Below are 72,089 nucleotides of genomic sequence, written 5' to 3'. Positions count from 1 at the left end.
TGTAAGGGGAGGCTCTCTGGGGACCCTGATGTAAGTGGGGGGCTCTCTTACCCAGATGTAAGGAGGGGCTCTCTGGGGACCCTGATGTAAGGAGGGGCTCTCTGGGGACCCTGATGTAAGTGGGGGGCTCTCTGGGAACCCAGATGTAAGGAGGGGCTCTCTGGGGACCCTGATGTAAGGGGAAGGCTATATGGGGACCCTGATGTAAGGGGAGGCTCTCTGGGGACCCTGATGTAAGTGGGGGGCTCTCTGGGAACCCAGATGTAAGGAGGGGCTCTCTGGGAACCCAGATGTAAGGAGGGGCTCTCTGGGGACCCTGATGTAAGTGGGGGGCTCTCTGGGAACCCAGATGTAAGGAGGGGCTCTCTGGGGACCCTGATGTAAGGGGGACTCTCTAGGGGCTTTTTTGCGCAATTGCATACAGTTTATATACTGTTTTTTGCATGTTTGCAAAATGAAAGTGGGCCGGTCTGGATGAAGTCCAGGGCCAAATTTTAGTCCCAGTCCAGCCCTGACGGGATGGGCAAAGGATGCTACCAGAAACGCTAATGGCTCATATAACTGTGATCCCGAAAGAGGGGAAAGATCCAACTCAATGTGCCAGCTACGGCCCAATTTCTTTACTAAATGTAGATCTCAAGATTTTAACAAAAATACTTGCGAATAGACTTCTGCCATTTATTTCAGCTTTAATACATCCACATCAAGTGGGGATTTACCCCTGGCAGGGAGGCAAGAGAAAATACGCAGAGAGTTATCAATGCTCTATATATATATATATATATATATATATATATATATATATATATATATATATCACAATACTATCAAAAACCGCTAGTGCTTATATCGGCGGATGCAGAGAAGGCATTTGATAGGGTCGACTGGACATTCCTGAGAGCTACATTACAGGATATAGGACTAAAAAAATGGGATGCAGAATTGGATTGATAGTTTATATTCTTGCCCAAAAGCTAGGGTAAAGATAAATGATATAATGTCTGAACCATTCTGTATAAGGAATGGAACGCGTCAGGGATGTCCACTCTCCCCTATCATATTCATTCTCACATTAGAACCCTTTTTTGAGAACAATTCGGGCTAATCCTGATATCCAGGGCATTTCAATAAAAAAAAAAAAAAAATGAACATAAATTGGCCGGCGGGGTTTTTAAAAAAAAAAAAAACCATCGGTTACCTTCTGTCACAAAAACGATTGATTGCCTTCTGTTTGTGAGTAGTTTTTCTATTTTCATTAATAAACTCCTTGTCAATACATACTGCACCATGGATATGTTTTTTCCTTACTATACATAACGTGGCACGTAATACCAGCGGAAGAGCAGGCGTCTCCCCCCAGGATAACATCAAACCATTGCCAGAGAGCAGCACAGTGGCTTATACTGTGGAGGCTGATCCACCCCTGTTGGGGTAAGATTTCTGGTGAGAGCAATCACATTATCATTCACTGTGCACTGGGAGTAGCAGTTGTGTATATTTTCTGAAGATAATCACGGAAGATTTTCACAATTTTTTATTGTTGTTCACCTGTTACTCATCTTTTGGCACTTAGCACATTGGCTTTTTTTTTTTTATAAGCGTGGGACTTTCACTGACTGGAATCTTAACCACTTGGGTACCGCGCTATTGCCGAATGACGGCATTAGCGCGGACCTAGATTTCCGGGACTACGTCTATTGACGTCGTCCCGGTTACGAGCGGCCTGCGCGCCCCCTGAGGGGCGCGAGCGGCGCGCTCTGTGATCGGCGAATCCGTGAGACTCGCCTGATCACCGATCCGTGTAAGGGGTCGATCCCGACCCCTTATCACGTGATCAGCTGTCAGCCAATGACAGCTAATCATGTGATAGAACGGAGCCGGTAATCGGCTATTATTCCTCCTCGCGCTGACAGCGCGAGGAGAAAAAAAAAAAGCCGATCACCGGCGGCCGTGATCGGGACATCAGTCCCGATCACGGCCAGCAATGCAAGGCACCACATGCCACCTGCCAGTGCCCACCTGCCTCCCGCAGTGCCATCCTGAACTATAACTAAAAGTAAAAGTAAGTGCCCCCCGTCTGTACCCATAGTGCCCACAGTGCCACCCACAGTGCCACCCACAGTGCCACCCAATCTGCCTCAAAGGTGCTGCACCCCAGTGCCGCCCATCAGTGCCCAGCAGTGCCGCCCATCAGTGCCCAGCAGTGCCACCTATCAGAGCCACCTATCAGTGCCACCTATCAGTGCCCATCAGTCCCATATATCTGTGGTACCTATCAGTGCCCATCCGTGCCACCCATCCGTGCCACTTATCCGTGCCACCCATCCGTGCCATCTTATCTGTGCCCATCTTTGCCCATCAGTGCCGCCTTATCTGTGCCCATCGGTGCCGCCTTATCTGTGCCTATTAGTGCCGCCTTAACTATGCCTATCAGTGCCCACCAGTGCAGCCTATCAGTGCCCACCAATGCAGCCTATCAGTGCCCACCAATGCAGCCCATCAGTGCCCACCAATGCAGCCTATCAGTGCCGCCTTATCAGTGCACTTCAATGAAGGAGAAAAATGACCTGTTTGCAAAATTTTATAACAAACTATTAAACATGATTTTTTTTTTTTTTTTTTTTTTGCATCTTTTTTTGTTTGTTTAGCAAAAAATAAAACTCCGAGCTGTAATTAAATACCACCAAAAGAAAGCTCTATTTGTGGGAAAAAAATGATAAAAATGTCATTTGGGTACAGTGTTGTATGCCCGCGTAATTGTCACTCAAAGTGCATCAGCGCTGAAAGCTGAAAATTGGTCTGGGACTGAGGGGGGTTTAAGTGCCCAGTAAGCAAGTGGTTAAAATAATTTTTTATAATTTTTATTTTTATTTTTACTTGGGATTTTTTTTTTACTTTTTTTTTACTTTTTACTTGTCTTCACCTGTATTTTTATTTTGCTGTTTTTATTTTGTCTTTATTATTTTTTGCCAATTGAAATTTACTCATCTTTATCAATCTATTACGTGGTTAGGTTTGCACTTTTATTATTGCATTCACAAATATGTTTATGTGATTCTCTATGGAATTTTTTCTAGTGATACTAGCACATTAAGCACTTGATACAGGGCACCTAGAATGATTTAACCTTTTTTGGTTTTTTTCATAAGATATTGTCGGATTTTACAGTGTTTCAAGTTTTATAGCATATAAGATTATTTACCAGCGTGCTGATAATTTTTTATACAAAAAAAATCTTTTTCACATTTTTTTCACAATATTATTTAATTTAAGGGTATAGCACCAAATCTACTTCCCCTCCTTTCATACAATTATTTCCACCCACACAGGGCGGTAAATTAAGTAGAGGCTGCTCATACCATAGACATATCAATTGGTTCCATAGAGCAATCTTTCCCATCTTTGCTTCTCTATTACGAGGCATCACACTTAGCACGGGTAGTAGATTGGTGTAGACACCAAAAAGAAAAACCTTGGATATGTATGGAACAAGCAATAATCCTGATACCCCTGGAAGGAATAGTGTGGCTCTCAGATGTAGAAATTCCACAGGAGGGGGGTGTGGCCTGGAGTGTAATGGAGTAGGACGCTTGCAGTGAGGGCTCCGCTCATCCATACTCCTTTTCTCATCATCCTGCACCATCCTTCCCCTGCATGTCACCTGGAGGACCTTGACTTACCCCTTGCTCTTCCCCTGGAGCCATCTGCCCGATTTGAAGGCCGCGCGGCGCCGCTCCGGTAAGCCGTATCTCCCTGGGGGCAGCCTGTAGGACAGTCCGCGGCTTCGGCCTAGTCGGCGGCCATTTTGCTCCACCCGGCGGCGGATTTCTCGGCCCTCCTCAGCCCTCCGAGCCGCTCCGGAATTGCCCCACACCACTCCCGGGTGCCAGGTCGCCCTCTGCCGCGGGCGTGGTGTCTGTTGTGTTGGTAGAGGCCGGTCGGATAGTCCGCGGCGCCGGCCTGGTCCCTGAGCCGGTGGCCATCTTGCTCCACCCACCGCAGCCTCTATAGGCCTCACAGCTGTCATCCATCCATCCGCCTGCCTGTGGCTGCCAAATCGCCCCCTGCCACCAGTGAAGTGCCCCTCTATCCTGCAGCAGCCAGTTAGATAGCCTGCGGGGCCGGCCTGGGCCCTGGAGAAGTGGCCATATTGCTACACCCACCGCAGTCCCTTACTAAGTACTCTGCGTCCGCCTCCCCTTCCTGTGCCCGTTTCTCCTCTGCTGCAGCTACTGATCCTTGCAGGCACCAGACCCCTATCTGCTAACCGTACCTGCAGCACTTAGCGACTGTTCCGAGAGGGGCGACTGAGGAGCTGGCCTAATATCTAGCGGCCATCTTGGAACACCCCGGACCATCCTGGACCATGTCCCCTCCGAAAAAGTCCAACGAGGCCGCTGACAAGCTTGCCAGATACCGCCGCCATGAAGAGGACCACCGGGCCAAAGATGGCGCTGGTGTTCCCTCTGACGCGGATCACTCTACGTCGGCCACTACCCAAGTCCTGGACGCTATAGCCCTCTGTCAGAGTACGCTCACCTCCAAAATTGAGGAGGTCAAGATTGATGTGTCTCTCATCCGGCAAGATCTCTCTACCCTCCGCGATCGTGTGGCAGAGACGGAGACCCGCATCAGTAGAGCTGAAGACATCATACATCCCCTGCAACACACCACTGACGAGGTGCGCCGTCAGCTGCAACAGCTTTGCGCGAAACAGGACGACATGGAAAACCATCTCCGAAGATGTAATCTCCGCTTCATCGGCCTCCCTGAGTCAGCTGAGGGCAACGATCCGGCGGGTTTCCTTGAAAATCTCCTGACCTCCACCTTTGGAAGAGAGGCATTCTCGGTGATGTTCGCTGTTGAGAGAGCTCATCGAATTCCGGCCCGTCCCCCTCCCCAGGGGGCCCCACCGCGTACTCTGATTGCGAAATTTCTTAACTTCAGGGACCGTGACAAAATCCTCCGCCTGACTAGAGAGAGGGGCAATATCCCCCATGCTAATACCCATGTGGCAGTATTCCCAGACTTTTCCAGTGAGGTACAACGGCAGTGATCCAGGTTCCAGGATGTTAAGCGACGCCTTCGGGTTCTACACCTTAAATATGCAATGCTGTATCCTGCGAAGCTTTGCGTAGAATGTGAGGGCCGAACCCACTTTTTTGAAGACCCTGCCTTGGCATCCTCCTGGATTGACCAGAGAGAACGCCGAGACTGAACATGTCACCCTATATATCAACTGTGGCTGCTTTTTCCCCCTTTTTTTTTTCTCCCCCGCCCCCGTGGATAACCGCGATCTCTCCTCCTGCTACTTTGATGATTGAGTCGTCGCGATGAGCACACTATCAATCGACGCCCGTTGTAGGGCCAGGGGACTATCCCGGGAAGATTTTCTTTACATCTCGTACTGGGTCTCACAGCATGCCTCTCCCCTCCCGGTGTTCTCGCTGATCTGAGATCCCTACCTCCCCTGGGCCTGAGGAGCACCTGGGGGAGACCGAAGATTATACAACGTCCAGGACTTTTCTACTGTACTTTATTCATCATCCCTATGGCGGGCGGAGCTCCCCCTGCTTAGCCATGATGGTATCATACCTTTGTGGCCCCTGCTCCCCATGCACCTTCCAGAGAAGAAGTCGCCCCCCTAGGATTTTTAGGATTTTTGCGTACTTCTCCCTCCGTCTTTTGTCTGATTTTTTTTCTCCCCCTTTGTTTTTCTCTCTGTTATCTTGGGTATCTATGCTTCTCTGCAATTAAGTTCCTTGCCTCCAATGGATTCTAAACATTTGATGTCCCCTGTTGGTACCCAGTTATGGGGTATGATGTCCAAGCCGTGTTGGGGTGGCGCTGGACTGGGTGGAGGGTGGGATGTTGTGGTTTTAAGTTTTTTATACCATTATGTTTGCTAACATTTGTTTATGCTAAAGGTACCATGTTAAAGTCATACATAAATTTGTGGAATTGGCTGCTATTGTGTTCTGTGCGCACTGACTTGGCCATGACTGCCCTGCTGATTCTGGCCCGCCTGTGGTTTACTGTTTACGCCCTGCACCCACCATGAGCTCTTTAAAGTTCCTTACGTGGAATGTCAGAGGCGTGCAGAATAAGATAAAGCGCACTGCTGCCCTGACATTCCTTAAGTCTCAGCGTGCTGACATTATCTCGCTTGTTGAGACCCATGTTACTGGTCATCTCCAGTCCTCTCTTAAGAAGCCGTGGATAGGTTGGGCGTATCATGCTACCCACACCTCATACTCCAGGGGGGTTTCGGTCCTAATTGCTAAAAGGGTGCCGTTTAATCTAGTGCTGCTCCGGGCGGACCGGCAGGGCAGATATGTATTTCTACATGCTACCATTAATGGATCCCCTATTTTGATAATAGCCTGCTATGTCCCCCCTCCCTATAACTCAGTTGTACTTAAGGAGGGCCTCGCATTTATGGCACACTACCCCTCGGTGCCGGCAGTGTGGATGGGGGACTTTAATATGACCCTCATTCCCGCTCTGGACCGCATGGGCACCCCGGACTCCCCTGGTGACCCACCAGCCCATACCAGACTACACCGTATATTGACCGACTTTGCTCTTGTGGATACATGGCGCCACAAGCATCCGCATGCTCAAGCATACTCGTGCTTCTCAGCCAGCCATAACACAATGTCCCGAATTGACTTCATTCTCGTTTCACAGACCCTGACACCCAGACTGGAGGATGTGGGCTTTGCTCCGAGGATTCTCTCGGATCACGCCCCCTACTGGATTACGATGCGGCTCCTGGGGGCCTCTCCCTCTCCTACTTGGAGGCTGAACCCATTTTGGCTGGCCGCCCTGCGGGAGCAGGAAGACATCCCTATGGAGTTGCAGCACTATTTTGCAGTTAACGGGGACTCCACCACGTACGACATTGTGTGGGACACATTTAAGCTTTACGCCCGCTCCCTGCTCGCCACGCGTATTAACAGACTTAAGCGGTCGTCCAAACTTGTTGTCCAACAGGCTACGGACCACCTACAAAGTTTGGAGGAGGAGTTTCTTCGAAACCCCTCGCCTGACGCAGCCACTACTCTTAAGCTCCAGCTACGACAGGTCTCCCAATTACATACGGAACAGTCCAAGCAACGTATCTTTTTCTGTAGGCAAAGGATCTTTGAGTATGGAGAAAGATCGGGCAAACTACTTGCTTACCTCGCTCATTTGGATTCCCATCCCCCAGTTGTGGTGTCGCTGTTGGACACCCAGGGGAATGGTATCACTGATCCGCAACAGGTGGCGGAGGAATTTGCGAGATTTTATCGAGCACTCTACGCCACTCGGGTCACTCATACTCCCCAAACCACCAGAGACTATCTAGCGAGAATTACATTTCCCAAACTGACTGACGCCCAACGTGACCTTTTAGAGGCCCCCATTACTGAGGAGGATATTTCCAAGGCTATCTCCTCTCTGGCTGCTTCTAAAGCACCAGGACTGGACGGTCTGCCGCTAGAATTTTACGCCACCTACTCTGAAATTTTGACCCCTAAACTCCATGACTTATATGAGTCCATATTTGACACGGGAATCCTACCCCCCTCCATGAGAGAAGCACAAATAGTTGTGATTCCCAAGCCAGGGAAGGACCCACACTATCCGGAATCATATAGACCTATCTCTCTACTACAGGTCGACATTAAAATATTGGCCAAGATTCTTGCCTCCCGCCTTAATCAGGTTATCCTCTCACTGATCCACCCTGACCAGACTGGCTTTATGCCAGGAAAAAACACTGCCATGAATATCCGCCGCTTACTTATGAACATCCAGGGATCCCATGATGAAGTCGGCTCGCGGGTCGTGGTGGCTTTGGATGCTGCCAAGGCCTTCGACTCCGTGGAGTGGAACTACCTGTGGGAATGCCTCTCGGGATTTGGACTTGGCCCTAACTTTATTCGATGGGTCCAACTCCTGTATCAATCCCCGAGGGCCATAGTGTTTGTGAACGGCTGGCTCTCTGATCAGTTCCCGCTGGAGAGAGGGACTCGACAAGGCTGCCCCCTTTCCCCCATGTTGTATGCGCTGGCTGTGGAGCCACTGGCTATTATGGTTCGCGTAGACACCAAAATTCGTGGCCTTAGGATAGGAAACCTGGAGGAAAAGATTGGGATGTATGCTGACGATACACTCCTATACTTAGCCGACTCGGGTCCCTCCCTTCTTGCAGCCCTCCACACCATAGACTGTATTGGTAGTCATTCGGGTCTGAGCATTAACTGGTCCAAATCCCAGATCCTTCCGCTTGATCATTTCCCCCCTGTACCCACGTCCCCTCCTCTAGATTTCCCTAGGGTTTCCGTGATCAAGTATTTGGGAGTGCAGGTCACTAGATCGCTGACAGACTATGTACCCCTAAACATTGAACCCCTTTACACCCTGATCAAGAACAAGACACAAACCTGGGCCAGACTACCTCTGGGTGTTATGGGACGCATCAATCTTGTCAAGATGATACTTCTGCCCAAGATACTTTATTTGGTGTGGCATGCACCTCTGTATATACCACAAAATTTTTTCAAGACGATTGAATCAACCCTCAATTCATTTATATGGGGCCACATCAGACACAAATTGTCGTGGAGACTTCTGAAGAATCCAGTGACAATGGGAGGGGCTGCCCTTCCAGATTTCCAGGATTATTATCTTGTCTCCCAATTGTCCCATTTTTATCACTTTGACAAGAGCGAGCTACCTAGATACCAGACATTACTTTGTAAACGCCCTGGCGACCCTGCCCACACCCCACTTCGGTCAGTTCTTAGGGCCCCACTGTCAAGACGTTCCCCCTATCACAAAGTAGACATGTTGACGCACCACAGGAGGATATGGCAGACGGCCCTTAACAAACTTGGGACCCCACAGATTCATTCTTACACTCCTCTCTGGTTCAACACTCGCTTGCCCGAACTGCTGTCCGTTCCGGACCCCGCAGCTTGGACACGTTATGGGATCTTGTACATGCATCAAGTTATGACTAGCACTGGGCTTAAATCCTTTCAAATGCTAAAGGAAGAATTTGCACTCCCTAACCATCTCTTCTTCAGATATTTACAGCTCCGACATGCGCTACAGACTCAATTTGCCGGCTCCAACCCCCCTCTGACAGTCCCCCCTATAGTAGACATAATCACAGGTGCTGAGCCAACCAAGTTGATTTCCACACTCTACTCCACCATCCGTCTCCCAGGCTCCGGGGCATTGGCTTATGCCGCCAAGGCCAGATGGGAGGTGGATGTTGGAACAATTGAAGATGAGGAGTGGGATGATGTATTGGGGGATGTGAAGAGAGTATCTCCCAGGCTTTCGGACCGCCTCACACAGCTGTACATTGTACATAGGACATACCTGACCCCCCAGAAGGTAGCACGGTTCAAACCCACGTATAATCCGGGCTGCCGCTTATGTGACCACACTCCAGGCTCCTTCTATCACCTCATATGGTCCTATCCGGTTATCCAAACATACTGGATACAGGTGATTCGCTTTCTCCATGACCAGATGGGCTCTCCTGTTAGCCTCGACCCAAAGCTGTGCTTACTTGGTCTTTTGCCAGAGCTAGATGCTGACAAGTCCCTTCGTACCTTTTTACATGAAACCCTGTTCCTGGCGAGAAAAGTGATTGCTCGCGGCTGGATGCAGGCCCTCCCCCCCACGGTCCAATGCTGGAAGAAAGAGGTTAACGATACCCTCCCGTATAAGAAATTGATATATATGCATAGAGGATGTCCACTTAAATACGAGCAGATATGGGGCAGATGGTTGGGGCATGGGGAGACATGTACTTGATATGCTGTTATATTGATCCCTTGCCCCCCTCCCCCCTCTGTTTTTCTCTTTCTGTGCTTCCTCCACCTCCTGGGCCTACTTGTATTGTGTCCCCTTCCCTCTCCCCCTTTTTTTTTTCCTTTCTTTTTATACCTGCTGCCCCTTCCCCGGTTGACACGGATTGATCTTACAATGACTCTACCTATGATGGGTGTCTAAACCCTATGCAGCGCAGATAACCCACAGAACTCATGTATGCAACACTGCCTTGGCCAGGTTGGCCCTCATTACTTGATGTACCTTATGTATGCTTACTATGTATTTTATCTTCTCTGTTTCTTTCCCCTTTTTTTTTTTTCAATAAAGTTTGTTTTTCAAAGTAAAAAAAAAGAAATTCCACAGGAGGTAGGTAGACATCCGACAGTGGGTGCCACACTACAGACAGTCCAAAAGTTATTCAAGAAAACCAGGATATCAGAACATCCAAGCCCTATGATACCAATCTTGGGCACCCCGAGTTTTCAGCCAGGTTTGACAGATCAGGGTTTTAGGGACCTAAGACGAAAGCGAATCAGTAGGATTATACATTTCTCAATTGATAATCATGTAATGTATAAGGAAGAGATCGAACAAGAATTTAGGGAGGACTTGGACCCATTCAGGCGAATACAGCTAAATGCTTTTCTCCGATTAAGTAGGCAGCGAATACCGGTGATTAGGACACTATCTAGGTTTGAACAGATATGCTTAAAAGGTGAACCACTGAAACACTCCCTTTCATCGATGTATGCACTGCGGATGGAACAAGAAGCCTCACAAGATCTGGCTTTCTTACGAGCTTGGGAGAGTGACCTAGGAGTGCAAAAGGAAAAAAAAATGTTTAGTTTAGTTTTGTTTTAATTCGTTAATTCATTAATTTAGTTTAGTTATATTCGTTAACTTCCTTAAATTCGTTTTCGGATTTCGTTTAGTTTTCTACCGAATTCGAAAAATCGGCCACATTCGAAAATATTTCAACCAAATTCGAAAATATTTCTACCGGATTCGAAATGATTTCAACATGATTCGATATTATTTCAACCGCATTCGAAAATATTTTGTGACCCAACTTTAGGGCCATGTATCTCGGGGTTACTTGGTGCTAGACACTTCAAATTTGGATATGTTATAGTGCTAGTATAATTGTGTTTGCATTCCTAATTTGGGGTTTCTAGCTATAAGTGACCCCGAGATATGTGGCCCCAAAAATCGGGTCGCAAAATGTTATTAGTTATTAGAGCAGAGAATAACATTTTGCGACCCGATTTTGGGGCCATATATCTCAGGGTCACTTATAGCTAGAAACCCCAAATTTGGTATGCAAACACAATAGTACTAGCACTACAACATATCCAAATTTGAAGTATCTAGCACCAAGTGACCCCGAGATACGTGGCCCCAAAATCGGGTCGCAAAATGTTATTCTCTGCTCTAATAACTAATAACATTTTGCGACTCAAATTTGGGGCCACATATCTCGGGGTCACTTATAGCTAGAAACCATAAATTTGGTATGCAAACACAATAATACGAGCACTATAACATATCCAAATTTGAAGTATCTAGCACCAAGTGACCCCGAGATACATTGTGTTTGCATACCAAATTTGGGGTTTCTAGCTATAAGTGACCCCGAGATATGTGGCCCCAAAATCGGGTCGCAAAATGTTATTAGTTATTAGAGCAGAGAATAACATTTTGCGACCCGAGTTTTGCGGCCACATATCTCAGGGTCACTTATAGCTAGAAACCCCAAATTTGGTATGCAAACACAATAGTACTAGCACTACAACATATCCAAATTTGAAGTGTCTAGCACCAAGTGACCCCGAGATACGTGGCCCCAAAATCGGGTCGCAAAATGTCATTCTCTGCTCTAATAACTAATAACATTTTGCGACCCAAATTTGGGGCTACATATCTCGGGGTCACTTATAGCTAGAAACCATAAATTTGGTATGCAAACACAATAATACGAGCACTACAACATATCCAAATTTGAAGTATCTAGCACCAAGTGACCCCGAGATACATGGCCCTAAAGTCGGGTCGCAAAATGTTATTAGTTATTAGAGCAGAAAATGACATTTTGCGACCCGATTTTGGGGCGACCTATCTCGGGGTCACTTGGTGCTAGACACTTCAAATTTGTATATGTTATAGTGCTAGTACTATTGTGTTTGCATACCAAATTTGGGGTTTCTAGCTATAAGTGACCCTGAGATATGTGGCCCCAAAATCGGGTCGCAAAATGTTATTCTCTGCAAAATATTTTCGAATGTGGTTGAAATAATGTCGAATCATGTCGAATTCATTTGTTATATTTCTTTCGTATTCGTTGTAATTTGTTATTTTTTTTATTCAGACATTCAGCCAAATTTCGATTTATTACGAAACAAATTGCACAAGCCTACCTAGGAGTCACTTTCTCAGATATACAGAAAAATAAGATCTTCATGTTCACGCATAAGGCGTCAATAGCAACTAGATACTAAGAAAGGGGCTATAAAATTTTGTCCAGATGGTACAGGACCCCAGAAGTATTGCGCCGGATATACCCACAAGTATCAAATTTGTGCTGGCGCTGTCAGGGAGCCGAGGGGTCCTCTGTTACATATATTTTGGGATTGTCCCGGAGTAAAAGATTTTTGGAAGATGGTATCGGAAATAGTGAAGGAAATAACAGATGTGTCTCTTGAGGAAAATTCCGGCAGCTTTTCTACTGCACGATGTTCCGTTATCCATAGAGAAATATAAAAAGTCTCTCTTAAGGCATTTGCTTACAGCAGCAAAAGCATGCATTCCAGCTTTATGGAAAACCACGGTGGCTCCAACCAAATCACAATGGATGAGCAGGGTATCGGAGATCCAACAAATGGAAAATTTGACTATGATACTGAGAGAGCAAGAAGATAGGTAGTGTGGAAACCCTATATTATATATAGGGAACAAAATCCGTAGATAGGGTTTTTTTGTTTTTTCTTTTCTTTTTTGGGGGAGGGGGTAGGGGAAGGGGGGGACGGAAAGAAATTTTTTTTTTCTTTCCTTTCTCTCTCTCTTTCCTTTTTTTTTTGTTTTTTTGTTTTTTTTGTTTGTTTGTTTCTCTTTCTTTAAGACAGATAACCAGGGCTATCCCAGGTTAAGGAAAATGTAATAGTGAGTAGAAGGAAATATGGAAATGTAATAGAATAAATTAAGCACGATTAAATGATGAATGGCACTGTGTTAAACATAAGATGTAGGTGTGTACGTGTTTAGATATGGAATACTGTATCACTATATTGCGAAAATAAAGAATTAAAAAAAAAACAAAAAAAAAAAACGTAGCCTATCAACAATGGCATTTGATTGATAGGAAGAAGAAAACCCCCAAGAAGAAATAAAATCTAAGCTGAGGGGATGGAGATGACTTAGAACAGATGTAGGGGGGGGGGAGTAAAAAGGGTATAAGAGGGAAGGGAGAACGCCGCGGGGAGGGGGTGGATCGGGTACGGGTACCCCAAGTGGGAGGGGGGAGCAGATGCCTTTTGAGGGCACTACAATTAGAGCTCAACCTCGGGGGGAGGGAACCAGCGAAGGTCCAGAGTGACCATGGATCCCAGAGCCTTTTGTAAGGCAATACCCCCTTTTTGGATTAGGGGGATGGGGGGGAGGGTGGTATATAAAGAGGCTGGGGTTCTAGGGTATGGGGGGAGGGGGCATCTGCCCCTTATTTTTGGTGTGGGGGAGGGTGGGGTGGAGTGGTCTCTCCTCTACTCAGGGCAAGGGGCAACCGAGGCCCAAAGCGGCCAAGGCTAGGGAGTGGTATGAAGCCATTAGGACAGGGGCACAGGTTTGCGGAATTTCGGCCGATGAGAAGGGTAGGAAGGGTTGCCGAGAGGCTTCAATATCCCAGATGACCACATTAAAGATAGTGTCCTACAATGTCCGGGGACTTAACACCCAAATTAAAAGAGGGAATATTCTGCGACAAATGAAAAATATTTAAACGCTGACATAGTTCTCCTCCAAAGAAACGCATATAGCACAGGCCTCAAGTTTAAGGATATGGTCTAGAGCAGTGATGGCGAACCTCGGCACCCCAGATGTTTTGGAACTACATTACCCATGATGCTCAACTACACTACAGTGTGCATGAGCATCATGGGAAATGTAGTTCAAAAACATCTGGGGTGCCAAGGTTCGCCATCACTGGTCTAGAGAGTACCCAAACTGGTTCTATGGAGACTCCCCATCCAAACAGGCGAGGGGAGTCGCCATAGGCTTTGCGAGCGGGAATAAGGTTTGTACCCCAGGAAAGAAGAGTAGACCCGCAGGGACGTTATTTGTTCCCAAGGGGCAGAATAGATGAAACTATGTATGCAATAGCTAATATATACGGCCCTAATAGAAATAAAATAGGGTTTTTTTATGGGAGTAGTAGATACGTTTATGCAGTTTAAAGGGGGCTTAGAGGGGTTTAAGAAAGAGAGGTGTCAGTGGGGAGACGATATCGAGCAAATACCTCACTAAAAATGTTAAAAAAGACAAATAAGGCCAATTTCATTGAGAGTATACAAACAGGGAAAGGGGACAAGGCTTTCTCTACCCCAGAGATCGCACAGGCCTTTCAGCAATATTACGGGAAATTATACTCAATAAAGCAAAAGGAACCCACAGCTAATATTAAAAAAAAAAGAGCAGAGGATATTAGAATCTTCCTCGAAGGGATGCGGCTTAAAGAAAATACACCCAGATAAAGCGGCCCCACTGGAGGACCCAATAACAGAACGAGAATTATTCAGAACGATAAAAGAGTCGGCGTCAGGGAAAAGCCCAGGCCCTGATGGGCTTTACGATCGCCTATTACAAAAAATTTAACAAGATATTGGTGCCAGGAATGGTAGCATATATGAACGGGATAGGTGGAGACTGGGAGATATACGACGGGAAGCGCTAGAGGCTGAGATTACTATTACCCCTAAGGAGGGAAAAGATCCCTCTTTGTGTTCTAGTTACCGGCCCATCTCTTTATTAAACGTTGATGTAAAATTGGATGCAAAGACCTTAGCCAGTCGATTAAAAAAAACAGTAATGAATGATTTGGTTCATACAGACCAAGTGGGATTCATCCCGGGCAGGTAGAGTAGGGATAATAATCTCAGAACCCTTCTAGTTATACATAAACTGAAAGAAAGTGGACCCCCAGGTCTGCTACTGTCTATAGATGCTCAGAAAGCGTTTGACAGAGTAGACTAGGGGGTTCGTGCAAAAGTCCCTGGAGGTATTTGGAGTTGGCCCTAGGATGTTGAGCTGGATAAATGCCCTATACAAACACCCCACAGCGAGGGTCAAAATAAACGGGTCCCGATCACGGCCTTTTCGAGATGTTTAACGGAACACGGCAGGGTTGTCCCCTATCTCCTTTACTATTTATACTATCAATGTAACCTGTCATGGTTATGCAATAGAGTTTGTCTGCTTACCTGTTTCCATGTGTTCAGCTCTAGAGACCAGCCGACCCTCACCTGACTGCTTTTGTAATCCATCCTCTGGCATGGCTCCACCCTAGCTCCTATCAGAGAACTCTATATTGACCTGTGCACTGCAGGCCAACCCTGCTGATCAACCTTTGTGTGTTTAGCTTCCTGTTACCTGCCGTGTGCTCTTCTGTTGTTCCGTTACCGACTTTGGCGTGTCCCTGACTATCCCTGTTTGCCTGTGATCCTGACCTTTTGGCGTGTCCCTGACTATCCCTGTCTGCTTGTTTCCCCTGACCTTGGCTTTATCCCTCACTATCCCTATCCTCCTGTTGCCTACTGTGGGTGTGAGCTGGGGGACCCTGGGAATCGTGACCTGGAGCCAGTTGCAGCCAAGTCCATCCTCACCACTGGAGGCTCTGGTGAACACCTGCTGGCTCTTAGACTCCGCGCCCCAGGGAATCTTACGCTTTAACCCCGGTTGGATCTGTCTTGGTGTTCTGGCAGCCCTGCCTTCCTTATCACCTTGACTCCCATCCGCAGCAGTCAGCCGTAGGGTCCACAACCTTGCGGTGCACTCCTGATCCCTACGGTGTGCATCTGTCACCTGGCCTCAAGGTGACCTGACAGAACCACTGCTGTCCAGGATAAGATTGAATCCCGATATTAAGGGAATGCAGATTAACAATGACGAACATAAAATAGCCGCCTATGCGGATGATGTTCTGTTCTACGTGACCAGTCCCAGGACAACCCTCCCGAGCCTATTGAAAAGGTATGGGGAAGTCTTCAAACTTCAAGATGAATCCCGCAAAATCCGAAATTCTGAATATAAATCTTGCCCCACAGGAGGTTCAAATACTCAAACAGAATTTCCCGTTTACCTGGAGGGAGAAGGAAATTAAGTATTTCGGAGCTAAAATAACACCTTCACGTGATATGTTATACCAACAAAACTTTATTCCGTTAATGAATGATATTAAAACAGATTTAAACACAATGGCCCCTAGACAGAAATCTTGGATTAATAGGATAAATTGTTTAAAAATGATAATACTCCCTAAAATATTATATAAAATTCTAATGTTACCAATTTTTGATTCCCGATTTTTATTTTAACCACTTCAATACCGGGGGGGCACTTATACACCTTCCTGCCCAGACCAATTTTCAGCTTTCAGCGCTGATGCACTTTGAATGACAATTGCGCGGTCATACAACACTGTACCCAAATGAAATTTTTATCATTTTGTTCCCACAAATAGAGCTTTCTTTTGGTGGTATTTGATCGCCTCTGGGATTTTTATTTTCTGCTAAACAAATACAAAATCTTGAAAAAAAAAAACATGTTTTATTTTGTTTCAGTTACAAAACTTTGTAAATAAGTACGTTTTCTCCTTCACTGATGGGCACTGATGGGGCTGCAGTGACGGGCACTGATAAGGCGGCACTGATAGGCACCGATGAGGTGGCACCAATGAAGTGGCACTGATAGGCGGCACTGATAGGTGGCACTGATATGCGACACAGATAGACACTGATAGGTGGCACAAATAGGCACTGATAGGTGGCACGGATTGTCATGGATAGGTGGCACGGATTGGCATGGATGGGCGGCATGGATAGGCGGCACGGATGGGCATGGATAGGCGGCACGGATAGGCATGGATAGGCGGCACAGATGGGCATGGATTGGCACTGATAGGCGGCTAGGATGGGCACTGATAGGCGGCATGGTACTTTAAAGTTTTGTAGGGATGGATGCCAATCAGTGCCAAACAATAATGCATGCCAATCAGTGATGCCCATTGTGGGCACTGATTGGCATCCATTATGGGCACTGATTGGCATTCATTATGGGCACTGGCTGGCATCCCTGGTGGTCTATGGGGCATACCTGGTGCTGGGCATCTCCTGGTGGTCTGATGGCGTCCCTGGTGGTCCAGTGTGGGCATCCTTGGGGGGGCTGTGCTGTTAATCGATCAGCACAGACCCCCCTCTGTCAGAGGAGTAACCGATCGGCTCTCCTCTACTCACGTCTGACAGACACGAGTGAGGAAAAGCCACGGACACGGCTGATCACGTGGTAAAGAGTCTCCGTCGGAGACTCTTTACCGAGATCATAGTCGCGGGGTGTCAGCCTGACCCCCCCAGCAACAACGATCGCCGTGATGCGCGCCCCCCGGCGGCTTAATATCCTGATCACGTCATATGATGCCCCGTCAGGATATTACAACCACTTTGCGGCCGTCATTTTGCTATATGGCGGGCGGCAAGTGGCTAATAAGCTAAACCTGCTATTCCGCAGGTTTATCTGGTGGTATAAAAAAAAAAATAAACACGCATAAGCATGGGAATACTTTCTAGAGATAAGACTCAAGGGGGGGGGGGGGTTGGGGGTTCCCGATATTAAAACCTTTTACTACGCAATTTTATTGGCGCGAGTGGTGGAATGGGTCGGGGATAACAAAGAGAAAAGTTGGGTTAAATTAGAGAAAGGGATAAGTCATGTTGCACGAGGAAAAGTGATCTGGATCACGTCACAGCTGAGAGGATCAGACGCTCACGCGCACATAATTACACGGGCTGCAATGGTAATTTGGGATAGGGGGTCACAAAAAACAAAAATGGGATTATAATTCCCCGTTAATACCCTTATGCGACACCAACTATTTTTTTTACCAGGGAAAGATAGGACATTTGGGGGGGGGGGGGGGGTTGATTTAGAAATAGGGAGGCACAGGTAAAAGATATTACCAATAAAGGAAAAAATTTGCACATTTCAGGATTTAAAGATGAAAAAAGAGGCGTTAGATATTAATTGGTGGAGGTATGCTCAGCTGAAACATTTTGTGGAATCCCTCCCCCACCCAATTAGGTCAGTAGACAACTTGCTCCCACTAGAGCAGTTGTGTACGGCGACTGAAGGAAGGAGAGGGATTGCGAGGATATATAAAATATTGAGCGGACTGAAAATTACGGAACCCCCCCCCCCCGCCCCTCGCATATATTAAAAAATGGGTTGAAGAGATCGGGATAAGGAGTACGGAGGCTGAGATTAAGAAAATACTAAAAATGCCGCATGTAATCTCTCCAGACTGTAGTCTATTGGAAATGAAGCAGCAGTTGGGAGAAGATTTTGGTAAGATTTATAAAGATTTGTTTAACCGGTTCCCAACCGCCACACGCCGATGTACGTCGGCAGAATGGCACGGGCAGGCATATTGGCGTACAGGTACGTCCAATCTTTAATGCCACCCTGCCATCGCAAACGCGCCGCCGGTCGGGACCCCCGTGAGTCCGGTCGCGGGTCCCGCGGACTCGATTGCCGCGGGCATAACCGCGATCGTCTCACGGGACGGCTGAACGGAGAGATACCGTTGTAAACAGCATTTCCCCGTTCTGCCTAGCAACTAGTGACGCTGATCTCTGCTCCATGTGATTGGAGCAGAGATCAGTGTTCACTAAATGAAAGCCCAGCCCCCCCAACAGTTAGTAACACATCCCTAGGAACACTTAACCCCTACACTGCCACCCACTGGTTAACCCCTTCACTGCCAGTGTCATTTACACAGGAATCACTGCATTTATATAGCAGTGATTGCTGTATAAATGACAATGGTTCCAAAAATGTGTCAAAAATGGCCGATGTGTCCGCCGTAATGTCGCAGTCACAATAAAAATCACGAATCCCTGCCATTACTAGTAAAAAAAAATTATTAATAAAAATGCCATAAAACTATCCCCTATTTTGTAAACGCTATAACTTTTGCGCAAACCAATCAATAATCGCTTATTTTGCGATTTTTTATTTTTTTTTACCAAAAATATGTAGAAGAATACGTATCGGCCTAAACTGAGGGGAAAAAAATGTTTTTTTATATATTTTTGGGGGATATTTATTATAACAAAAAGTAAAAAAGAATGCGTTTTTTTCAAAATTGTCGCTCTATTTTTGTTTATAGCGCAAAAAATAAAAACCGCAGGGGTGATCAAATACCACCAAAAGAAAGCTCTATTTGTGGGGAAAAAAAGGACGTCAATTTTGTTTGGGAGCCACGTCGCACGACCGCTCAATTGTCAGTTAAAGCGACGCAGCGCCGAATCGCAACAAGTGGTCTGGTCTTCTACCAGCAAAATGGTCCGGGGCTGAAAGTGGTTAAAGAAGGTAGATTGACGGTACCTAACGGGCATATAATACACTTATATTAAAAAAATATATATATCTATTGAAGAGAAGAATGCTACAATGATGTAGTAACGAGTCGGGATAACGATGAACATTAGAGTTGATTTGTGTTCCCCGAACGAGTTTACTGAGGTGGCAAAAAAAAAAAAAAAAAAAAAAGAAGATGACCTTAGAAGGTGGTAGAGGGAGAGGGGGAAAGAAGAAAAAAAGAAGACCATGGCTTTGGGGAAGAGAGAGAAGGCAGAAGAGATGAGCATGGATTGGGGCAAGAGAAAGTACACACATAGAAGATGGCCTTAGAAGGTGGTAGAGGGAGAGGAGGTAAGAAGAAAAAAAAGAAGACCATGGCTTGGGGAAGAGAGAGAAGGCAGAAGAGATGAGCATGGATTGGGGCAAGAGAAAGTACGCACATAGAAGATGACCTTAGAAGGTGGTAGAGGGAGAGGAGGTAAGAAGAAAAAAAAGAAGACCATGGCTTGGGGAAGAGAGAGAAGGCAGAAGAGATGAGCATGGATTGGGGCAAGAGAAAGTACGCACATAGAAGATGACCTTAGAAGGTGGTAGAGGGAGAGGAGGTAAGAAGAAAAAAAAGAAGACCATGGCTTGGGGAAGAGAGAGAAGGCAGAAGAGATGAGCATGGATTGGGGCAAGAGAAAGTACGCACATAGAAGATGACCTTAGAAGGTGGTAGAGGGAGAGGAGGAAAGAAGAAAAAAAAGAAGACCATGGCTTGGGGAAGAGAGAGAAGGCAGAAGAGATGTGCATAGATTGGGGCAAGAGAAAGTACGTACATAGAAGATGACCTTAGAAGGTGGTAGAGGGAGAGGAGGAAAGAAGAAAAAAAGAAGACCATGGCTTGGGGAAGAGAGAGAAGGCAGAAGAGATGAGCATGGATTGGGGCAAGAGAAAGTACGTACATAGAAGATGATCTTAGAAGGTGGTAGAGGGAGAGGAGGTAAGAAGAAAAAAAGAAGACCATGGCTTGGGGAAGAGAGAGAAGGCAGAAGAGATGAGCATGGATTTGGGGAAAGTGAGGAGACATATTGAACATTAGGGTTAGGAGAAAAAGAGGGAGTGGTGGGGAGATCTTGTTATATAATGGAGTAGGAAGCAGTGATGGATCAGTATTATATAATGTACGGAGATGCCGGGTGATACATAAAAAAACATATTAATTTATTACACCCAACTAATCAGTGGAGATTTCTTGGAGGTGACCTCTCTACACCAGTTAATCAGTTTGATCAATATTCTGCCTATACAAAAGTTCCATAATTTGTATGTGGGATAAGAGGGAACTATTGGAGAGGGAAGAGTTTCTGAATGACTCTCTTCACATTGGGCACTAAGGATATATTGTATTTCCACAGTATGTCATCCCGGATCTGGTCCTTACTGACAACGTCCTTCCTTCGGACATTTTTACAATGGAAAGTCTTGGCCATCTCGATCGGCACATCATTAGATTGTCCTACGTATTTCGAAACATAATGGATGGAGGTCTGGAACACTTCCCTGGGGTTTAGGATTATTTTACGAGGATTATGCATTTTTGGGTTAATGGGATTTGGGAAGGCGTGGTGGAGAATATTGTCCCCGGGAACGTGAGACCACAGGTCAAATTCAGGACGCTTGTCTGATGCGGAGAAGACCTGAGTTTCAATGCGGAAGACACTTGTGTCCGGGAACTGTTTCTGAAGGCTCTCCATCAGCGATGACCAGTCCCAGTCCTTGACTGGAAGAATAATTTCATCAATGTCATTGAGCAGAACAAACTTACTTTTGTACATGTTCCTGTATAGACAATCATTTAAGGTTGCAATTTGCCCAAAATAACCGATTTCCTCAGTGAGTCCTGGGGTGTATGTCCACTTTTTCGATGTCTGGAGATGACGGTCTATTGGCCATGGCACCACCTCTAGAGTTCCTTCATCAATGTAATGACGTAACACCTTATCTACATCCTGGGAACAGTTGTTGTTATAGATGGTGACCTTTGAGGCCCCCAGAATCTTGTACATCTCAATACTCTGGATCACCTGGAGGACATTGTTGTAGTTTCCATACAAAGTAGAAATACAGACGGTGAAATTGGAGGAGATTGGCTGTGGTGGACGGTTCCTGACTTCAAACAGGAGGTTCTGACTTGTATTTGTGGTGATAGATGAAGAGAAAGACATATAAGTGTAATCACATCCGGAAGGTTCTGTACACAGGAGATTCGCCATTCCATATGGGAACCCAAAGCTGTCTCTATGAAAATCTATTTCTGCCCTGATAAAGACGTTCTGATTGGAGGAACAATGGAAGATACAGTAGAGTTCTTTCACGGACACATGGAGGATGGCGATGACCTGGACTGATTGGCCAGATCTAGGGTCATAATACGGGGAGATGATAAATGTTCGGTTATCCAGAGCTGTAATGGTGTCTGTGGCAATGGGCAGTTCCAGAGATCCCATCTTCCGATGTCTGATTTCTGCATAGTAGGGGTAATAAAAGACAACAACGCCTAGAAATATGATCAGTGTGCAGAACATGAATTTTAAACACGTCCACATTCTGGTCCCATCAGGCGATCACAGCTGTATGAAGACAAGAGAGTACAGAGTCAAATATATTCAGCGGAATTTGAAGTCTAGAACTCTATCTATCACATATACCAGAGGAGCTTACACTCTAATGTATTCCTCACAGTCACACACTGCCAGTAATCACCAATGTGGGGGTTAATAGTACTGCCACCAGAACTAGGGGTTATTTTTGCGCCCACTGACACCAATGTTGGGGGTTATTATTGCGTCCATCATGGTTAAAAGAACCTAAAGGTCCATTTTTTGCTCCTTTAAGAAATGTGATGAAGAATCAGTCTCTGATGAGTTCAATATGGAGTACACCATGGAGAGGGGGGGCTGGGTGGGGCATTATATGGAGTATGGCTAGATAATAAGGTGTGCAATCACATGATGGTAATTCCAAAGAAATCTACAGTATCTGACAAAAGTAAGTACACCCCTCAGGGGCATTTGAGTAAATCTTTTCTTCTCTCTTTTCATGTGACAACACTGAAGAAATGACACTTGTCTACAATGTAAAGTAGTGAGTGTACAGCTTGTATAACAGTGTAAATTTCCTGTCCCCTCAAAATAACTCAACACACAGCCATTAATGTCTAAACCGCTGGCAACAAAAGTCAGTACACCCCTAAGTGAAAATGTGCAGATTGGGCCCAAAGTGTCCATATTTTGTGTGGCCGCCATTATTTTCCAGCACTGCCTTCACCCTCTTGGGCATGGAGGTCACCAGAGCTTGACAGGTTGTTGCTGGAGTCCTCTTCCCCTCCCCCATGAGGACATCACGGAGCTGGTGGATGTTGGAGACCTTCCCCACCTCCACCTTTCATTTGAGGATGTCCCACAGATGCTCAATAGGGTTTAGGTCTGGAGACATGCTTGGCCAGTCCATCACCTTTACCCTCAGCTTCTTTAGCAAGGTAGTGGTGGTGTTGGAGGTGTGTTTGGGGTGGTTATCATGTTGGAATACTGCCCTGCGGCCCAGTCTCTGAAGGGAGGGGATCATGCTCTGCTTCAGTATGTCACAGTACATGTTGGCATTCATGGTCCCCTCAATGATCTGTAGCCCCCCAGTGCCGGCAGCACTCATGCAGCCCCCGACCATGACACCCCCACCACCATGCCTGACTGTAGACAAGACACACTTGTCTTTGTCCTCCTCACCTGGTTGCCCCCACACACGCTTGTCACCATCTGACACCAAATAAGTTTATCTTGGTCTCATCAGAGCACAGGACATGGTTCCAGTAACCCATCTCCTTAGTCTGCTTGTCTTCAGCAAACTGTTTGTGGTCTTTCTTGTGCATCATCTTTAGAAGAGGCTTCCTTCTGGGATGACAGCCATGCAGACCAATTTGATGCAGTGTGCGGCGTATGGTCTGAGCACTGACAGGCTGACCCCCCACCCCTACAACCTCTGCAGCAATTCTGGCAGCACTCATACATCTATTTCCCAAAGACAACCTCTGGATATGACGCTGAGCACGTGACCTCAACCTCTTTGGTGGACCATGGCGAGGCCTGTTCTGAGTGGGACCTGTCCTGTTATACCGCTGTATGGTCTTGGCCACCATGCTGCAGCTCAGTTTCAGGGTCTTGGCAATCTTCTTATAGCCTAGGCCATCTTTATGTAGAGCAACAATTCTTATCTTCAGATCCTCAGAGAGTTCTTTGCCATGAGGTGCCATGTTGTACTTCCAGTGACCAGTATGAGAGAGTGAGAGCGATAACACCAAATTTAACACACCTCCTCCCCATTCACACCTGAGAACTTGTAACACTAACGAGTCACATGACACTGGGGAAGGGGAAAATGGCTAAATGGGTCCAGTTTGGACATTTTTCACTTAGGGGTGTACTGACTTTTGTTGCCAGCGGTTTAGACATTAATGGCTGTGTGTTGAGTTATTTTGAGGGGACAGGAAATTTACACTGTTATACAAGCTGTACATTCACTACTTTACATTGTAGACAAGTGTCATTTCTTCAGTGTTGTCACATGAAAAGAGAGAAGAAAAGATTTACAAAAATGTGACTGATGGGGTGTACTTACTTTTGTGAGATACTGTATATCGTGTAGTTAAAAATAACATGGTAAACAGTAATATCACCATAACAGTTTATTATACATAATCCATAATAATAAATACATTCAAATATGGTAATTAAAAGTTCCAATTCATAATAAGGATAATGATTTTAATAGTGATGATAATTAACGATAAAATGCATGTTATTAGATCTCAGAATCACATGATTGCAGTGGCGGATGCTCGTGGCTATAAAGATCGCACGTGGGTGGCGCACGCTCCTTTCCCACCTACTGATCCCAACATTCAGCTTGTTTCCGTCTCTCCTCCAAGCTTTAAGGTAACACGTCCTCGTTTACGGGCTATTCCCCGGGCTCCTTTGTAATTTCCTTCTGTCTACACTCGACCTTTGTTTGGAATATGTGTGTAAGAGTATTGGGGGACATCAATCCCTCCTCTGCCCTGTGCTCCCGGTGTGTCCAACACCTGTTCATTCTACCTTTCCGTTATACTACAGGATTTATTCTCGATGGCTAGGGCTCCTGATGAGTGGACATCTCCACAAAACACGTAGAGCACTGACACCAGCACCGTGATAGAGATCACTGACACCAGCACCGTGATAGAGAGCACTGACATCAGCATCGTGATAGAGAGCACTGACATCAGCATCGTGATATAGAGCACTGACACCAGCACCGTGATATAGAGCACTGACACCAGCACCATGATAGAGAGCACTGACACCAGCACCGTGATATAGAGCACTGACACCAGCATCGTGATAGAGAGCACTGACACCAGCACCATGATATAGAGCACTGACACCAGCACCGTGATATAGAGCACTGACACCAGCATCGTGATAGAGAGTACTGACACCAGCACCGTGATAGGGAGCACTGACACCAGCACCGTGATATAGAGCACTGACACCAGCACCGTGATATAGAGCACTGACACCAGCACCGTGATATAGAGCACTGACACCAGTACCGTGATATAGAGCACTGACACCAGCATCGTGATAGAGAGCACTGACACCAGCATCGTGATAGAGAGCACTGACACCAGCACCGTGATTGAGAGCACTGACACCAGCACCATGATATAGAGCACTGACACCACACCAGCACCGAGATCGAGAGCACTGACACCACACCAGCACAGAGATAGAGAGCACTGACACCAGCACTGATACCAGCAACTCGCTGCTGGGCCCCAAAAAATATGACACCGCTCAACCTCTTCAAACAAGAGGGTACGGGCATATAGTACGGTGTGCTTTTTTTGGACAAGGAAGTGAGCCAAATGAAGAAAGAAGGTCTCTGTGTTTGATTAAATAAATTGTTTATAGACATATACATGGTCTACTGGTCACATGTGTTGAATTCCTCCGAGATCCATGCCTCATTCATTTTTATAAATGTGAGGTAGTCATCACTGTCGTGAGCTAGGCGAGTACGCTTATCGGTCACGATCCCCCCTGCTGCGCTGAACGTCCTTTCGGACAGGACACTGGGCGAGGGGCAAGCCAACAGTTCCATTGCAAATTGGGCAAGCTCTGGCCAGAGGTCAAGCCTGCCCACCCAGTAGTCCAGGGGTTCATCACTCCTCAGAGTGTCCACATCGGCCGTTAACCCGATGTAGTCGGACACCTGACGGTCTAGGCGTTCCCTGATGCTGGATCCGGATGACACTTGTCAATGGGTCGGCTGAAAGAATTACCTCATATCCGAAGTCACCAACACATCTTCAAACCGGCCTCTTCTTGCAGTAGCTGTTGGATTGGTACCCGCAAATCCTTCTCTGGGAGTGGGAATTGCTCCTCTGCCAGCGCGCGCAAAAGCAGAATGCAGCATTTCTCGAAGCAAGGCATGGAAGTGCTGCATTCTGACAGCCCTCTGTGACGGCGGTAACATTTCCGCCATTTTGTGTTTGTACCGGGGGTCTAAGTACGTTGCCACCCAGTATTGGTCCTTGACCCTTATGCTTTTTAAACGGGGGTCCCTATTAAAACACTGGAGCATGAAGGCCCCCATTTTCACTAAAGTGGAAGCGGTGTGGTGGCCTGGCTCTTGCTCATCATCCAGGATAATGTCGTCCTCTTCATTCTCCTCTCCCCATCCACGCACAACAGGGATCCCAGAAAGGTTTAAAGCATGCTCTTCTTGCTCCTCCTCATCCGTCCCGGCACCATCCTCCTCTGACTCCTCTTCAGACTCCTGTTGTTGACTTGTCTCAGATAGAGTAGCCCCCCCTGGGAATTCATCCAGCATTGCGACTTCCTCATCTTCCCACTCCTGCTCCTCCACAGCTTGATCAATGACACGACGCAATGCATGCTCCATAAAGAAGGCATAAGGTACCATGTCACTGATGGTGCCATGGCTGCGACTGACCAGTTTGGTGATTTCCTCAAATGGGTCGCAGAAGTCTGCATGTGTCGCACATGAGCAGCCACTGGTGCGGTGAAAAAAAACAGCTCCCCAGAACCTGTTCTGCCTCAGAGTTCATACAGGTAGAAGTTAACTGCACGTTTCTGCTGGAGCAGCCTATCAAGCATATAGAAGGTTGAGTTCCATCGCGTCGGGCAATCGCAAATAAGACGTCTGACCGGCAGATTGTGTCGCCGCTGAATATCAGCAAGGCGAGCCATGGCCGTGTAAGATCTTCTGAAATGGGCCGAGATTTTCCTTGCCTGCCGCAAGATGTCCTGGACTCCAGGGTATTTGACAACGAATCGCTTTACAACCAAGTTTAAGACGTGTGCCATGCATGGCACGTGCGTGATTTTGCCCTGTTTCAATACGCTAAGCAGATTGGCACCGTTGTCACACACCACTTTACCAACTGTCAAATTGAGCGGTGTTAGCCACTGATCTGCCTGTGAACGCAAAGCTGAAAGGAGTGCCGGGCCAGTGTGGCTCTTGGCTTCCAGGCACAACAGACGCAGCACTGCATGGCAACGTCTCACCTGGCATGTGGAATAGGATCTGGGGAGCTTGAGTGGTGCAGCGGAAGAGACGCTAGCAGCGGAAAAGGAGGAGTCAGCCGAGGAGGAGAGGGAGGAGGATGGAGTAGGAGGAGGAGGAGGTGAAGAAGAGGCAGGCCTGCTTGCAATCCGTGGCGGTAAAACCAAATCTACACGGGTGCCACGGGTTACATGCTTGACGGCCGTCAGAAGGTTCACCCAGTGGGCAGTAAAAGTGATATACCTTCCCTGCCCATGTTTGCTAGACCACGTGTCTGTGGTTAGATGTATCTTGGCACCGACACTGTGTGCCAGAGATACATTCACTTGCCGCTGAACATGGACATAAAGCTCTGGGATGCCCTTCTCTGAGAAATACTTCCTTCCTGGGACCTTCCATTGTGGTGTTCCAATGGCCACAAATTTGCGAATGGCCTCCGAGTCCACCAGTTTATATGGCAGTAGTTGGTGGGCTATCAGTTCTGACAAGCCAGCCGTCAACCGTTGGGCAAGAGGGTTATCCGGCGTCATCATTTTTTTACGCTCGAACATTAGGCCCACGGAAGCCTGCCTTTTTGCAGAAAAACGTGAGCTTGGCGTGATGGAAGGTGGAGTGGAGGACAATTGTGACCAGAAGGAGAAGTAGAAGACGAGGCTGGACGGTGAGAGCCTGCAGTGTGGCTTTGTGTGTTCCGTTGCTCCCACTGGGCTTGGTGATGGCTGCTCATGTGCCTTCTTAAGGCGGTCGTCCCTAGGTGAGTGTTGGGCTTACCGCGACTAATGCGTTGACTGCAAAGATTGCAGATGGCAACACTGATCTGTCTAGAACAATTCTTACCCCTGCCACCCTCCAAATCCCCCCAAAGCACAAATCCCTCCCCCTCCCAAAATCCCCCCACCTAGCACAAATCCTCCTTCCCAAATTTCTCCTCCTAGCACAAATCATTCCCTTCTAGCACAAATTATCCCTATTAGCACGAATCCCCCTTTCTAGTACAAATCCTCCCTCCCAAATTTCCCCTCCTAGGACAAATACCCCCCAATCAACCCTATTAGTACAACCCCCCCTAAAAAATTCCCCTTCTAGCACAAATCCTCCAAATCCCCCCTTCTAGCACAAATCCTTTTCCCCATCCCCTCCCCCAACACAAATCCCTCTAAATCACCACTCCTAGCACACTTCCCCAAATTTACCCATCTAGAACAATTCTTACCCCTGCCGCCCTCCAAATCCCCCCCTCCAAGCACATCCTCCCACCTAGTACAAATCCTCCCTCCCAAATTTCTCTTCCTAGCACAAATCATTCCTTCCTAGCACAATTACCCCCCCCCCCATCATCCCTATTAGCACAAATCTCCCCCCCTAAATAAACCCCCCCTCCCCCTTCTGGCAAAAATCCCTCTAAGACCCCATTCACACCTCAGCATTTTGTAGCGTGACGCTGAAGGCTCCATGATATTGGAGGAGAAAAAAAAAACAAATTATTCTCTATGGAGACGCCCAAAAAAAAAAGATCTGGAGCTCGAATTGGGCAGATTTTTTTTTGTTCAGGTTTGAGTGTTTATTTGTATTATTAATATTAATAATAATATTAATAATAATAACAATAAATATATTAAATATATTATTATTATTATTATTATTATTGTCGTAAATAATAATAATAATAATAATAATAATAATAATAATAATAATAATAATTATTATTTTTATTATTATAATACTACATTTAATATATTTATTATTATTCTTATTATTAATAATAATAATAATAATAATAATAATAATAATAATAATAATAATAATAATATATTTCATATATTTATTCTTATTAATAATAATAATAATAATAATATATTTAATATATTTTTATAAGGGTGGGGTTAATTATTTTTTATTTACATATTATTACATATGATTTATTATTATTTATATTTATTTTATTTATTATTTATTTTTTGGGCAGATTTTTTTGTTCAGGTTTGGGCGTTTATTTGTATGATTAATATTAATAATAATAATAATAACAATAAATATATTAAATATATTATTATTATTATTATTAATAATAAAAATAATAATAATACATTTAATATATTTATTGTTATTATTGTTATTAATAATAGTAATAATAATATATTTAATATATTTATTGTTATTATTATTATTAATAATAATAATAATAATAATAATAATAATAATAATAATAATACATTTAATATATTTTTTATAAGGGTGGGGTTAATTATTTTTTATTTACATATTATTACATATGATTAATTTATTTTATTTATTATTTATTTATGATGATTTTTAGTTATTTGTGTATTTATTTGACATTTATTTATTCATATATAGTGGGGCAAAAAAGTATTTAGTCGGCCACCAATTGTGCAAGTTCTCCCACTTAGAAAGATGAGAGAGGCCTGTAATTGTCATCATAGGTGTCACCTCAACTATGAGAGACAAAATGTGGAAACAAATCCAGACAATCACATCATCTGATTCTTGAAATAATTTATTTGCAAATTCTGGTGGAAAATAAGTATTTGGTCTCCTACACACAAGCGAGATTTCCGTCTCTCACAGCCCGTTATCTTCTATAGAGGCTCCTCTCTCCTCCACTCATTACCTGTATAAGAGGCTCCTCTCTCCTCCACTCATTACCTGTATAAGAGGCTCCTCTCTCCTCCACTCATTACCTGTATAAGAGGCTCCTCTCTCCTCCACTCATTACCTGTATTAATGGACCCTGTTTGAACTTGTTATTGGTATAAAAGACACCCGTCCACAACCTCAAACACTCCAAACTCCACTATGGTGAAGACCAAAGAGCTGCCGAAGGACACCAGAAACGACATTGTAGAGCTGCACCAGGCTGGGAAGACTGAATCTGCATCAGGCAAGCAGCTTGGTGTGAAGAAATCAACCGTGGGAGCAATAATTAGAAAATGGAAGACATACAAGACCACCGATAATCTCCCTCGATCTGGGGCTCCACGCAAGATCTCACCCTGGGGGGTCAAAATGATCACAAGAACGTGGAGCAAAAATCCCAGAACCACACGGCGAGGGGGGGCTAGTGAATGACCTGCAGAGAGCTGGGACCAACGTAACAAAGGCCACCATCAGTAACACGCTACGCCGTCAGGGACTCAGATCCTGCAGTGTCAGACGTGTCCCCCTGCTTAAGCCAGCACATGTCCGGGGCCCGTCTGAGGTTTTCTAGAGAGCATTTGGATGATCCAGAAGAGGATTGGGAGAATGTCATATGGTCAGATGGAACCAAAGTAGAACTGTTTGGTAGAAACACAACCAAAGAACACCATACCTACTGTGAAGCATGAAGGTGGCAACATCATGCTTTGGGGCTGTTTCTCTGCAAAGGGAACAGGATGACTGATCCGAGTACATGAAACAATGAATGGGGCCATGTATCGTGAGATTTCGAAGTGAAAACCTCCTCCCATCAGCAAGGGCATTGAAGATGAGGGCTGGGTCTTTCAGCATGACGATGATCCCAAACACACCACCCGGGCAACCAAGGAGTGGCTTCGTAAGAAGCATTTCAAGGTCCTGGAGTGGCCCAGCCAGTCTCCAGATCTCAACCCCCATAGAAAACCTTCGGAGGGAGGTGGAAGTCCGTGTTGCCCAGCGACAGCCCCAAAACTTCACCGCTCTAGAGGAGATCTGCATGGAGGACATGGAGGCCACCAGACCGGCAACAGTGTGTGACAACCTTGTGAAGACCTACAGAAAACGTCTGACCTCTGTCACTGGCAACAAAGGAGATATAATAAAGTATTGAGATGAACTTTTCATATTCACCAAATACTTATTTTCCACCATAATTTGCCAATAAATTCTTTCAAAAAATCAGATGATGTGATTGTCTGGATTTGTTTCCACATTTTGTCTCTCATAGTTGAGGTGATACCTATGATGACAATTACCGGCCTCTCTCATCTCAGAAATTGCACAATTGGTGGCCGACTAAATACTTTTTTGCCCCACTGCATATGAATAAATAAATGTCAAATAAATACACAAATAACTAAAAACCATCATAAATAAATAGTAAATCAAATAAACGAATCATATGTAATAATATGTAAATAAAAAATAATTAACCCCACCCATATAAAAATATATTAAATATAATATTATTATTATTATTATTATTATTATTATTTTTTTTATTAATAATAATAATGATAATAATAATAATAATAATAATAATAATAATAATAATAATAATAACAATGATGATAATAATAATAATGATAATGATATTAATATTAATGATAATAATGATAATAATGATAATACTAATAATAATAATAATGATAACAATAATAATAATGATAATAATATTAATGATAATAATAATAATAATAATAATAATAACAATGATAATAATGATAATAATAATGATAATAATAATAATAATGATAACAATGATAATAATAATAATAATAATAATAATAATAATAATAATAATAATAAATTGTATAAAGAAAAAAAGTGGGCAAGTGGGACTTTAAATGAAGCATGTCAATTGAAAATAAAAATGATGAATACATGTGAGTAGATAAAATGATTTAGATTTAATTTATAGTCAATATCCCCTAGGAGTAGTCCATGATCTGAATGCATACAATAGTAATACAGTAATATAAATACAGATATAAAATGAAAATATTTTCATAGTAATGATAATCAGAGAATCTGGAGTACAGACAGATCAATGGACATACATGGACGCAGTTCATATCAGAAATACATAAATTACCAATCAAAATCATAAAATCACATGAATGAGTACAAACTCTACAGGACAAAGTTGATATTATCAAGGATTAAAATAAGCTTAATTGGGCATCCTTAGTCTGAGAACCCAACGCGTTTCGTGGCTTCTTGCCAGTCATCAGGGGTGGGATGCAATGTTTTTTACTAAAAAAGGCAAATGAATATGACAAATATTAATATATGTGGAACCTCCGTTAAATAGAGAGAAATTATCAAATTGATCCACTTGATTGAAAAAAATGACAATATAGCCCAAAAATTGGGCAGAACTTCCAGCAATGGGATCTGTTATAATCTGAGATATAACCGTCTCGCAGGGTTCTGACCATCCCCCAACAATGTCAGAGGACGGGCCAGGGGGAACACAAGACAGCTGACCTTGGGCTATATTGTAAGTAATTTTTTCAATCAAGTGGATCAATTTGATACATTCTCTTTATTTTATTTTTATTATCAAATTTTATTAATTTTAAAAGAAGTCAATTCCACATAGTATTGCATTTCAAACTTCTTATTTACATATATCATATCAACCCCCCCCCCTAGAAAAAAAAAAAGAGAAAAAAAAAACAAAAAAAAATATGTAGTCCCCTCCTCCCTTCCCGTCGCCCCTCCCCACATCTCATCCCATCCTCTCCGCCTCCCCCACAAAACTGCATTATTCAATCTCTATTGAGAAAAGCTTCAATTTTCTCAATTTTTCCCTAAATTCCTCCTTTCTATTTTTAACTATGTATATCCATCTCTCTGCCTCCATTATCCTATCCACTTCTTTCTTCCCCTCTATTAAATTTGGTCGTGTGGTTTGTCTCCATAGTCTGGGTATTAGTAGTTTTGCCGCGTTTAATAAATATGGTCTTATAATATCCTTGTATGTTCTAACTGATGTGATTGTCCCATGGAATAAGAGGTTTAGAGGCATTAGTTCTATTACTCCCGGGGATAGCCTTTCTACCCAAGGGGCAATTTCCTGCCAGAAGCCCTTAATCAAGGGACACAGCCACCAGGGCTGGACTTACTATTAGGCTTGACTGGGCTCAAGCCCATGGGCCCCACCCAATAGGGGGCCCCGCCCCCGAGATACATAGCCTATACAGAGGACCTGAGAGCCGCCCAGAGACACCAAGAGGATCCGAGAGCTGCCAAGAGGACCCGAGAGCCACCCAGAGCCACCAAGAGGATCCGAGAGCCGCCGAGAGGACCCAAGAGCTGCCGAGAGGACCCGAGAGCCACCTAGAGCCACCAATAGGATCCAAGAGCCGCCGAGAGGACCCGAGAGCCGCCCAGAGCCACCAAGAGGATCCGAGAGCCGCCCAGAGCCACCAAGAGGATCCGAGAGCCGCCAAGAGGACCCAAGAGCCGTCCAGAGCTGCTGAGAGGACCCGAGAGCCACCCAGAGCCACCAATAGGATTCAAGAGCCGCCGAGAGGACCCGAGAGCCGCCCAGAGCCACCAAGAGGATCCAAGAGTCGCCAAGAGGACCCAAGAGCCGTCCAGAGCTGCCGAGAGGACCCGAGAGCCGCCAAGAGGACCCGAGAGCCGCCCAGAGCCACCAAGAGGATCCGAGAGCCTCCGAGAGGACCAGAGAGCCGCCAAGAGCCGCCCAGAGCCACCAAGAGGACCCGAGAGCCGCAGAGAGGACCCGAGAGCCACCCAGAGGATCCGAGAGCCGCCGAGAGGACCAGAGAGCCGCCCAGAGCCACCAAGAGGATCCGAGAGCCGCCCAGAGCCACCAAGAGGATCCGAGAGCCGCTAAGAGGACCCAAGAGCCGTCCAGAGCTGCTGAGAGGACCCGAGAGCCACCCAGAGCCACCAATAGGATTCAAGAGCCGCCGAGAGGACCCGAGAGCCGCCCAGAGCCACCAAGAGGATCCAAGAGTCGCCAAGAGGACCCAAGAGCCGTCCAGAGCTGCCGAGAGGACCCGAGAGCCGCCAAGAGGACCCGAGAGCCGCCCAGAGCCACCAAGAGGATCCGAGAGCCTCCGAGAGGACCAGAGAGCCGCCAAGAGCCGCCCAGAGCCACCAAGAGGACCCGAGAGCCGCCGAGAGGACCCGAGAGCCACCCAGAGGATCTGAGAGCCGCCGAGAGGACCAGAGAGCCGCCAAGAGCCGCCCAGAGCCACCAAGAGGACCCGAGAGCCGCCGAGAGGACCCGAGAGCCACCCAGAGGATCCGAGAGCCGCCGAGAGGACCCAAGAGCCGCCAAGAGGACCCAAGAGCCGCCCAGAGCCACCAAGAGGATCCGAGAGCCGCCGAGAGGACCCAAGAGCTGCCCAGAGCCACCAAGAGGATCCGAGAGCTGCCAAGAGGACCCGAGAGCCGCCCAGAGCCACCAAGAGGATCCGAGAGCCACCCAGAGCCACCAAGAGGATCCGAGAGCTGCCAAGAGGACCCGAGAGCCATCCAGAGCCACCAAGAGGATCCGAGAGTTGCCAAGAGGACCCGAGAGCCGCCCAGAGCCACCAAGAGGATCCGAGGGCCGCCGAGAGGACCCAAGAGCCGCCAAGAGCCATTTTTAAACTTCAAGACTGCAATGACAAGGCTGCAAATGACACTGAACAAAGCTGCAGATGGACGCTGATAAGGCTGAATTTATGGGCATTTAAAAGTTTTTTCCTTAAACTTCCCTCCTAAAAGTTATTTTCCTTAAAGCGGTTGTATAGTCATTTTTGTAACTTTTACCTACAGGTTAGTCTATAATAAGGCTTACCTATAGGTAAAAAGAATATCTCCTAAGACTTCAGTGGCGCATGCGCACTGGGGATTCTCAGCTGAAAGTCCAGCAGACGCCAGACCCTGCCGGGAAGAAAACTCCCACACGCATGCGCAGGAGTGACGGCATCATGGCTCCAGTCACACACAACGCCGGAGCCGCGATACCTGGAAGACACGTCGAGGGAACATGTCAGCTCCCTCGCCTTGTTCTAAGGTAAGTATTTCATAATGAGCTAGTATGCGGTGCATACTAGCTCATTATGCCTTTTCCTTTACGGGTGTAAAAAAAAAAAGTCAGCAGGTTTACTCCAGCTTTAAAATTCCCTCCTAAAGTTTGGGTGCGTGTTATACGCCGATAAATACAGTAATGTATAGAAAGTTGGGCCCGAAAGTGACTCAAGCCCAGGGGCCCCCACCACCCTAAGTCCTGCCCTAACAGCCACCATATGTGGAGAGGGGTACCCCTCTGCCCACAGCCTCTCCAACACTTGGCGTCTGATGTTGGATAAATCTGTGCCAGCTTCGTTGGAGTCCGGTACCACCTGGTCAGAAATTTATATGACATTTCATGGGGGATAGATGGAGATACGCCCTGGTGCAAATTTTCCCCAGGACGTATCTCCATCTATCCCCCATGTCCCCATTGATCTCTCTCTTTCCCCCCTCCTCTCTCTATTTAACGGAGGTTCCACATATATTAATATTTGTCATATTCATTTGCCTTTTTAGTAAAAAACATTGCATCCCAGCCCTGGTGATTGGCAAGAAGCCACGAAACGCGTTGGGTTCTCAGACTAAGGATGCTCAATTAAGCTTATTTTAATCCTTGATAATATCAACTTTGTCCTGTAGAGTTTGTACTCATTCATGTGACTTTATGATTTTGATTGGTAATTTATGTATTTCTGATATGAACTGCGTCCATGTATGTCCATTGATCTGTCTGTACTCCAGATTCTCTGATTATCATTACTATGAAAATATTTTCATTTTATATCTGTATTTATATTACTGTATTACTATTGTATGCATTCAGATCATGGACTACCCCTAGGGGATATTGACTATAAATGACATCTAAAACATTTTATCTGCTCACATGTATTCATCATTTTTATTTTCAATTGACATGCTTCATTTAAAGTCCCCCTTGCCCACTTTTTTCTTTATACAATTTACCCGCGATGGAAGCATGCCATTGCTAATTGGTACTGCGGCACATCACTTCTCTCAAATAATAATAATATATTTAATATATTTATTATTATTATTATTGCAAATAAACACCCAAACCTGAACAAAAAATATTATCATTAATAATAATAATAATAATAATAATATAGTATTATTATTATTATTATTAATAATAATAATAATAATAATAATAATAATAATAATAATAATAATAATTAATTATTTCATTACTTTGTGTTAGGGTTAGGCTGGGTTCCCATTATGTGTGAATTGGATGCAGGTTTTCCATTCTGGGGCATCTGCAGAGCGGATTGCAAAAGGGTCCCTTCTGGTTCAGGTATGACTATTGAGGCAAAAATTCAGACCTGAAGCGGTGAATAGACACGCACTGAACCCCAGGCACGATATATGTGAACATGGCCTTAGGGTGTTTAATTATTTATTAATATTGAATTCTTTTTTTTTTTTTTTTGGAAGGGTTAAGGTTAGGAATTAATTATTTTCTTTATTATTACATTGTTTTCATTTATTGTATTTATTTATGATTATTTTTATTTATTTGTATATTTATTTTACATTTATTTATTCATTTATTATTATTAATATTAGTATTAGTAGAACTATTATTAGCACCCTAACCCTAACAATAATAATAAAAAAAAAATAACCCTATCCCCAACCCCTAATCCTTAGGCTCTGTTGACATCTGAGCGATCTGAATCGAAAATTGCAGCAAATCGCGAAATGCTTGTGCGATGCCATTACTTTTTGCTTTTTTTTAAAATTATTATTCCTTTTTATTATTATTATTATTATTATTATTATTATTACTCTTTTTTTTTTTAGGTTAAGGGCTTAGAGTGAAGGTTAAGTTACTTCTTATTAATTTATTATTATTCTTTTTTTATTATTATTATTATTATTCCTTTATTTTTATTTATTTTTTTAGGGTAAGGGCTTAGAGTGAAGGTTAAGTTACTTCTTATTCATATATTATTATTCATTTTATTATTATTATTATTATTATTTTGTTAGGGTAAGGGGTTTGAGTGAAGGTTAGGTTACTTCTTATTCATTTATTATTATTCATATTAATATTATTATTATTATTATTATTAGTCATTTATTATTATTATTATTATTCATTTTTTATTATTATTATTTTTTCTTAGGGTATGGGCTTAGAGTGAAGGTTAAGTTATTTCTTATTCATTTATTATTATTCATTTTATTATTATTATTATTATTATTCATTTATTATTTTTTTGTTAGGGTAAGGGCTTAGAGCGAAGGCTAGGTTAAGTTACTTCTTATTCATTTATTATTATTTATTTTATTATTATTGTTATTATTATTATTATTATTATTATTATTATTATTATTATCATTATTATTTTTTTGTTAGGGTAAGGGCTTAGAGCGAAGGTTAAGTTACTTCTTATTCATTTATTATTATTCATTTTATTATTATTATTATTATTATTCATTTATTATTTTTATTATTTTTTTTGTTAGGGTAAAGGCTTAGAGCGCAGGAAAGTTAAGTTACTTTTTATTCATTTATTTTCATTCATTTTATTATTATTATTATAATTTTTTTTTTTGTTAGGGTAAAGGCTTAGAGCGAAGGAAGGTTAAGTTACTTCTTATTCATTTATTATTATTAATTTTATTATTATTATTCTTTTTTTTTTTTTTTTTTTAGGGTAAGGGCTTCGAGCGAAGGAAGGTTAAGTTACTTCTTATTTATTATTATTATTATTATTATTATTATTATTATTATTATTATTATTAATAATAATAATAATAATAATTTATTATTATTTTATTTTTTTGTTAGGGTAAGGGGTTAGCTTGAAGGTTTGGTTACTTCTTAATGGCACCCCAATTGTCGCGCAATTTTTCCGAGCAATAAATCGTGCTGCAATCGCAACTGCTTGTCGCTCAAAGAAGGAGGAGCTTCTTTTGAGCAACAGAGTCACACGCTTTGCGATTTGCCGCGATTGGGGTGCCATTAAGAAATAACCTAACCCCTTACTGTAACAAAAAAAATAGACAAATAAATAATAATAAATTATTATTAATAATAATAATAATAATAATAATAATAATAATAAAGATGCTGAAAAAGCTAAAAAAAACTAGCAACAAATCACACAACAGATGATAGTTTTCTCTATTGCATTAAAAAGAAAATCGCTCCATAAAAACGCACAAAAAAAAATGCTCAGGTGTGAACGCCGCCTAAATCTTCACTCCTAGCACATCCTCCAAAATTTCCCCCAACAATTCTTACCCCTGCCGCCCTCCACATTCCTCCCCCCCCACATCTTCTCAAAGTAGCCCCCCCACCTCACATGATACCACAGTGCCCCTCCTGCCCATCCCTTGCCCCTCCTGCCCATCCCTTGCCCCTCCCCCGCTCCCACCTGTTATACCCTCTGAGCGTTCCAATGCCCTGGTGACCCGTTACCTCCTGGACCTCTCGTCCTTCCTGCACCTCAGGAAGTTCCATCAAAAAGTTCACCCCAAACTATTGGTCCATATCTGGGTGGGTTGGGATGGAGATGTGGTGGCCTCTGTAGAAGACCTCATGCTTCAGAAGTGAAGTCCCATCCTTCCCTTCCCCCCCCCCCCCTCAGTACCTGTCCTAGTCCGCCGTCTCCCCCCCATGTATTCCCAGGTCTGTCTCCGGCTTCTTCTGCCGCCTTCCAAGGGTTTTTGTTTGCATTACCATACCTCCCAAATTACCGGACTGACCAGGAGAGACACCTCATTCCATAAAGTGTGTAGGCTACGGGCACGGCCCGCCCCCCGCCCCCAGGTACAGGGATGCCGATCAATTCATCTGCCAAAGATTGGGGGAAATCTACAGCTGATCATAGAGATGATCTGCAACGTCCCCGATCGTCTCTATGGTCTAGGAAACTGCCCTACGTATGCGCGAGGGACAGGGATGCTTTACGTTTTTTTCTTTTTATTATTATTTATTTCACTTTATATTATTATTTATTTATATGTATTTATCTTGAAAAAAATATTATTTATTTTATATTATTTATTTCTACACTGTACCTTATTTTATTTTATATTATTATTTATTTTATTTTTATTTTTAAATTTTATTTTTACACTGTGCCTTATTTTATATTATTATTTTATTTATATATATGTATTTATCTTTAAAAAAATATTTTAATTTATTTTTATTTCTACACTGTACCTTATTTTATTTTATATTATTATTTATTCATTTTTATTTTTAAATGTTATTTTTACACTGTGCCTTATTTTATTTTATATTATTATTTTATTTATTTATTTATATTTTTAAATGTTATTTTTTACACTATTACACTTATTATTATTTTTTTGATCGCTTTTATTTCTATCACAAGAAGTGTATACGTCCCTTGTGATAGAAATAAAGCCATGACGGGTCCTCTTCTCTCCTCTGCCATTAAAAGCATCCGATCAAACCGAGATAGTTGTTTATAGATGCGTTGACCCTGGGTGCGAACACGGGGGGGGGGGGGGGGGTTGGGGGGGTGCTTTACATTTTTTCTTTTATTATTATTTATTTTAATTTATATTTTTGTTTATTGATTTATCTTAAAGTAGTATTCTTTATTTTATATTATTATTTATTTTTATTTTTAAATGTTATTACTACACTGTGCCTTATTTAATATTATTATTCATTTAATTTTATTTATTATTCTTTTATTTTTAAATGTTTTTACACTGCCCCTTAAATATAAATATATATATATATATATATATATATATATATATATATATATATATATATATATATATATATATATATATATATATATATATATATATATATATATATATATATATATATGCTTTTTTTTTATCACTTTTATTCCTATTATAAGAAATGTGTCTCTTATGTGTCTCCGGCTTCTTCTGCTGCCTTCCAAGGGCTTTTGTTTGCATTACCATACCTCCTAAATTACCGGACCGACCAGGAGAGACACCTCATTCCATAAAGTGTGTAGGCAACGGACACGCCCCGCCCCCGCCCCCAGGTACAGGGATGCTGATCAATTCATCTGCCAAAGATTGGGGGAAATCTACAGCTGATCATAGAGATGATCTGCAACGTCCCCGATCGTCTCTATGGTCTAGGAAACTGCCCTACGTATGCGTGAGGGACAGGGATAATTCACATTTTCTTTCTTTTTATTATTGTTTATTTCACTTTATATTATTATTTATTTATATATATTTATCTTGAAAAAAATATTATTTATTTTATATTATTTATTTCTACACTATACCATATTTTATTTTATATTATTATTTATTTTTATTTTAAAATTTTATTTTTACACTGTGCCTTATTTTATATTATTATTTTATTTATTTACATGTATTTATCTTTAAGAAAAAATTATAATTTATTTTATATTTATTTTTATTTCTACACTGTACCTTATTTTATTTTATATTATTATTTATTCATTTTTATTTTTAAATGTTATTTTTACACTGTGCCTTATTTTATTTTATTTTATATTATTATTTTATTTATTTATATTTTTAAATGTTATTTTTTACACTATTACACTTATTATTTACTAGTGCTTTACATTTTTTCTTTTATTATTATTTATTTTACTTTATATTTTTATTTATTGATTTATCTTAAAGTAGTATTCTTTATTTTATATTATTATTTATTTTTATTTTTAAATGTTATTACTACACTGTGCCTTATTTAATGTTATTATTTATTTAATTTTATATATTATTCTTTTATTTTTAAATGTTTTTACACTGCCCCTTAAATATATATATATATATATATATATATATATATATATATATATATATATATATATATATATATATATATACACATATAAATATACATATATATATATACACTTTTTTTTTTTTGATCACTTTTATTTCTATCATAAGAAATGTGTCTCTTATTTTATTTTATTTTAGTTTCTATTATTATTTAACTATTTTTTATTTATTTATCTTAAAATTGTATTTTTACACGGTCCCTTTAATTTTATTAATTTTTTATTTATTTTTTTGTAGCGCTGTTATTTCTATCACAAGAAAAGTATACATCCCTTGTGACAGAAATAAAGCCACAGCAGATCCTCTTTATGGAGAGATCTGGGGGGTCTGTGAGACCCGCAAATCTCTCCTCTGCCGTTAAAAGCGAGATCGGTGTTGACAGAGTTTGGGGGGGGGGGGGGGCGGAGGAAACTGACTGGCCTGCACAGAGTCCTGGCCTCAACCCGACAGAACACCTTTGGGATGAATTAGAGATGGAGACGGAGATGGCAAGCCAGGCCTTCTCATCCAACATCAGTGCCTGACCTCACAAACGCGCTTCTGATAAAATAGTCAAACACTTTTTTATATATAAATATTTATTTTTATTTTAGTTAATTTATATATATATATATATATATATATATATATATATATATATATATATATATATATATATATATATATATATATATATATATATACCACTGTATAGGAAAAGAGACTAAAAAGTGTCTTTGAACATTTGAGGTATTTACATCTCAAAAATGTATTTTTGTTTTAGTTTGTTTAAAAAATATATATATATATATATATATATATATATATATATATATATATATATTTTTTTTTTTATCTTTATTTATATTTATATATATATATTTATATATATATATATATATATATATATATATATATATATATATATATATATATATTTTTTTTTTTTTTTTTTTTTTTTTTAACTAACTAAAATAAAAACAAATATTCATATATTTATTTATCATATCAATTATATATCTATATACTTAAACTTATACTTAAATAAAAAATAATTATTATGATTTTTTTTTGTTTATTATTGGGGATATATATATATCTATATATCTATATATATATAGATATATATATATATATATATATATATATATATATATATATATCACCTGCGAGGATAATCCTTACCTGTGTCCTGGATGAGAACAGCCAGCAGGAGGGTGAAGCACAGAGTCAGCGCCCCCATGACCGACCCTGGACAAGAGGGGAATGATTGGCACTGAGTGGTGAGTCCATATCTTATATATGGGAGGGGGAGGGGGAGGGGGTGAGCGGTAAATTAAGCAGAAAATTGCACAATGCAGTAAATAAATCTAAAACATTTTTTGCCTATTATTAATCGGATCTATTTCTGTTCTGTGACTCTGGAGGAATGTGACTGAACAAATAAAGGCAGCACACCTACCCCTCGGGGGACACCTTACCAGGCGGCCTGCCACATGTCTGACCAACCACAGCCACCCAGGAGTTCCCACCATTAACCCTTTTCATCAAAGTCTGCAACAATGGTGGGAACCCTTCATAGAAATCATAAATTCCGCCAGGGTGTGTAAACTTATGAGCACAACTGTATAAGAATGCTGACTCACCCCTAACATTACTGTGGGGGGGGGGGGGGGGTGGGGGGCTCTTCCCTCATAATGGGCACAGCGGGTGTACAGACCCGGGAACTCAGCACAGGGATGGTGGGAACCCCTCATAATGGGCACAGCGGGTGTACAGACACGGGAACTCAGCACAGGGGTGGTGGGAACCCCTCATAATGGGCACAGCGGGTGTACAGACCCAGGAACTCAGCACAGGGATGGTGGGAATAGTGATGGACGAACTTCTGACGGGACGTTTCGCGAACCGCGAACGTGGCCAAAAGTTTGCGAACCGCAAAGTTTGCGGCGGGCCCCATTGACTTCAATGGGAGGCGAACCTTAAAAACCTCCAGGTCATATTTGCAGCCACAAAATAATTACTAGCTGTGCAAACATAGTCCCACCACATGGCCAATGACATAACACAAGTATGAGGTGAATTTGGGATCGATAACTACAAGCATTCTTTTTTTATATGGGAAATTGTTCTGACAATTCAGGACTGTGGAGCACATGAAGGCAATGGAGGAGACGGAAGGTCAGGGACCAGGGTAGGCAAAGAAGAGGGTGCAGGAGATGATCACCAGCAGCGTGACATACAGCAATGACACCAGCACCATGATATAGAGCACTGACACCAGCACTGAGATAGAGAGCACTAACACCAGCACCGTGATAGAGAGCACTGACACCAGCACCGTGATAGAGAGCACTGACACCAGCACCGTGATAGAGAGCACTGACACCAGCACCGTGATAGAGTGCACTGACACTAGCACCGTGATATAGAGCACTGACACAGCACTGTGATATAGAGCACTGACACCAGCACCGGCACCGAGATAGAGAGCACTGACACCAGCACCAAGATAGAGAGCACTGAAAACAGCACCGAGATAGAGAGCACTGACACCAGCACCGTGATAGAGAACACTGACACCAGCACCGTGATAGAGAACACTGACACCAGCACCGTGATAGAGAGCACTGACACCAGCACCGTGATAGAGTGCACTGACACCACACCAGCACCGAGATAGAGAGCACTGACACTAGCACCGTGATATAGAGCACTGACACAGCACTGTGATATAGAGCACTGACACCAGCACCGTGATAAAAGAGTGCACTGACACCACACCAGCACCGAAATAGAGAGCACTGACACCAGCACCGTGATAGAGAACACTGACACCAGCACCGTGATAGAGAACACTGACACCAGCACCGTGATAGAGAGCACTGACACCAGCACCGTGATAGAGTGCACTGACACCACACCAGCACCGAGATAGAGAGCACTGACACTAGCACCGTGATATAGAGCACTGACACAGCACTGTGATATAGAGCACTGACACCAGCACCGTGATAAAAGAGTGCACTGACACCACACCAGCACCGAAATAGAGAGCACTGACACCAGCACCGTGATATAGAGCACTGACACCAGCACCATGATATAGAGTACTGACACCAGCACTGTGATAGAGAGCACTGACACCAGCACCGTGATAGAGAGCACTGACACCAGCACCGTTATAGAGAGCACTGACACCAGCACCGTGATAGAGAGCACTGACACCAGCACCGAGATACAGAGCACTGACACCAGCACCGTGATATAGAGCACTGACACCAGCACTGAGATAGAGAGCACTGACACCAGCACCGTGATAGAGAGCACTGACACCAGCACCGTGATAGAGAGCACTGACACCAGCACCGTGATAGAGAGCACTAACACCAGCACCGTGATATAGAGCACTGACACCAGCACCGTGATAGAGTGCACTGACACCAGCACCATGATAGAGAGCACTGACACCAGCACCGAGTTAGAGAGCACTGACACCAACACTGTGATAGAGAACACTGACACCAGCACTGTGATAGAGAGCACTGACACCAGCACCGTGATAGAAAGCACTGACACCAGCACCGAGATAGAGAGCACTGACACCAGCACCGGGATAGAGAGCACTGACACCAGCACCGTGATAGAGAGCACTGACACCAGCACCGTGATAGAGAGCACAGACACCAGCACCGTGATAGAGTGCACTGACACCAGCACCATGATAGAGAGCACTGACACCAGCACCGTGATATAGAGCACTGACACCAGCACCATGATAGATAGCACTAACACCAGCACCATGATATAGAGCACTGACACCAGCACCGTGACAGAGAGCACTGACACCAGCATCGTGATATAGAGCACTGACACCAGCACCGTGATAGAGTGCACTGACACCAGCACCATGATAGAGAGCACTGACACCAGCACCGAGTTGGAGAGCACTGACACCAACACTGTGATAGAGAACACTGACACCAGCACTGTGATAGAGAGCACTGACACCAGCACTGTGATAGAGAGCACTGACACCAGCACCATGATAGAAAGCACTGACACCAGCACCGAGATAGAGAGCACTGACACCAGCACCGGGATAGAGAGCACTGACACCAGCACCGTGATAGAGAGCACTGACACCAGCACCGTGATAGAGAGCACTAACACCAGCACCGTGATATAGAGCACTGACACCAGCACCGAGATAGAGAGCACTGACACCAGCACCGTGATAGAGTGCACTGACACCAGCACCATGATAGAGAGCACTGACACCAGCACCGTGATATAGAGCACTGACACCAGCACCGTGATAGATAGCACTAACACCAGCACCATGATATAGAGCACTGACACCAGCACCGTGATAGAGAGCACTGAGCGGAGGGTGCAGAAGAGTAAGGCTGAGTGAGCCACTCAACGAAGTCTGGTGCATCCTTTGACGTAATCACACGCACCTTCTGCAATTTGCCACTTTGGCTCAAGTCTGTTACTCCTGCCCTACCCCTACCACCCCTACGGAAGGGCCTGCCTCTTCCACTGCCTGTTATTTTTTAAATGACCCTGTGACAAAAGTCTCTAGAGAAGTGCAGTATGTATGTGGAAGAAGGTATATAACACCCCGCTTCAATCTGTTGTTTTTGGGGGCCACTGATCTATCACACCAGTTATAATACTTTCTTTTATTGCATTTGTCACTCTTTGTAGTATCGCTGCAGAACCGCTCAGCAGTCACAATGCTGCACAGTGGAAATGCACTATACTATGCTTTCTATATGTGCAAGTATTTTATAAGTGTATTACACCCCTATATACTGCACACCAAGTAGTACACCTATACCAGTCCTTAAAAGGACCTTTGTGGACCTAATAGTGATAGCTAGTGACTGAACTGACTGTCCCTGCTCCACACAGCGTCCTGTCCCTACACTGACAAAAGACAGCTGCAGAATCAGTCAGCAGTGCACTCAGCAATCACCAGCACAGCAGTGCACTGAACCCTACATACTGTACTACACATATACCAGTCCTTAAAAGGACTTTTGTGGACCTAATAGCTAGTGATTTGTGTCAATCGCGAACTCAAATTCGCCACAAACCAACCTCCGGGTGAACAGTTCGGCCATCTCTACCACTGACCACTGCACTCTGCATTACATACTACTGACCTCGGCATTTACTCTTACTTACCGTTTGTCACTCTTTGTAGTATCGCTGCAGAACCGCTCAGCAGTCACAATGCTGCACAGTGGAAATGCACTATACTATGCTTTCTATATGTGCAAGTATTTTATACGTGTATTACACCCCTATATACTGCACACCAAATAGTACATCTATATCAGTCCTTACAAGGACATTTGTGGACCTAGTAGCTAGTGATTTGCAGACTGTCCCTCAGTCCCTACACTGATAAAAGACAGCTGCAGGATCGGGCAGCAGTCAGCAGCAGTGCACCACAACCCTATATATTGTACACCTATACCAGTCCTTACAAGGACCTTTGTGGACCTAATAGTAATAGCTAGTGATTAAACTGACTGTTCCTGCTGCACACAGCGTCCTGTCCCTCTCCCTACACTGACAAAAGACAACTGCAGAATCGGTCAGCAGTGCACTCAGCAATCACCAGCACAGCAGTGCACCAGCACCCTATATACTGTACTACACCTATACCAGTCCTTAAAACTTTTGTGGCCCTAATAGCTAGCGATGTGTGTCACTACAGTCTCTCCCTGCTCCACACAGCGTCCTGTCCCTACACTGACATAACACAGAATGTAAAATGGCCGCCAGATCAGGTCTATTTATAAGGTAGGGGGAATGTCAAATTGTTCATGTGCTGAAATGTCTCAATTGGCTGTCCTGTACCCCATGATGGATGTGTCATCATGGGTCAAAGTTCTTCACAATGTAAACTTATATGTCCACCGGGCGAACAGTGCCAAAAGTCTGCCGGTTTGGCGAATCGCAAACAGGCAAAATTTGCTGCGAACTGTCCGCCGGGTGAACCGCAAGGCCATCTCTAGGTGGGAACCCCTCATAATGGACACAGCGGGTGTACAGACCTGGGAACTCGGCACAGGGATGGTGGGAACCCCTCATAATGGGCACAGCGGGCGTACAGACCTGGGAACTCGGCACAGGGGTGGTGAGAACCCCTCATAATGGGCACAGCGGGCGTACAGACTCGGGAACTCGGCACAGGGATGGTGGGAACCCCTCATAATGGGCACAGCGGGCGTACAGACCCGGGAACTCAGCACAGGGATGGTGAGAACCACTCATAATGGGCATAGCGGGTCTACAGACCCGGGAACTCGGCACAGGGATGGTGGGAACCCCTCATAATGGGCACAGCGGGTGTACAGACCCAGGAACTCAGCACAGGGATGGTGGGGACCCCTCAGAAAGGGCACAGCGGGTGTACAGACCCGAGAACTCGGCACAGGGATGGTGGGAACCACTCATAATGGGCACAGCGGGTGTACAGGCCCAGGAACTCAGCACAGGGATGGTGGGAACCCCTCATAATGGGCACAGTGGGTGTACAGACCGGGAACTCAGCACAGGGATGGTGGGAAACTGCCATTCCACTCCTTGACAGTGAGGGGTGAGGTTGCTGGTCCCTTTGCTCCTGTGCTTCCAGGGATCAGGGGCTAGAGTTACTTCTCTGTCCCAGGAGAGATGCTGGATCCTGGGGAGGACCCTGGCGGGGGCCCCCTGGATAGGCCTCAGCCTGTGGAAGATTCTGGGCCTGGCCCAAGGAAGGATGAATCTCTGTCTGCCTTTAGACGGAGGATTGTGGAAACGCTGAAGCGGATTGAGAAAGAAGAGGAGAAGTTGGTAGCTTTGAAAGCCGACTTTAGGCTGGGTTCACACTGAAGCGATGCGGGAAGGCCGCAAATCCGCTGCGTTTTCCCGCATCTCATGCCTCCCGGCGGCAGTTCACACTGCCCTATGCGAACTGCTGGGAGTGTCAGTGAAACCTTAATGACACCCCCAGATCAGTTCGCATATCGCAGTGCGATCTGCAAACTCGGACAGGAATCGGATCGCATGGTGTGAACACCCATGCGATCCGATTCTGCTGCGGACCAAAAAAAGGGTCCTGTGCGAGTTTGGGGCGGGTGCGATGCGAATTCAGCCATACTATCTGTATACTATCTGTATACTATCTGTATACTATCTGTATGGCTGAACTCGCATCACACAGAGATCGGATGTGATTCGCACTGCAGTGTGGTGCGAATCACATCCGGGTCTCCTAGCCGCAGCAGTGTGAACCCAGCCTAAAAAAGAAAAAGCAGATTTGTGCCAAAGTCTTCAGTAAGAAGAGACCGGCTCTGAGGCCTGAATTGAAGGACCTGGAACAAGCTCTGCGGAAGCAGAAGGAATTGGTGAGTTCTCTGAAGGAGAATAGTGGAGCTTTTAAAGAAAAATATAAGAATGAAGAAAGATTTCGCCAAATGAGAAGAGGAGCCTCTTCCTGCATGGAGAGCGAGGAGATGCAAGCAGAGAGTGAGGAAGTGGGCCCGGAGGATGAGCCCAGCTCTTCAACACCTCAGACACCTGCTGAGCCCTCAATGGCGGAGGCCTCTGTCCCCTCCCCCCCCCAGCAATATGGAACATCTGAGCCGGAGGTTGAAGGTTCTGACATGTTGGATGTGATCAATAAATTGGAGGCCAGTCCAGATTCATCTCCCCAGGATGGTGAGGAGAAGATGGACACCGTTCCCAGCCCTGTGGAAGAAAGACCTGTGGAGAGAGCAGGTACAGTGTGTGTGCAGGATGGTGCGAACAATGAATACCATGAAGAGAATTCTTTCTACAGAGAGAGGAATGTCACCGGACCGATCACAGCAAGCGCACCTATCCCTCAGGGGCCACACTGCCAGAGGGTCCATCACATGTCTGACTAATGTGAGATTCCACCATTAACCCTTTCCATGGAAATCAGCGTTCTGTCTTCATATTTACTCCTCCAGAGTCATATGCCTAGAGGCGATTCAGTTTGCATTGTGCGCTATACAATTATTTCATTCATTCATTCATTCATACAGAAGGGCACAGGGATGGTGAGAACCCCTCATAATAGGCACAGCGGGTGTACAGACCCAGGAACTCGGCACAGGGATGGGAGGAACCCCTCATAATGGGCACAGCGGGTGTACAGACCCAGGAACTCGGCACAGGGATGGGAGGAACCCCTCATAATGGGCACAGCGGGTGTACAGACCCAGGAACTCAGCACAGGGATGGTGAGAACCCCTCATAATGGGCACAGCGGGTGTACAGACCCGGGAACTCAGCACAGTGATGGTGGGAACCCCTCATAATGGGCACAGCGGGTGTACAGACCCAGGAATTCAGCACAGGGATGGTGGGAACCCCTCATAATGATCACAGCGGGTGTACAGACCCGGGAACTCAGCACAGGGATGGTGGGAACCCCTCATAATGGGCACAGCGGGTGTACAGACCCGGGAACTCAGCACAGGGATGGTGAGAACCCCTCATAATGGGCACAGCGGGTGTACAGACCTGAGAACTCAGCACAGGGATGGTGAGAACCCCTCATAATGGGCACAGCGGGTGTACAGACCCAGGAATTCAGCACAGGGATGGTGAGAACCCCTCATAATGGGCACAGCGGGTGTACAGACCCGGGAACTCAGCACAGGGATGGTGAGAACCCCTCATAATGGGCACAGCGGGTGTACAGACCCGGGAACTCAGCACAGGGATGGTGGGAACCCCTCATAATGGGCACAGCGGGTGTACAGACCCGGGAACTCAGCACAGGGATGGTGGGAACCCCTCATAATGGGTAAAGCGGGCGTACAGACCCGGGAACTCAGCACAGGGATGGTGGGAACCCCTCATAATGGGCACAGCGGGTGTACAGACCCGGGAACTCAGCACAGGGATGGTGGGAACCCCTCATAATGGGCACAGCGGGTGTACAGACCCAGGAATTCAGCACAGGGATGGTGGGAACCCCTCATAACGGGCACAGCGGGTGTACAGACACGGGAACTCAGCACAGGGATGGTGGGAACCCCTCATAACGGGCACAGCGGGTGTACAGACATGGGAACTCAGCACAGGGATGGTGGGAACCCCTCATAATGGGCACAGCGGGTGTACAGACCCAGGAATTCAGCACAGGGATGGTGGGAACCCCTCATAATGGGCACAGCGGGTGTACAGACCCGAGAACTCAGCACAGGGATGGTAAGAACCCCTCATAATGGGCACAGCGGCTGTACAGACCCAGGAACTCAGCACAGGGATGGTGAGAACCCCTCATAATGGGCACAGCGGGTGTACAGACCCGGGAACTCAGCACAGGGATGGTGGGAACCCCTCATAATGATCACAGCGGGTGTACAGACCCGAGAACTCAGCACAGGGATGGTGGGAACCCCTCATAATGGGCACAGCGGGTGTACAGACCCAGGAACTCAGCACAGGGATGGTGGGAACCCCTCATAATGGGCACAGCGAGTGTACAGACCCGAGAACTCAGCACAGGGATGGTGAGAACCCCTCATAATGGGCACAGCGGGTGTACAGACCCGGGAACTCAGCACAGAGATGGTGGGAACCCCTCATAATGGATACAGCGGGTGTACAGGCCCAGGAACTCAGCACAGGGATGGTGGGAACCCCTCATAATGGGCACAGCGAGTGTACAGACCCGAGAACTCAGCACAGGGATGGTGGGAACCCCTCATAATGGGCACAGCGGGTGTACAGACCCGGGAACTCAGCACAGGGATGGTGGGAACCCCTCATAATGGGCACAGAGGGTGTACAGACGCGGGAGCTCAGCACAGGGATGGTGGGAACCCCTCATAATGGGCACAGCGGGTGTACAGACCCGGGAACTCAGCACAGGGATGGTGGGAGCCCCTCATAATGGGCACAGCGGGTGTACAGACCCGGGAACTCAGCACAGGGATGGTGGGAACCCCTCATAATGGGCACAGCGAGTGTACAGACCCGAGAACTCAGCACAGGGATGGTGAGAACCCCTCATAATGGGCACAGCGGGTGTACAGACCCGGGAACTCAGCACAGAGATGGTGGGAACCCCTCATAATGGATACAGCGGGTGTACAGGCCCAGGAACTCAGCACAGGGATGGTGGGAACCCCTCATAATGGGCACAGCGAGTGTACAGACCCGAGAACTCAGCACAGGGATGGTGGGAACCCCTCATAATGGGCACAGCGGGTGTACAGACCCGGGAACTCAGCACAGGGATGGTGGGAACCCCTCATAATGGGCACAGAGGGTGTACAGACGCGGGAGCTCAGCACAGGGATGGTGGGAACCCCTCATAATGGGCACAGCGGGTGTACAGACCCGGGAACTCAGCACAGGGATGGTGGGAGCCCCTCATAATGGGCACAGCGGGTGTACAGACCCGGGAACTCAGCACAGGGATGGTGGGAACCCCTCATAATGGGCACAGTGGGTGTGTAAAGCTCAGAAATCAGCTTCAGGGATCTATTTAATAGAATTCAGGGATATGAGATCATATCACATGGATTACCTCTCCTTCTAGGCAGGTGCAGTTAGCCACTTTGCCACTAGGTGGCTCTATACTAGAACAATGTCTGGTACAGCAAGTATTGACACAGGGTGTTAGCTCCCCTTTTAGGAAGAGCCCCCCCAACTGTAATGTTAGGGGGGAGTCAGCATTATTATACAGTTGTGCTCATAAGTTTACACACCCTGGCGGAATTTATGATTTCTTGCCCATTTTTCAGAGAATATGAATGATAACACACAATCTTTTCTCTCACTCATGGTCGGTGATTGGCTGAAGCCATTTATTATCAGTCATCTGTGTTTACTCTTTTTATATCATAATGACAACAGAAACTACCCAAATGACCCTGATCAAAAGTTTACACACCCCAGTGATTTTTCGCCTGATAACATGCACACAAGTTAACACAAAGGCTATTAAAGGTCACCATCCTCACCTGTGATCTGTTTGCTTGTAATCAGTGTGTGTGTATAAAAGGTCAATGAGTTTCTGGACTCCTGACAGACCCTTGCATCTTCCATCCAGTGCTGCACTGACCTCTCTGGACTCTGAGTCATGGGGAGAGTAAAAGAATTGTCAAAGGATCTGCTGGAAAAGGTAGTTGAACTGTATAAAACAGGAAAGGGATACAAAAAGACATCCAAGGAATTGAGAATGCCAATCAGCAGTGTTCAAACTCTAACCAAGAATTGGAAAATGAGGGGTTCTGGTGAAACCAAACCACGGTCAGGTAGACCAACTAAAATTTCAGCCACAAGTGCCAGGAAAATTGTTCACGATGCAAAGAAAACCCACAAATAACTTCAGGTGAAATACAGGACTCTCTGAAAACATGTGGTGTGGCTGTTTCAAGATGCACAATAAGGAGGCACTTGAAGAAAGATGGGCTGTATGGTTGAGTCGCCAGAAGAAAGTCAAAGTTTACTACGCAAATGCCACGCTTACAATACCCCAGACAGCACAGAGATAAGCCTCAAACCTTCTGACACAAAGTCATTTGGAGTGATGAGACCAAAATGTATTTTTTCTGGCCACAACCATAAAAGCTACATTTGGTGGAGTCAACAAGGCCTAAGATGAAAGGTCCACCATCCCTACTGTGAAACACGGCGGTGGATCACTGATGTTTTTTGGGGATATGTGAGCTACAAAGGCCACAGGAACTTTGCTCAAAATGGGATGGCGAGATGAATGCAGTATGTTATCAAAAAATACTGGAGGAACATTTGCATTCATCAGCCAGGAAGCTGCGCATGGGACGTACTTGGACCTTCCAACATGACAATGATCCAAAACACAAGGCCAAGTCCACCTGTCATTGGCTACAGCAGAATAAAGTGAAGGTTCTGGAGTGGCCGTCTCAGTCTCCTGACCCCAATATCATTGAGTCCCTCTGGGGAGATCTCAAACGTGCCGTTCATGGAAGACAGACCGAGAATTTACAGGAACTGGGGGCTTTTTGCCAAGAGGAATGGGCAGCTTTACCATCTGAGAAGACAAAGAGCCTGTTGTGGAAATATTATTATATGGACTCGTGTGGACATTTTATTCTAGGGTGTGTGTTTTATCGAGTGTCATATGTCTCCCTGTGTCTGATTTAACCGAGGAGCACTCCAGGAGAATCCACTTGGGTTGAATCGGGACCAACGGTAAAACCGGCAGTATGAAAACCTTCTTATGGGCTTGGAGACGTGTTTGGGCCTTTGCCGGTTCGTAAGTATCAAGCGCAATGCGCTGGGCTTCTTGCCTTCAAATGTCTATCCACATTAGAGAAGTGAAGTCCACATAACGAGAGAAATGTATTATATCTCTGTTGTGGCTACGCTATGACTTTTGGATACATATCTGCTTTTATAAGAGGACATTGATATCTGCCTTGTTGGTATACTCGTACCGTATATAGACAACAGCAGTAGCAATGTCCCCGCAGATCTTCTCAAGCCTGTAAGAACAAGTAGAATGATCTTACTAGATACTGGTATCTAGTGATGGCCGAACGGTTCGTCCGGCGGTCGTTTCGCGGCGAATTTCGGCTGTTCGCGGTCCGCCCGTTCGGTGGACTATTGGCGCCGTTCGCCCGGCGGACTTCCGTGTTTACTGTGTAAAAGAACTTTGACCTATGATGACACATCCATCATGGGGTACAGGACAGCCAATTGAGACATTACAGCACATGGACACTTGGACATTCCCCCTAACTTATAAATACACCCGATCCGGCGGCCATTTTACATTCTTTCTTCTGTCACTATAGGGAGAGGTTGCTGTGTGGAGCAGGGAGAGATTGCAGTGACCCAAATCGCTAGCTATTTGGTACACAAAAGTTCTTTTCAGGACTGGTATAGGTGTTAGGTGTATATAGGTTTGCTGTGCTACTGATTGTTGCAGCAGCCTGAGTGTCTTTTGTCAGTGTAGAGAAAGGGACAGGACGGTGTGTCTGCTGTAGGGACAGTCAGTTTAGTCATTAGCTGTTACTATCAGGTCCACAAAAGTGCTATTCCAGTTATTGTTCCAGTAGCCTCTGTTTTGTCAGTTTATATAGGGACAGGCAGGAAGCAGTGTGTGAGGCAGTGAGGGTCAGTTTAATCAGTAGCTGTTACTATATTAGGTCCACAAAGGTTCTTTTCAGGACTGGTATCAGTGGTATGGTAATAGGCTTGTTCACGTATAATATTCTTTCTTCCAAATATAGAAAGAATATTATACTTGACTGCTGCCCTTCTGCTGCAGTCTGCTAATCATTCACAACCTACTTGTTCCACAAAGGTCCTTATAAGGACTGGTAATAACCTGGTGTAGGGTGCTATAGTACATAGGGTTGAGTGAGGTACAGTCTGCTATTCTATAAGGACTGGTATAGGTCCACAATACATAGGGTTGAGGTGCACTACTGCTGACCGCTGCCCTATACTGCAGCAGTCCTTCATCGGTATAGGGACTGACGTACAGTCTGCTAATCACTCACACACAACCTACTTGTTCCACAAAGGTCCTTATAAGGACTGGTAACTTGGTCTGTCTAGGGTACTACAGTACATAGGGTTGAGTGAGGTACAGTCTGCCATTCTATAAGGACTGGTATAGGTCCACAATACATAGGGTTGAGGTGCACTACTGCTGACCGCTGCCCTATACTGCAGCAGTCCTTCATCGGTATAGGGACTGAGAGTTTTGTCACAGGGTCATTTAAAAAATGACAGGCAGAGGAAGAGGCAGGCCCTTCCGCAGGGGTGGTAGGGGTAGGGCAGGAGCTACAGGCTTGAGCCAAAGTGGGAAGTTGCAGAAGGTGCGTTCAATTACTTTAAAGGACACACCAGACTTGGTTGAGTGGCTCACTCAGCCTTACTCTTCTGCACCCTCCTCATCCTCTCGATCTGCACCCTCTTCTTCACTCTCTGCTATGTGCACCCCCAAAGACACTACCACCAACAACACCACCACCACCACATACCGTCCGCTTGAGTCACAGGAATTATTTTCCGATCCATATCAAGAGGACATTTCTGATGCGCAGCCACTCTTGGTATTGGATCAGGAAGAGGAGGCAGCAACAACCGCTACTCAGCAGTCTGACGACAGTACCCAGATCAGCCCAAGGAGGAGGTTGGTCCCCGGTGTTGCTGCCTACTCCGAGATCTCTACTTATAGCGGTGGGGAAGGTGATGTTGATGATGACGTGTCTAGTGATGTCACGTGGGTGCCCATAAGAGGAAGAGGAGGGGAGTTCAGAGGGAGATATGGACCAGCAGATAGGGAGGAGAAGCAGGAATAACTTACATTGCACAGGAGGGACAAAGCAGACTGCAAATGTATCAGGAGCGAGTCATCGACCATGTACGGTCACATCTGGTGCTCCCAGGACACCGGCACATGGCTCCGCAGTGTGGGCTTTTTTTAACATGTCCGCTGCTGACAATAGCGTTGCCATCTGCAATCTTTGCAGTCAACGTATTAGTCGCGGTAAGCCCAACACTCACCTAGGTACGACCGCCTTAAGAAGGCACATGGGCAGCCATCACCGAGCCCAGTGGGAGCAACGGAACACACAAAGCCACACTCCAGGCTCTCACCGTCCAGCCTCGTCTTCTACTTCTCCTTCTCCTCTCTCCTCACAATTGTCCTCCACTCCACCTTCCATCACGCCAAGCTCACGTTTTTCTGCAAAAAAGGCAGACTTCCGTGGGCCTAATGTTCGAGCATGAAAAAAAATGATGACGCCGGATAACCCTCTTGCCCAACGGTTGACGGCTGGCTTGTCAGAACTGATAGCCCGCCAACTACTGCAATATAAACTGGTGGACTCGGAGGCCTTTCGCAAATTTGTGGCCATTGGAACACCACAATGGAAGGTCCCAGGAAGGAAGTATTTCTCAGAGAAGGGCATCCCAGAGCTATATGGCCATGTTCAGCGGGAAGTGAATGTATCTCTGGCAAACAGTGTCGGTGCCAAGATACATCTGACCACAGACACGTGGTCTAGCAAACACGGGCAGGGAAGGTATATCACTTTTACTGCCCACTGGGTGAACCTTCTGACGGCCGTCAAGCATGCAACCCGTGGCACCCATGTAGATTTTTTTTTTACCACCACGGATTGCATGCAGGCCTGACTCTTCTTCTCCTCCTCCTCCTACTCCATCCTCCTCCCTCTCCTCCTCGGCTGACTCCTCCTTTTTCACTGCTAGCGTCTCTTCCGCTGTGCCGCCCAAGCTCCCCAGAACCTATTCCACATGCCAGGTGAGATGTTGCCATGCCGTGCTGCGTCTGTTGTGCCTGGAAGCCAAGAGCCACACTGGCCCGGCACTCCTTTCAGCTTTGCGTTCACAGGCAGACCAGTGGCTAACACCGCTCAATTTGACAGTTGGTAAAGTGGTGTGTGACAACGGTGCCAATCTGCTTAGCGCATTGAAACAGGGCAAAATCATGCATGTGCCATGCATGGCACACGTCTTAAACTTGGTCGTGCAGCGATTCGTTGTCAAATACCCTGGGGTCCAGGACATCTTGCGGCAGGCAAGGAAAATCTCGGACCATTTCAGAAGATCTTACACAGTCATGGCTCGCCTTGCTGACATTCAGCAGCGACACAATCTGCCGGTCAGACGTCTTATTTGCGATTGCCTGACGCGTTGGAACTCAACCTTCTATATGCTTGATAGGCTGCTCCAGCAGAAACGTGCAGTTAATGTCTACCTGTATGAACTCTGCGGCAGAACAGGTTCTGGGGAGCTGGGTTTTTTTTCACTGCGCCAGTGGCTGCTCATGCGCGACGCATGCAGACTTCTGCGGCCATTTGAGGAGATCACCAAACTGGTCAGTCGCAGCCATGGCGCCATCAGTGACATGGTACCTTATGCCTTCTTTATGGAGCGTGCATTGCGTCATGTCATTGATCAAGCTGTGGAGGAGCAGGAAGATGAGGAAGTCGCAATGCTGGATGAATTCCCAGGAGGGGCTACTCTATCTGAGACAAGTCAACAACAGGAGTCTGAAGAGGAGTCAGAGGAGGATGGTGCCGGGGCGGATGAGGAGGAGCAAGAAGAGCATGCTTTAAACCTTTCTGGGATCCCTGTTGTTGTGCGTGGATGGGGAGAGGAGAATGAAGAGGACGAAATTATCCTGGATGACGAGCAGGAGCCAGGCCACCACACCATTTCAAGTTTAGTGCAAATGGGGGCCTTCATGCTCCAGTGTTTTAATAGGGACCCCCGTATAAAAAGCATAAGGGTCAAGGACCAGTACTGGGTGGCAACGTACTTAGACCCCCGGTACAAACACAAAATTTTGCGTGTGCTGGCAGAGGAGCAATTCCCACTCCCAGAGAAGGAGTTGCGGGTACCAATCCAACAGCGCCTGCAAGAAGAGGCCGGTTTGAAGATGTGTTGGTGACTTTGGATATGAGGTCATTCTTTCAGCCGACCCATCGACAGGTGTCATCTGGATCCAGCATCAGGGAACGCCTAGACCGTCAGGTGTCCGACTACATCGGGTTAACGGCCGATGTGGACGCTCTGAGGAGTGATGAACCCCTGGACTACTGGGTGGGCAGGCTTGACCTCTGGCCAGAGCTTGCCCAATTTGCAATTGAACTGTTGGCTTGCCCCTCATCTAGTGTCCTGTCCGAAAGGACGGTCAGGGCAGCAGGGGGGATCGTGACCGATAAGCGTACTCGCCTAGCTCACGACAGGATTAACTACCTCACATTTCTAAAAATGAATGAGGCATGGATCTCGGAGGAATTCAACACATGTGACCAGTAGACCATGTATATGTCTATAAACAATTTTTTTAATTGAGCACACAGACCTTCTTTCTTCATTTGGCTCACTTCCTTGTCCAAAAAAAGCACACCGTACTATATGCCCGTACCCTCCTCTTTGAAGAGGTTGAGCGGTGTCATATTTCTACTGGGGCTGCTTATTATAAGGGGCTCCCACCATCCCTGTGCTGTGCTGACTTCCTCCTGGGGCTGCTTATTATGAGGGGCTCCCACCATCCCTGTGCTATGCTGACATCCTGGGGCTGCTTATTATGAGGGGCTCCCACCATCCCTGTGCTATGCTTATTATGAGGGGCTCCCAGCATCCCTGTGCTGTGCTGACTTCCTCCTGGGGCTGCTTATTATGAGGGGCTCCCACCATCCCTGTGCTATGCTGACATCCTCCTGGGGCTGCTTATTATGAGGGGCTCCCACCACCCCTGTGCTGTGCTGACTTCCTCCTGGGGCTGCTTATTATGAGGGGCTCCGACCATCCCTGTGCTATGCTGACATCCTCCTGGGGCTGCTTATTATGAGGGGCTCCCACCATCCCTGTGCTATGCTAACATCCTCCTGGGGCTGCTTATTATGAGGGGCTCCCACCATCCCTGTGCTATGCTGACATCCTCCTGGGGCTGCTTATTATGAGGGGCTCCCACCATCCCTGTGCTATGCTCATTATGAGGGGCTCCCACCATCCATGTGCTATGCTCATTATGAGGGGCTCCCACCATCCCTGTGCTATGCTCATTATGAGGGGCTCCCACCATCCCTGTGCTATGCTGACTTCCTCCTGGGGCTGCTTACGGTGCAGGTGTCAGTGCTCTCTATCACGCTGCTGGTGTCAGTGCTGTATATCACGGTGCTGGTGTCAGTGCTGTATGTCACGCTGCTGATGTCAGTGCTCTCTATCACGGTGCTGCTGTCAGATGACTCTATCACGGTGCAGGTGTCATTGCTTTATGTCACGGTGCTGATGTCAGTGCTCTCTATCACGGTGCTGTTGTCAGATGACTCTATCACGGTACAGGTGTCATTGCTGTATGTCACACTGCTGGTGATCATCTCCTGCACCTTCTTCTTTGCCTACCCTGGTCCCTGACCTTCCCTCTCCTCCATTGCCTTCATGCGCTCCACAGTCCTGAATTGTCAGAATTTCACATATAAAAAAAGAATGCTTGTAGTTGTCGATCCCAGATTCACCTCATACATGTGTTATGTCATTGGCCATGTGGTGGGACTATGTTTGCACAGCTATTAATTATTTTGTGGCTGCAAATTTGACCTGTAGGTTTGCGAAGTTCGCCTCCCATTGAAGTCAATGGGGCCCGCCTCGAACGTTCCGGTTCGCGAACTATCGGCAGCGCTCGCAGTCCGCGTTCGTGAAACGTCCCGTCGGAAGTTCGTCCATCACTACTGGTTACACAGAGCAGTATTGAGTGGGCTCCATGCTGACCAAGATGGTGGATTAGCATGCATGTGGTTGGGCGGAGGGCAGTGTACATGCCTCAAGTGGATGAGACATGTGCACTTCTCCCTCCCACTCCTGTGGATGCCCGCCCCTTTAGCGTCATTTCCTGTGATATCATTTTGTATGGAGGAAGCGATTGGCTGTTGGGGCCATGATTCCCCTTATCTTTGTTTGGTCACATCCTGTGAGGTCACATCCTGTAAGGTCCCACCCTGTGAGGTCACATTCTGTGAGGTCACATCCTGTTTGTGTGTGAATAAAAAGCCAAGAGCATCTTCCCTGCGGGGCAGATGGAGGAACGATGGAGCTGAGATGGTGATTATGGATGTTTTCTGGGGAAAAGGGGAGACACTGGTTATTTAACCACCTCAATACAGTACAGTTACACCTCCTTCCTGACCAGACCAATTTTCAGCTTTCAGCGCTCTCACACTTTGAATGACAATTACTCAGTCATCCAACACTGTATCCATATGAAACTTGCGTCCTTTTTTCCACACAAATAGAGCTTTCTTTTAGTGGTATTTAATCACTAGTGGGTTTTTTATTTTTTGTGCTATAAATAAAATAAAACGTAAATTTTGTGAAAAAAAATGCCTTTTTCTTCGTTTCTGTCATAAATTTTTGCTAATTAGTAATTTTTCTTCATAAATTTTGGCCAAAATTTATACTGCTACATATCTTTGGTAAAAATAACCCACATTAGTGTATATTATTTGGTCTTTGTGAAAGTTATAGAGTCTACAATCTATGGTGCCAATCACTGAAAATTGATCACTTCTGATCAGGCCTTCAGTACATCAGGTGTACCTCATTTCTTGAGACACTAACAAGTCAGGAAAGTACAAATACCCCCCAAATGACCCCTTTTTACAAAGTAGACATCCCAAGGTCTTAAGTAAGTAGCATGGTGAGTTTTTTTAAGTTGTCATTTTTTCCCACAATTCTTAGCAAAATGAAGATTTTTTATTTTTTTTTATTTTTTTTTACTAAATTGTCATATTATCAGGTTATTTCTCACACACAGCATATGCATACAACAAATTACACCCCAAAATACATTCTGCTACTCTTCCCGAGTACGGCGATACCACATGTGTGAGACTTTTACACAGCCTGGCCACATACAGAGGACCAACATTGATGTAGTACCTTCAGACGTTCTATGAGCAAAAATGACGCATCTCATTTCTCAACCACCTATTACAATTTTGAAGTCCCTGGAGTACCAGCACAATGTAATTTCCCATAAAATGACCCCATTTTGGAAAGCAAACACCCCAACGTATAATCTGTGAGGCATAATGAGTCTTTTGAATGGTTAATTTTTTTCCAGAAGTTTTTGGAATATGTGGAAAAAAATTAAAACGCATTTTTTTTTTACACAAAATTGTCAATTTATAAGATATTTCTAACACATAGCATGTATATAGCAGAAATTACACCCCAAAATACATTCTGCTACTCTTCCCGAGTACGGCGATACCACATGTGTAGGACTTTTACACAGCCTGGCCACATAGAGAGGCCGAACATTGAAGTAGTACGTTCAGGCGTTCTAGGAGCATAAATGACACATCTCATTTCATTCCTACCCATCACACTTTTGAAGGTCCTGGACCACCAGGACAGTGAAATTACCCACAAAATGACCCCATTTTGGAAAGTAAACACCCCAACGTATATTCTATGAGACATGGGCTGCAAATAGGTACTCGGGTACTCTGATGGGCTGTGACAGGTACTCGGGTACTCTGATGGCCTGGTGACAGGTACTCGGGTACTCTGATGGCCTGGTGACAGGTACTCGGGTACTCTGATGGCCTGGTGACAGGTACTCGGGTACTCTGATGGCCTGGTGACAGGTACTCGGGTACTCTGATGGCCTGGTGACAGGTACTCGGGTACTCTGATGGCCTGGTGACAGGTACTCGGGTACTCTGATGGCCTGGTGACAGGTACTCGGGTACTCTGATGGCCTGGTGACAGGTACTCGGGTACTCTGATGGCCTGGTGACAGGTACTCGAGTACTCTGATGGCCTGGTGACAGGTACTCGGGTACTCTGATGGCCTGGTGACAGGTACTCGGGTACTCTGATGGCCTGGTGACAGGTACTCAGGTACTCTGATGGCCTGGTGACAGGTACTCTGATGGTTTGGTGACTGGTATTTGGGTACTCTGAAGGGCGGTGACAGGTACTCATATGGACTGTGACAGGTACTCGGGTACTCAGATGAACTGTGACAGGTACTCTGGTACACAGATGGACTGGAACAGGTACTCGGGTACTCAGATGGGCTGTGACAGGTACTCGGGTACCCTGATGGACTGTGGCAGGTACTCGGTACTCTAATGGACTGTGACAGGTACTCGGTACTCTAATGGACTGTGACAGGTACTCGGGTACCCTGATGGACTGTGACAGGTACTCGGGTTCCCTGATGGGCCGTGACAGGTACTCGGGTACCCTGATGGGCCGTGACAGGTACTCGGGTACTCTGATGTGCCGTGACAGGTACTCGGGTACTCTGATGTGCCGTGACAGGTACTCGGGTACTCTGATGGGCCGGGACAGGTACTCAGGTACTCTGATGGGCTGGGACAGGTACTCGGGTACTCAGATGAACTGTGACAGGTACTCGGGTACTCTGATGGGCTGGGACAGGTACTCGGGTACTCTGATGGGCTGGGACAGGTACTCGGGTACTCAGATGGGCTGGGACAGGTACTCTGGTACTCTGATGGGCTGTGACAGGTACTCGGGTACCCTGATGGGCCGTGACATGTACTCGGGTACTCAGATGGGCTGGGACAGGTACTCTGATGGGCTGTGACAGGTACTCGGGTACCCTGATGGGCCGTGACATGTACTCGGGTACCCTGATGTGCCGTGACAGGTACTCGGGTACTCTGATGTGCCGTGACAGGTACTCGGGTACTCTGATGTGCCGTGACAGGTACTCGGGTACTCTGATGGGCCGGGACAGGTACTCAGGTACTCTGATGGGCTGGGACAGGTACTCGGGTACTCAGATGAACTGTGACAGGTACTCGGGTACTCTGCTGGGGTGGGACAGGTACTCGGGTACTCTGATGGGCTGGGACAGGTACTCGGGTACTCAGATGGGCTGGGACAGGTACTCTGGTACTCTGATGGGCTGTGACAGGTACTCGGGTACTCTGATGGGCTGGGACAGGTACTCGGGTACTCTGATGGGCTGTGACAGGTACTCGGGTACTCAGATGAACTGTGACAGGTACTCGGGTACTCTGATGGGCTGTGACAGGTACTCGGGTACTCTGATGGGCTGTGACAGGTACTCGGGTACTCTGATGGGCTGGGACAGGTACTCGGGTACTCTGATGGGCTGCGACAGGTACTCGGGTACTCAGATGAACTGTGACAGGTACTCGGGTACTCTGATGGGCTGGGACAGTTACTCGGGTACTCAGATGGGCTGGGACAGGTACTCTGGTACTCTGATGGGCTGTGACAGGTACACGGGTACTCTGATGGGCTGGGACAGGTACTCGGGTACTCTGATGGGCTGGGACAGGTACTCGGGTACTCAGATGAACTGTGACAGGTACTCGGGTACTCTGATGGGCTGGGACAGGTACTCGGGTACTCTGATGGGCTGTGACAGGTACTCGGGTACTCAGATGGGCTGGGACAGGTACTCGGGTACTCTGATGGGCTGGGACAGTTACTCGGGTACTCAGATGGGCTGGGACAGGTACTCGGGTACTCTGATGGGCTGGGACAGTTACTCGGGTACTCAGATGGGCTGGGACAGGTACTCTGGTACTCTGATGGGCTGTGACAGGTACACGGGTACTCTGATGGGCTGGGACAGGTACTCGGGTACTCAGATGAACTGTGACAGGTACTCGGGTACTCTGATGGGCTGGGACAGGTACTCGGGTACTCAGATGAACTGTGACAGGTACTCGGGTACTCTGATGGGCTGGGACAGGTACTCGGGTACTCTGATGGGCTGGGACAGTTACTCGGGTTCTCAGATGGGCTGGGACAGGTACTCTGGTACTCTGATGGGCTGTGACAGGTACACGGGTACTCTGATGGGCTGGGACAGGTATTCGGGTACTCTGATGGGCTGGGACAGGTACTCGGGTACTCTGATGGGCTGGGACAGGTACTCGGGTACTCTGATGGGCTGTGACAGGTACTCGGGTACTCTGATGGGCTGGGACAGGTATTCGGGTACTCTGATGGGCTGGGACAGGTACTCGGGTACTCTGATGGGCTGTGACAGGTACTCAAATACTCTGATGGACTGTGACAGGTACTCTGATGGACTGTGATTGACAGGTATGAGGGGTGGTGACAGGTCCTCTTTATTGGGGGGGGGCAATCAGTGTGATTGGTGTACACTGTATGCAGTAACGAGATGTTACCGCAATCTCCTCCTCACACACGATCGGTGTGTGAGGAGGAGAACCCAGTAACATCCCGTTACCGCGGTTTGTTTACATTTTAGTGATCGGCTGTGAAAGGATCACAGCCGATCACGTGGGTAAACAGCCGGCCAATGGCTGTTTACCAGCGTCGGTGACGAGCAGTGTTCCCGGGGAACACGCCGCCACCGACGTGCACGCGCAGCTCGCTCGCGATCGCGCGCATGCGCCGTGCACGTTTGGGGTGTGACCATCTGTGATCGCCCGTGACTTCATCACAGCCGATCACGTGGTAAACAGCTATAAACAATGGCTGTTCACCCCCTTCGGTGGCGAGCGGTGTCTCCGTGACACGCCGCCACCAAAGAAACAGGGATGCGCGCGCACGATCGCGCGCATTCCCTGTTTAAACGGGAGGCCGTCATATGACGGCCTCCCGCCACAATAGGTGCGCCGCCTGGCCGTCATTTGACGGCCGGCGGTCGGCTACTAGTTAAAGATGCATTATTCCATTGTGCTGAAAGGAACGCGTGTTAGCGCAGGTGAGATTGATTATGTATTGAGTATAGCCAAATCTCTCCACCACAGAGCCTCATCCACAAAAGACTTCAAGCTGTCATTGATGTTAAAGTGGGCAATACACGGTATTAAGAACTGGGGTATGTAAACATTTGATCAGGGTCATTTGGGTAGTTTCTGTTGCCATTATGATTTAAAAAGAGTAATCAGTGGCGGCCCGTAATGCACGGGCAATACCATCCCTCCCCTTCTGGACCCTATTCTACATGTGGGTTGCCAGACGCATGGATTCCAATCAGTGTTTTGTTTTTTAAGCAAGTGTTTAGAGCCTAAGGCTGTAATAGGCTTCAAAAAAATGTGGGCTTGGCATTGCACCCGGAATCCACCCAGTTGTGTGACAATAGCAAATGTTGTGTAACCTGAGGGAGGAGGGGGAGGGGGATCTCCAATCACAATTTGGATTAGCAGCAAGGATGGGAAGTGTTATCATAATGGGGGATTTTAATTATCCAGACATAGACTGGGCGGAGGGAACCGCGCATTCATCTACGGCTCGCCAGTTCCTAAATGTCTTACAGGACAATTTTCATGGGTTAGATGGCAGACGCACCAACTAGAAATAAAGCGTTACTGGATCTACTGATTACCAACAATACAGACCTGATCAGGATGTGGAATTACGGGGAAATTTAGGTAACAGCGATCACAGGTCAATTGGCTTCAGTATAAATCACACAGATAGGAAACACCCCAATTACCCCTCTGTCCCTCTATTATAACCCAATCCCCCTCTGTCCCTCTATTATAAACCAATCCCCCTCTGTCCCTCTATTATACCCCAATCTTCCCTCTGTACTTCTATTATACCCAAATCCTCCTCTGTCCTTCTATTGTACCCAAATCCCCCCCTCTGTCCCTCTATTATACCCCAATCTTCCCTCTGTACTTCTATTATACCCCAATCCCCCCTCTGTCCTTCTATTTTACCCCAATCCCCCCTCTGTCCTTCTACTATAACCCAATCCCCCCTCTGTCCTTCTACTATACCCCAATCCCCCCTCTGTCCTTCTACTATACCCTAATCCTCCTCTGTCCTTCTATTATACCCCAATCTCCCCTCTGTCCTTCTATTATACCCCAATCCCCCCTCTGTCCTTCTATTATACCCCAATCCCCCCTCTGTCCTTCTATTATACCCCAATCCCCCCTCTGTCCTTCTATTATACCCCAATCCCCCCTCTGTCCTTCTATTATACCCCAATCCTCCCTCTGTCCTTCTATTATACCCCAATCCTCCCTCTGTCCTTCTATTATACCCCAATCCTCCCTCTGTCCTTCTATTATACCCCAATCCCCCCTCTGTCCTTCTATTATACCCCAATCCTCCCTCTGTCCATCTATTATACCTTAACCCCCCCTCTGTCCCTCTATTATACCCCGATCCTCTCTCTGTCTCTTTTTCATAGCCCAATCCCCCCTCTGTCCTTCTATTATACCCCAATCCTCCCTCTGTCCATCTACTGTGCCCCAATCCCCCCTCTGTCCCTCTATTATACCCCAATCCTCTCTCTGTCTCTTTTTCATATCCCAATCCCCCCTCTGTCCTTCTATTATACACCAATAGTGATGGACGAACTTCCGACGGGACGTTTCGCGAACGCGGACCGCGAACGCGGCCGATAGTTCGCGAACTGGAACGTTCGCGGGGGGCCCCATTGACTTCGATGGGAGGCGAACTTTGCAAACCTACAGGTCAAATTTGCAGCCACAAAATAATTAATAGCTGTGCAAACATAGTCCCACCACATGGCCAATGACATAACACATGTATGAGGTGAATTTGGGATCGATAACTACAAGCATTCTTTATTTATATGGGAAATTGTTCTGACAATTCAGGACTGTGGAGCGCATGAAGGCAATGGAGGAGAGGGAAGGTCAGGGACCAGGGTAGGCAAAGAAGAGGGTGCAGGAGATGATCACCAGCAGCGTGACATACAGAAATGACACCTGCACCATGATAGAGTGATCTGACACCAGCACCGTGATAGAGAGCACTGACATCAGCAGCGTGACATAAAGCACTAACACCAGCACCGTGATATACAGCACTGACAGCAGCACCGTGACAGAGAGCACTGACATCAGCAGCGTGATATACAGCACTGACACCTGCACCGTAAGCAGCCCCAGGAGGAAGTCAGCATAGCACAGGGATGGTGGGAGCTCCTCATAATGAGCATAGCACAGGGATGGTGGGAGCCCCTCATAATGAGCATAGCACAGGGATGGTGGGAGCCCCTCATAATAAGCAGCCCCAGGAGGATGTCAGCATAGCACAGGGATGGTGGGAGCCCCTCATAATAAGCAGCCCCAGGAGGAAGTCAGCACAGCACAGGGATGGTAGGAGCCCCTCATAATAAGCATAGCACAGGGATGGTGGGAGCCCCTCATAATATGCACAGCAGAGGTACAGCCCCAGGAGGAAGTCAGCACAGCACAGGGATGGTGGGAGCCCCTCATAATAAGCAGCCCCAGTAGAAATATGATACCGCTCAACCTCTTCTAAGAGGAGGGTACGGGCATATAGTACGGTGCGCTTTTTTTGGACAAGGAAGTGAGCCAAATGAAGAAAGAAGGTCTTTGTGCTCGATTAAAAAAATTGTTTATCGACATATACATGGTCTACTGGTCACGTGTTGAATTCCTCAGAGATCCATGCCTCATTTATTTTTAGAAATGTGAGGTAGTTAACACTGTCGTGAGCTAGGCGAGTACGCTTATCGGTCACGATCCCCCCTGCTGCGCTGAACGTCCTTTCGGACAGGACACTGGATGAGGGGCAAGCCAACAGTTCGATTGCAAATTGGGCAAGCTCTGGCCAGAGGTCAAGCCTGCCCACCCAGTAGTCCAGGGGTTCATCACTCCTCAGAGCGTCCACATCGGCCGTTAACCCGATGTAGTCGGACACCTGGCGGTCTAGGCGTTCCCTGATGCTGGATCCGGATGACACCTGTCGATGGGTCAGCTGAAAGAATGACCTCATATCCGAAGTCACCAACACATCTTCAAACCGGCCTCTTCTTGCAGGCGCTGTTGGATTGGTACCCGCAACTCCTTCTCTGGGTGTGGGAATTGCTCCTCTGCCAGCACACGCAAAAGCAGAATGCAGCATTTCTCGAAGCAAGGCCTGGAAGTGCTCCATTCTGCCAGCCCTCTGTGACGGCGGTAACATTTCCGCCATTTTGTGTTTGTACCGGGGGTCTAAGTACGTTGCCACCCAGTACTGGTCCTTGACCCTTATGCTTTTTATACGGGGGTCCCTATTAAAACACTGGAGCATGAAGGCCCCCATTTGCACTAAAGTGGAAGCGGTGTGGTGGCCTGGCTCCTGCTCATCATCCAGGATAATGTCATCCTCTTCATTCTCCTCTCCCCATCCACGCACAACAGGAATCCCAGAAAGGTTTAAAGCATGCTCTTCTTGCTCCACCTCATCCGCCCTGGAACCATCCTCCTCTGACTCCTCTTCAGACTCCTGTTGTTCACTTGTCTCAGATAGAGTAGCCCCCCCTGGGAATTCATCCAGCATTGCGACTTCCTCATCTTCCCGCTCCTGCTCCTCCACAGCTTGATCAATGACACGACGCAATGCACGCTCCATAAAGAAGGCATAAGGTACCATGTCACTGATGGTGCCATGGCTGCGACTGACCAGTTTGGTGATCTCCTCAAATGGGCGCAGAAGTCTGCATGCATTGCACCTGAGCAGCCATTGGCGCGGTGAAAAAAACCCCAGCTCCCAGAACCTGTTCTGCCGCAGAGTTCATACAGGTAGACGTTAACTGCACGTTTCTGCTGGAGCAGCCTATCAAGCATATAGAAGGTTGAGTTCCATCGCGTCGGGCAATCGCAAATAAGACGTCTGACCGGCAGATTGTGTCGCCGCTGAATGTCAGCAAGGCGAGCCATGGCCGTGTAAGATCTTCTGAAATGGGCCCTGGACCCCAGGGTATTTGACAACGAATCGCTGCACGACCAAGTTTAAGACGTGTGCCATGCATGGCACATGCGTGATTTTGCCCTGTTTCAATGCGCTAAGCAGATTGGCACCGTTGTCACACACCACTTTACCAACTGTCAAATTGAGCGGTGTTAGCCACTGATCTGCCTGTGAACGCAAAGCTGAAAGGAGTGCCGGGCCAGTGTGGCTCTTGGCTTCCAGGCACAACAGAGGCAGAATGGCATGGCAACGTCTCACCTGGCATGTCGAATAGGTTCTGGGGAGCTTGGGCGGCGCAGCGGAAGAGACGCTAGCAGCGGAAAAGGAGGAGTCAGCCGAGGAGGAGAGGGAGGAGGATGGAGTAGGAGGAGGAGGAGAAGAAGGGCCAGGCCTGCATGCAATCCGTGGCAGTAAAAGCAAATCTACACGGGTGCCAAGGGTTACATGCTTGACGGCCGTCAGAAGGTTCGCCCAGTGGGCAGTAAAAGTGATATACCTTCCCTGCCCGTGTTTGCTAGACCACGTGTCTGTGGTCAGATGTATCTTGGCACCAACACTGTGTGCCAGAGATACATTCACTTGTCGCTGAACATGGCCATATAGCTCTAGGATGCCCTTCTGTGAGAAATACTTCCTTCCTGGGACCTTCCATTGTGGTGTTCCAATGGCCACAAATTTGCGAAAGGCCTCCGAGTCCACCAGTTTATATGGCAGTAGTTGGCGGGCTATGAGTTCTGGCAAGCCAGCCGTCAACCGTTGGGCAAGAGGGTTGAAAGGCGTCATCATTTTTTTACGCTCGAACATTAGGCCCACGGAAGCCTGCCTTTTTGCAGAAAAACGTGAGCTTGGCGTGATGGAAGGTGGAGTGGAGGACAATTGTGAGAAGAGAGGAGAAGTAGAAGACGAGGCTGGACGGTGAGAGCCTGGAGTGTGGCTTTGTGTGTTCTGTTGCTCCCACTGGGCTCGGTGATGGCAGCTCATGTGCCTTCTTAAGGCGGTCGTCCCTAGGTGAGTGTTGGGCTTACCGCGACTTATGCGTTGACTGCAAAGATTTCAGATGGCAACACTATTGTCAACAGCGGACACGTTAAGAAAAGCCCACACTACGGAGCCATGTGCCGGTGTCCTGGGAGCGCCAGATGTGACCGTACATGGTCGATGACTCGCTCCTGATACATTTGCAGGCTGCTTTGTCCCTCCTGTGCAATGTAAGTTATTCCTGCTTCTCCTCCCTATCTGCTGGTCCATATCTCCCTCTGAACTCCCCTCCTCTTCCTCTCTTGTGGGCACCCACGTGACATCACTAGACACGTCATCATCAACGTCACCTTCCCCACCGCTATAAGTAGAGATCTCGGAGTAGGCAGCAACACCGGGGACCAACCTCCTCCTTGGGCTGATCTGGGTACTGTCGTCAGACTGCTGAGTAGCGGTTGTTGCTGCCTCCTCTTCCTGATCCAATGCCAAGAGTGGCTGCGCATCAGAAATGTCTTGATATGGATCGGAAAATAATTCCTGTGACTCAAGCGGAAGGTATGTGGTGGTGGTGGTGTTGTTGGTGGTAGTGTCTTTGGGGGTGCACATAGCAGAGAGTGAAGAAGAGGGTGCAGATCGAGAGGATGAGGAGGGTGCAGAAGAGTAAGGCTGAGTGAGCCACTCAACCAAGTCTGGTGCCTCTTTTAAAGTAATTGAATGCACCTTCTGCAACTTCCCACTTTGGCTCAAGCCTGTTGCTCCTGCCCTACCCCTACCACCCTGCGGAAGGGCCTGCCTCTTCCTCTGCCTGTCATTTTTTAAATGACCCTGTGACAAAACTCTCAGTCCCTATACCGATGAAGGACTGCTGCAGTATAGGGCAGCGGTCAGCAGTAGTGCACCTCAACCCTATGTATTGTGGACCGATACCAGTCCTTATAGAATGGCAGACTGTACCTCACTCAAGCCTATGTACTGTAGCACCCTAGACAGACCAAGTTACCAGTCCTTATAAGGACCTTTGTGGAACAAGTAGGTTGTGACTGATTAGCAGACTGTACATCAGTCCCTATACTGATGAAGGACTGCTGCAGTATAGGGCAGCGGTCAGCAGTAGTGCACCTCAACCCTATATATTGTGGACCGATACCAGTCCTTATGGAATAGCAGACTGTACCTCACTCAACCCTATGTACTGTAGCACCCTAGACAGACCAATTTACCAGTCCTTATAAGGACCTTTGTGGCACAAGTAGGTTGTGAATGATTAGCAGACTGCAGCAGAAGGGCAGCAGTCAAGTATAATATTCTTTCTATATTTGGAAGAAAGAATATTATACGTGTACAAGCCTATTACCGTACCACTGATACCAGTCCTGAAAAGAACCTTTGTGGAACTAATAGTAACAGCTACTGATTAAACTGTCCCTCACTGCCTCACACACAGCTTCCTGCCTGTCCCTATATAAACTGACAAAACAGAGGCTACTGGAACAATAACTGGAATAGCACTTTTGTGGACCTGATAGTAACAGCTAATGATTAAACTGACTGTCCCTGCAGCACACACCATCCTGTCCCTTTCTCTAAACTGACAAAAGACACTCAGGCTGCTGCAACAATCACTAGCACTGCACTGCCTCAAACCTATATCCTGAACTACACCTATACCAGTCCTGAAAAGAACTTTTGTGTACCAAATAGCTAGCGATTTGGGTCACTGTAATCTCTCCCTGCTCCACACAGCAACCTCTCCCTATAGTGACAGAAGAAAGAATGTAAAATGGCCGCCGGATCGGGTCTATTTATAAGTTAGGGGGAATGTCCAAGTGTCCAGGTGCTGTAATGTCTCAATTGGCTGTCCTGTACCCCATGATGGATGTGTCATCATAGGTCAAAGTTCTTTTACACAGTAAACACGGAAGTCCGCCGGGCGAACGGCGGCAATAATCCACCGATCGGACGGCGAACAGCCGAAATTCCCTGCTTAACGACCACCGGGCGAACCGTTCGGCCATCACTACTGGCCACCAATGTAATAGGGGTTTACACTGGCCACCAATGTTTCATAGTTTAAGTTAGTAAGGTTGAATAAAGACACCAGTCCATCCAGTTCAACCTGTGTGAGTGTCTACACCTATCCCTGTACATTGCACACTCACATTGGTTCCTACCCTCAAGGAGCCCACAATCCAAGGTCCCCCATTCATTTACTAGGGACAATTTTGGACAAAAGCCAATTAACCTACCTGCATGTCTTTGGAGTGTGGGAGGAAACCGGAGTACCCGGAGGAAACCCACGCAGGCACAGGGAGAACATGCAAACTCCAAGCAGGTAGTGTCATGGTTGGGATTTGAACCAGTGACCCTTTTTACTGCTAGGTGAGAGTAAATAAATGTAATAGGGGTTTACACTGACCACCAATGTAAAAGGGGTTTACACTGACCACCGATGTAAAAGGGGTTTACACTAACCACCAATGTAATATGGGTTTATACTGACCACCAATGTAATAGGGGTTTACATTGACCACCAATGTAATAGGGGTTTACACTGACCACTAATGTAATAGAAGCATTCATAGTAACCGCCAATGTAAAGAGGGATTTACACTGACCACCAATGTAAGGGGGACCTTCACATTGGCCACTAGTGTGAATGAAAGGATTCTACACCAAGCTTCAATGTAATGAGAAGCTTTACACTGACCACCAATGTAAGGGGGACCTTCACATTGGCCACTAGTGTGAATGAAAGGATTCTACACCAAGCTTCAATGTAATGAGAAGCTTTACACTGACCACCAATGTAAGGAGGGATTTACACTGGCCACTAGTGTGACTGAAAGGATTCTACACTGACCACTAATGTAAAGAGGGATTTACACTGACCACCAATGTAAAGAGGGATTTACACTGACCACCAATGTAAAGAGGGATTTACACTGACCACCAATGTAATAGGGGTTTACAATAGAAGCATTCATAGTAACCGCCAATGTAAGGGGGACCTTCACACTGACCACTATTGCGAATTGAAAGGATTCTACACCGAGCCCCAATGTAATGAGAAGATTTACACTTACCACCAATGTAGCTGAGACATTTAGCCTGCGTTCACATTTGTGTGTTGGGAACGCATGCAAAATCGCTTTCCTGACACCACAGAAATGTGATGCTCTTTAGAAGATACACAGAAGTGCTATTAATTGGTAATGACACCCTCACCCATCTGCTGACATGTGCCTTGGCACCATGTGATT

At 46.1% G+C, this 72,089-nt stretch overlaps 1 protein-coding gene across 1 annotated transcript; it reads right to left on the bottom strand.

Moving 5' to 3' along the window:
• Nucleotides 1–20,640: 20,640 nt before the first annotated feature.
• On the bottom strand, nt 20,641–41,875 carry LOC143975763 (beta-1,4-galactosyltransferase galt-1-like). Its single transcript, XM_077478282.1, has 2 exons — nt 41,794–41,875; nt 20,641–22,070 (listed from the first exon to the last, which is right to left on the bottom strand). Exon 2 carries the CDS (start codon nt 22,044–22,046, stop codon nt 20,784–20,786), a length of 1,263 nt encoding a protein of 420 aa, XP_077334408.1. The 5' UTR covers nt 22,047–22,070; nt 41,794–41,875; the 3' UTR covers nt 20,641–20,783.
• Nucleotides 41,876–72,089: the final 30,214 nt, after the last annotated feature.

Source organism: Lithobates pipiens, unplaced genomic scaffold (genome assembly GCF_037356315.1).
Source record: "Lithobates pipiens isolate NorthernLeopardFrog02 unplaced genomic scaffold, aLitPip1_a1.2 Scaffold_13, whole genome shotgun sequence".
NCBI lineage: Eukaryota > Metazoa > Chordata > Amphibia > Anura > Ranidae > Lithobates > Lithobates pipiens.
Note: the sequence above shows the minus strand (reverse complement) of the source record. Positions and strands in the feature narration are given on the sequence as shown.

What these genes read in the sequence shown, in the direction of transcription:
- LOC143975763 (XM_077478282.1), bottom strand. Translation starts at nt 22,046, where the DNA reads ATGTGGACGTGTTTAAAATTCATGTTCTGCACACTGATCATATTTCTA.